This window comes from Ischnura elegans, chromosome 13, assembly GCF_921293095.1.
Source record: "Ischnura elegans chromosome 13, ioIscEleg1.1, whole genome shotgun sequence".
NCBI classification, from domain to species: domain Eukaryota; kingdom Metazoa; phylum Arthropoda; class Insecta; order Odonata; family Coenagrionidae; genus Ischnura; species Ischnura elegans.
This window is the reverse complement of record NC_060258.1, coordinates 4,370,462-4,436,862: the sequence shown is the minus strand read 5'-3', so window position 1 is coordinate 4,436,862 and position 66,401 is coordinate 4,370,462. Positions and strand designations below refer to the sequence as shown.

Sequence of the window (66,401 nt, the reverse complement as noted above, 5' to 3'; positions counted from 1 at the left end):
CCGCCGGCCAGAACCGGAGTCATCCGTGCGTTCGAAAAAACGATTTAAAATTCGGGGTTGCAAATTGGTGCAAGGTTTGACTTTAGATTCACAATGTAGAAGCTTCAAATAACGACATGATATAAGTTACTTAGTGTAAGCCGGTGACAATGTCTACTTTTTTTCTACGTTTATGTAAACAAATGGGTTGAAAACAGGCTCCGCCATTTTGTTATGTATCTATGGTTATTGATGAAACAAAATCTTTAAAAACCTTTCAAATGAAAGAATAATAAGTGTCAATTAAGATGGTGTAACATTTTTGTCGATAAAAGAATTTATAAAACCACTGCACGAGGATAAATTCGGCAATTTTCAGAAAAAATCGAGGGTTGTCGTTTTTCGCTAAATTTGCTCAACTTTGACCTCACATATATTGTTAAAGTGAAAACACAGGACCAAAATAATCAGGGTAGTTATGCACAATTTATTTGAGAATGTGTATGCGAAGTTTGAACTTCCTAGCTCAAAAAAATCAATTTTGAGGTTTTGGCCAGCTTTTTTCGATTCTAGCCCACTGTGCGACGCTTCAAACGAGAGTATTTAGAGATGTGAAAATTGTGATCCAAAGTAGCTTCACTGCAGACACGCTAAATAATAATCGGCATATAATTCTTCACTCGCAGCCATAAAGTGAAAAGAATAACATAAAAGCTATGAAACACCAGCGCCTTATCACATTGTCACGAATGAGAAATACCTTATTACCTTTATCGAAAGAAGCGTTCGTAAGGCTGCCTTCCCCGTGGAACTCCATTGCTACGGTATCCGCCTAGCGTGATCGTACGATCACGGGTAAAATTTCTTCTAAATATTATTATTATTTACAAACATTTTATAAAAATATTATTATGTAGAGTGCATTGAAGTATTCTAAACTCATGAACCAGAATTTATCAGAAATAAAAGAAAAATGTTCTTGTACTATGTAGTTAACTGAAGTCATGCATTCACGCGGAGCAGTGAAGGGTAGACCACCACTTTAAGAAAGCTGTGTATCAAAAACATTCAGTTGAAAGGACTTAATATTTCGTCATTTGGACAACAAATGTATCGAGATGTTGTAACCAAAAACCCACAACGAAATTTTGGGAAATGCGGAAGGGAGGGTTACGTGTAGTAAGTAATGTTTGCTGTGATCATATGAACACGCTAGGCGCTAAAGGGTTAATTCACGATTCCCAGGCCTCCTCCGGCAGTTACCCAATTGGAAAAAGAGCCGACTCGATCACATCTGCACCATACATTGTGACCTCTCGTCACGGGTGGAGGGGAAAGTGGGAATGATTGGGGGTGGACAAGGAAAGGGATTTTTCTTTTTTCGGGAGAGAGAGAGGATATGGGGTGCGCGAGAATGGGAAGGAACGTATGAGTGATCTCGTGGTTATAGGTGCGCTTGAAAGAACGAGAGCTTTCTATAAATCCTTCGTTTGACACAAATTTAATGAAAACAGCAGATAATCGTGAATACATAATCATGCATTAGATTGCCGCTTCCTTGCGGGCATATGCGAGAATCGACTGAATATAACATCATAAGACAACTGAGCAAACACAAGTGAAACAACTGATTCTCGCCCGATTGATTTCATCACTTTATCTTGCACCATCTGATCACAAATTTAAATGACAATATAATCAAAAGAAAAACATATCCTGTCCTTACAAACTAATACACTCATACACACTCGCACACCGGAGGGGATAGGGGGAATCGGACAACGAACAATAAAGATCGGAGGGGGGGTGGAAACGGCTCTTCTGCACTGAATGGGGGGGAACTATTTTGGGATACAGTTTAGGGTTCGTAGAGGACACTGGTCCGGAATCTTCTTAACTTGGGGAGGGGGTAAATGTCTTAGTTGTTGGTTTGGCGCAAGGGCAGTAGTACTTATCATATCCTGGTCGCGTCAACGCTGAGGGCTGAGTTTCTGCTTTTTACGGCTCCTGGTAAGGGCTTTTGCTTTCCGCCGTCTCCTTGATGGGGTAACGCGGGACGGCTTTCCTTTGGCGACGGAAAATTACAGGTCAGTCTCCTTTCTTCTATCACGCTTCAATTTCGCCTGTCCACCCACGCCACGTCCCGATAAACCTCCTCCGGCTACGTGTGTTGCCAGCAACACTTAAAAAAAACAGGCCGACTTCTTCCTTTACTTTGGCAACCTTACGCCCAGCGTGACCGCGTGACCGGACTCGTTCTCCTCCCGGCGGCCAAAATCGCAGGGTTTTTATCCCCAAAAGCCGGAGTGGCTTACCTGGGGTGGGGGCAGTGGGAGGGTCCGTTAATGGATGCTCTCTCGAGTCATATAACCATGGGGGAGATGGGGGGATGTCTTCGTTCACTTCACAACATGAAGACTCGGGAAAGCGGGAGTTGAAGGTGGGCGCGGGGGAGGGAAAAATGAATCACGCTCGCATCGTTCGCTCGCACTCAGAAACAATCCACACACACACATACAAAAAAATAAACCTGCGCTTGACCATGAGGTAATGCTCTCCCTCTCTCAAAGCGTCCATTCAACCCGTAATATCACCGGCCAAACGGCGACGGTTACGATACCTATACTATGAATTGTGGGAGTATTGGTAGCGTCTTTAACCAGATACGCTTCTGTGCCATGCCTTGCCTCTCTTAGCCTCATTTTTATGGCAAAAGGCAACTCTGCAGGGGAATGTCCTTTAAGGTAGTTTCTATCCCTTAGCAATTTAGATTTAGCGGGTAGTGTCATCGGTGAATTGTTTGCTTAGACTATCCTTAGTGTCATCGAAGTCGGCAGTTTAAAAAAGTTATCACAAACGCCCAGGGAACACTATATTACCGTCAGAGTACAAGGATAATACAAATCTGAGGTGTTTGGAAGGTAGCGAAAGACAACATCACGGATATCAATAATTTCATTCAACCAAGTTTCATTCTTCTCTAATAAAAGAGGTTTATCGCGAATAAGTTCGCCATCTTCTGTCATCGGAATAAAAAAATACATATTAACAAAGTAGCGAGTTTAATTTTTTCCTCCTCCTCTTCGATTAACTGAAACCAAATCTCTTGAAATTCGTTCGACTTAATTTTCCGTGGGTACATGTTTTTCCCTTTTACACATATATATGGGATCTACCCTTTTAAATATACACTGTCCCAAGGGTCTTGTGTCATTTTTCACTTGCAATTTTAGTAACTTTGCATTGAGCAATATTCATGAAAATTGCCACACTTAAGGGGTGAGGTCTTAATTTTTGTTGAATGCAAGCAAAATTTTACAATTTTGATCTTTTGACCTCACAATGTATAGGTCCCTTTTATATACAGGGTGTCCCATTTATCTTGACCACCCGAAATAACTTTTTGTTCAGTTGCATATTCAAAAATGTGTCACGCAAATGTTCATTACCCGTCAGGGGGACGTTAATCAGTATGATTGTCTTCCTTGTAGCTTTGTTATTTACAAGGATATGAACAGGAGGAATTATAGGAGAGGAAATGAATGGCCAAATAAAAAATATAGGATGCCATTTAAAAAGGCAAACCGCTCGGAAGAATCCCCTGAGGATTATCAGCAAGTCACGGATCGAAACGTCGGGAGACATGGACGAAATGAACCGGTGGAAAACCCGAGAAACTTTTCTGCGACTAATAAGCCGGGAAAACCTAAGATCATACATTTTAATTCTGCATTTCTGGTTTTTTCTCTGATGTTTTTAACCCAGAAAACTTCAGTAAATAACGTGTGAAATCTTACTTGAATTTAAAAACACAAGTCATAATTTTTTTAACTATGCCTGTCACGCACGTTTTTATGTTACAGAAATATTTTTTTGGTGTAATTGATGTTTTTTGGGCAGATAATTTTTTTGACACTAAATCTAACCGTGAAACTAATCAGAACATGAAAAGTAATCAGAACACTTCAATCTCCGTAGCGTAAAAATATGAAGGGAAAACGAATGGAAGAGCGCAAGAAAATAGGGAACGGTCAAATGACCGATGGCGATCTTCATAGGTATGCGGCTTGCCCCATACATTCTAGTGTCAACACGTGTGTTTTACTTGCAGTCAAACTGCCTTTAGTATAGCAATCAAGTCAATTTGGGTGGTTCACCATTGGGAAATAGCAGAATGTCCCGACTAAGGACCGCTTCCCAGATCCCTTGGGTGCAGCAAGTGTTCAAGTAACGAGTCTCCTGCCACTTCGGATCGGAAGAAACGAAAGTCAATGGTGGGTTTTCCCAATATTAGTGCAAGCAGCATGTCGTCCTTACATCAAAAGATTACCAAAACGCGATTAAAGTCGTGCATGCATGCGATAAAAGAAAATATTATCCTCCGCCTCTCCCTGCGTCAAAAATGCGCTTAACATCGAGCAACACAATTACTTAATCGTTACATTTAGTAGTTTAGGAAAGTGATAAAATAGAAAATAAACATAAAATGTTTAAGGCGAAAGGTGATTGCCCGGTAAACGCGTTTTCTAATTTAAGCGGTGATAATGAAAATATCGGAGTGAAATTTTCGCCATTGTATAAAAAGTTACTGTATTTGTTCTTCCTAGCTTACCCAAATTTACATAAAGTGGAAATTGCAATTTTAACACGTTGTAATTAAGTGAACGCATTGTTTTAAGCAAAAACTAATCACAACGGAAAATCCTCAGCTACGTTAATAGTAGATTTCGAGTTTTAAAACCAAGAAATACGCATGCATTTAGTCATAAATTACCTAATAATAATGACTAAAACAGGAGCCGTCGTAGGGCGTCGCCTGCGGCGAGGTGAGGGTACTAGATGAACTCGATCGCTCGGCAAGAGGAAGGGGAGGCAGCGAAAGCACGGCAGGGGGAGGGGTCGTGTAGGGGAAGGAGCGCTCTCCCTCTTTCTTTGAAGCTTGGAGGTTCTTGATGGACTTGAGGGGAGGTAACGAACGACTCAGGAGCGCACAGGATAAGCATTAACATCTTGCAGTCGTGTGATCTTGTCACTTCTAGACAACTCTGACAGAGTTATCGAGTTTCGATTCCTTAGCTGGGGATTCTGGTCTCACTTTCTTCGATCGTGCCCATGCGACGCTAATTTTTTTCATTGTTGAATTTTGGTTTTGCCTGAGTCAAACAAGAAAGCTTATCGATGGAAACTACTAATTCTAAGAGAGACTATCGACGCAGCCAAAAGGGAGTCTTACTCCTGTCGGCAAAGAGAAAGAAGAGATCAGCAGAAAGTATCAGGAAGTGGCGAATGAAGTGAGTATTCAGATATGGTAATACAATGAATATATTATTATCTATTTGTAGCCAATTTTTATATTTTTTAACGTTTATCCACCGACTTATCAGGAAATTAAGCACCACTGTAGATAATCCAGAATATTTAGACCCAACTCATCATTTGAATTCTGAAGGCTTAATGTAAGTATACAACTTATTTCATGTATTTTCTTTGAGTAATAGTTGAAATACGAATTTTTCTCTTATTTATAAAATCATGCTCCATTACAAAATCACTTACCCCAATCAAAGAAAATCGACTTTTTTACTGTAGAATGAGTACCATATCTAAGTTCCAGAGGATGTTCTGAGAATTATTCTTAGAATTCCACTTCTGTACGGTAAAAAAGCTTATATTCCGTAAAGTTCTTTAGAAATAATATCCGTAAAATGAATTTATGTCCTGAGTAATACTTAACTATCTATAACGCATGGTAATCGTATTCGACCTTCCTTTTGTGAAGCTTTGGAATAGACGGGATTTGGGAGGTGTAAGGGCGGACGAAAATAGATTGGTTGATGATAGTTGATGTTCTAGGCTTCCGATATTATTGAAGGAAAAACTTAATTTTTCGCGTACCAAGTTCAAAGAAGCCTCCACCGGGGTGTGATATTCTTCATTTAAAGTCTCATATTTAGTCTTGAGACAAATTTAACTGCACAGACGCCAATTTAGCAAAAATGTATGTTTTTCCGAGGGTTGGCCTGTCAAATAAGAAGATAAGAATAAAATTTCTTTCCACTCGAATGAAGTATCTTTTATTTTCATTTTAGTCCATCCCGATGTTTTATGCTTCAAATAATAGAGACAAAAACAAATCTTCCTAACACACACACACCGCACTTCGCACGAGCCTTGCGCGACCACACGGACCGCACATCCTCCCATTTAGCCGGCATGCGAGTCTCACTGCGCACGTGGGTTGGCAACGGCAGCGGCCGCTCGAACTGAGAGGGGAAATAGCGAAGGCAGGGGGACTGGCGTCAGGCAGTCGGCACACCTGATCCAACCTCCAGCTCATATTCTGGAGTGTGGGGTCATGTTACATGAATAGCTGAGAGCGTGTTGTCATGGGGATTCGTTTCACGTAATGGCAAGTCCAACTTGACAACACGATCGGAGCTAGGTTGAAATGCAAAGAGCGAAGAAATAATTTTCACAATACACTTTACACGGTAGATGAAATACATGAATACATTTTATTTGGGATGAATAAATTACATCGTATGCTTTTGCTAGCAAGTTTGATGCAAATGAAACGCAATGAAGAATCTTTATTTTCTGTGTGATAAAGATTTCGTTTCTAGCGGACACAATCATGCACAACGGACATTGCTAGAAAATAATGTTTTAGCCTGGTTAATTATGGCTAAAAATTTGGCGATTAAGTACAATTCACTTCTAATTCAATCCCATCCAAGACGCCTTTACGAAGTATTGTCTAGCGCCAGATTCAATGAAAGCTTTTCCCCAGAGATTATTTGAGACGAAAGTTCGTATAGGTTCGCTGGACGATGGACAGAATACTCTCGGGATATATCCCCTTGGCAAAAAGAATCCTTTTACTCCAGGTTCATAAATACCTTGAATCCGTTCACGTTCTCTGTAGCTTTGAGCATTTGGCGCGCTGAACTCAAATTTCATTAATTACGTAAATTCAACGATATAATTCCATCTCGGAATTGCAGCACACCCTTAGTTTATAATTTTCTAAGCTGCTTAATATGATATAGTTGCTGCATGTAGTACTATTGCTTTAATACATATGGATTTGTTTTATATTTCAGGGACTCATTGAACTTAAATACAGAAGAAGTGCATAATCCGGGTCTTGATTCAGCAATCAGCCTGATTAATGGGAGATTTATCGTTGACGGACAGCATTTCTTGAGAGAAATTCGATCTTTTGAATTCCATCGAACGACGCACAGTGGTCCCAAATCGAAAAAAGCTGGCCAAAATTAATTACGCCGTTGTTATTATGTATATACTTGACCTAAGGTCAATTCTTATTGTTTTTGACCCGCTTATTCTTAATTTATAACTATTTTTTATGTATTTGCAATGACTTTATTGTTATTTCACATTTTGTTTAAACAATTAATTTTTTAACATTGGAATTTGAGATTATACTGGTGATAGTAAATAAAAATTATACATATCATAAAACTGAATTAGTTATATTAAACATACATAAATGCATATAAAATTACTGCATTGTTTATTTTTGGACAAATTTTGAACATCTGAATTTGAATGAACCAAGACAAAATTTTCTACTTTCTCATATGTTTGATCGTATTTGAAACGAAAAATAAGTTAATGTTAATTGGAAATTTATATTATAAGTATATTATTAATATTACTGTACTGCATTAATTGTTTAAAAATTATAATATCTAATTCTAATTAAGTAGACATTTTTATAGTTCCTAACGTGTCTATGGATTTGGAAGCAATTTTAAACGGGCTTCCTTATTTCAAAAGTTTCAACGATGGCATTATTACAATCATTGAAATATTATAAGCAATATTTCATAACTCCTATAACTCAAGTTAAACGCCAAATTTATTGATACGCTTGCAATAAGCTCTTTACGCAGTGAGGCATCAATTTAACGAGCACATGATTTGGTACGAAAAATTAAATGAGATTTTCCATTAATTTGAGCTTTTTCAATTATCAAAAAAATAAGTTAACATTTCTCCTTATCTTTCTCAGTCATTGTTCCGAAAAAAATTTAAATACATTCATAATCACTATCCGACAAATCCTCATCACAGTCGTCATCCACCCAATTCTTCCAGGATTAATAAACTCTTTACCTCGACTGGTAATTGAAGTAATATCCTTCTTTGAGCCTTAGAAATACTTGATATCATTGCATCTGAAGTTAGGAGTAATCTTTTAAACAGGTCTTCATTCGTTGCTATCCAGGAAAATTTCCTTGCATGGTGCTCCCTGAATCTTCTTATGTCCTTATTCCTCGCCTCCATTGCCTCCCCGGACAGGTGGACAATAGGAAGGGCAGCTTCTTTAGATGTCCGTCGGAGGAGCAAGTACTGATGTTTCGTGAAATTATCAGAAACGATCATGGAAAGGGCTTCCTCGTGGGAGATTTAACTTTGCCTCACACCCTTGGCTCTCCATTTTGATAACACTCGCCGCGCTCTTGAGAGAGTGGTTTTTGTCACCTCATTTATTATTTTCACCACAAACTCCTTCTCTAGGCCCTTTCGGTGGACTTCTCAAATTGTTTTCTTTTGGTCGACCAATTTCAATAAACCTGATGAACCTTCAAAAGTAGCAATTTTGACTAACATATTGAATTAAGTAGAATGAATATCACTCTAAATTCATCACAAATTCCACATTAAATACTTACTGAATGTAATGGGCTGACGTTTAAACAAAGGTGGAGGAAATTTCAAATTCTCATTTAGGCAACCAGTGAACTTTTTTCTAAAAAACCTGTCATTTCTTTTGCTTTCCTTCCACCGGCGAAGATAATTTGAGAAAAAAACACTTCTCCGCAATTGTTTTAGGATAACTTTTGTATTAACGTCCTCATCTAACACTAACTTGTTGCTCCAGCAATCCAATAAGTATTGGTTTATAAACGATACGGACCCTTTTCCACTTTCAAGAAATTTTTCATGCATCTGAAGATGCGTGAAAATTTTTAGAGTTATCGAACTAAAACACTATGGGCACTCTTCTTCAACCCCACAAGTCTTCTTTAAAAAGTTCGAGGATACTCGACTTTTTCAAGACTCGATCTTCTCGCTTGAGGAAACTAACTTTCACGTCTTTCGTTTGGCAAAATCTGAGTAAAACTGAATTTTGGCGAGAAAATTTCGGGCAAGCGATATCTAGAAGTAATTTGGGGGTTCGCGATGATATAATCTTCATTTTCTAGGACATATCACATTTGAAGGGTGAAAAGGCTTACTCCGTTCATCCCCGGTGGCCAAAGTGCAATTCATAACAAGTGTACAGAGAGCGGTGGTTGTGTTTTTCCGATGGGCGCAATTAATAGCCTAGGCCTTTTCGGCAGTCGTTTGCCCTGCATGTGGTTGAGGAGGCCGCTAAGGAGGCGACAGAGGGACAAGGTGCCGCGTGAGGGCGAAAACTAATCCGTCTAACGGAAGGAAAGGGTGGAGTAGCATTTGAGGGATTCTTTTTTGTTTTGAATGCATTAAAGTTTTTGAGGATTACTATAAGCACAGCTGCGAACTTTCGTTCCATAAATAAATCCTTCCGCTCGAGTCCTTAAGCAATTTTATGAGAGCACGGGCATGCGTAAATAAAAGGTAAGGTCAAGTGGAAACTATTAATGATAAAATGTTCTACGTATGACAAGAGGTGTTTATTCATAGGGTAAATATTTTTTGAAGAAATAAAATATCCAACAATCTTGAATAACACCCATAAATACAGGATTTCCTCGTGCCCTACCACGCGCCAGCCAGGCCGCCGCCCGCGTCAGCGCATTGCATCATTATAGTTAAATCAATGCTGAGGTCGGAGTAGCAACTAGTAGCAAAACTTTTCTTCACTGCTGCGTTGCATATACTTTTCCCTTTGTATTGGTGCAAAAGACACCGTGATGGAACGTGCTTCTCTAAACGATATTGTACATTTTATTTGAAAATTCGGGTAAAAAACACTAACAGTTACAAAATATATATAAAATAGTAAACATAGTAAAATCCGAATAAAATTTATGTCAGCCTATGTAATAATGTTTATATTTGTAGTTAAAAATGTTTTTGGCAAATTTATCGCGTAAAGGTTGTCCTGCATGACGCTGAACTTCATCAAAATCGACCGATTTTACGCAACTGTGATTTTTACGGTGAATGCTCCATGTTTGACGGATCACCGCAGCCGCTCTGATGAACAAAAATACTAACTTAGTAGTGTACTTTGTAGACCATATCCTGTAGAATCCGAATATAAGGTCCAAAATTTCTTGAAAAAATTCGAAAAAACGACTTTTGGCCAGCTTTTTTCGATTTGGGACCACGGTGCGACGTGCCTACAGAGCAGTAATGGATATTTCAGGCTATTGTCCACATCCACAAAATCTCTGGTTTGGCGCTTGGATTTTCAGCATCACGAATGCGCTCAACATTGAAAAGTCAATTTTTTTTACTGCTCCATATGGTATTTTTGGGCAGTAATAAAATAGAAAATAATATATAAAATGAAAATTCTTTTTTTGTGATTCTCGACAATAAAATGAAGACACATTTTACCGTGAGCCTAGACTAAGCTGATGCTCGCGGGTTGACACTCATACGTGCGGCATATATGCACAAAATGGTTGTTATTCGAATACTTGCAAAACCTTGCAGCTGATTTTTTTTTACTATCATCTTAATAATACCTTACTCTCTTGTCACCGGTTTACATTTCCGCGTAAATTGACGCCAAATTGTTTATAACTCAACATTTTTGAGAATTTTTGCGAAAAAAAATAACGGCTATATTATTATTTTACTAAGTAAATTTTCCGGTTCAATGCGTGCGGACCGTGGGGTCGACTGCGGTTCTGGCTGGCGGCGGCGGAGAGTACGGCGACGGGGCAAGCGTGTGGATGCGATATGACCACATTCACTTTTATATCTGGATAATAGATATAATCGTGATAGAAAATGATCACCAAAAAGTAAAATTAATAAATATTGCTACGAATGATACTTATTATGCAATCGCTGGGCACTGAAAGAGGTACACTGAGAGATTTCTTTCTTTTGAGTGTATTTCATATACTACTACGGAGAATTGACTAACGTCGTGTGCTTAAAGTATGGTAACGGTTCTTTTACTAACAAACTCTCTATCTAGGCAAGAGCTGTCTGTGATCCATGGCCTCCACTTCCTAGCCTCCCATACCTATCTAAAGGTCTACCGACAATGTTCATGGGAGTAGTTTTTTGCTTAGATATTCGCAGGAATATTTTCTATTTCCTATGGAAATGCATTTTCACATTTGGTTGTTCTTATACTACGATGCCGAACGGTTCTATTTGTTGTGTTCCTGTTGCTTTTCTTGAAAACCGAATACTTCGATTTTTTTCTGTGTTGGTTAGATTCATACATCCAACTGTGAAAGGATCTATTTTAGTCGAAGTAACGTTGATATTCCATTTTGACTGCATTGCAAATAATGGTTTCTCATTTAATTTTTGCTAAAGGTCTTTTTGTTCTTTTGATTGAAAACTTTAATTCACTTTACGTAATTTCGAATTTTATTTGTAACTAAACTTTTTTTCTCATTTACATTTCCTACTTGGTACACCATCTTTTCCGTTTTCTTTTGTTTATATTTTCGAAATTTTTCTCTTTAATGCCATTTAATTTTAGGATCTGTTTTTAAGTTACGTAAAACTATAGGTATAAATATCTCCCAAAGAAATTTCACAGTTGCAGCTGCATGATATCCTATTGAAATGAAGGAAGCAAAAATCTAATGCAAAAGTATTTATGTGGCGAAATATATTGCTACAAAATTGCATTTTGCGCCTGATAAGGATAGCATTGTATCTTCATAGTGAATTCTTGAATGGATTTATTTTGAAATACGTGAGGAAGTGGAATGAACGTTCAAGAGTGAGGAATAGATTCCATAAAACGTGATGGCAAATGGCTCAAGACAGTAATTGATTTTCCGAAAAACTTTCTTGAATGCTTGCAGGGTACATCATCCTTATCCAGTAAGTTTATTAGGTTTATATTCTTGATTTTAAGTAATCTATAGCCATTCCTTATGCAGCATTATGTGCATGCTGCTCTAGTTTAGCCAGTGCATGTGCACGTCCAGTCGCATGTTTTCAGGGAGGAAAACGAAAGGCTTTATCCTCCCATTCCGCTGAAGTTCTTTCATTTTCAGCAGATATTAATGTAAGGGATGGGGGCTATGAGGCCACCTCCAAGCTAATAAATGAAGCTACAATGACCACACCACGGAGGCAAGAGGGACCCTTGCCAAGTGGAGAAAATGCAACCCCGAATCTTATATGATGTCAGATGAAGAGGCCCTCTCACTAAGTAATTGCGTCCATGCAGCTCTCAAAATTTCAGTACAAGGGTATTCGAAAATCTGTGAAATGCCATGGACATAATCTTTACCCCAGTTATGAGAGAGTGTGGTGAACATAGGATTCAATTTACCCGAGTGATATTATTGTAGGAAAGGGTATATATGAAGTTACCGAAAGTCGTCTGGAAATTGCATCTCGAATCATAACTTGCATTTATACAGACCCAATAAGTCCCTCGTTGCATATAAAGAGCATTTTAATTTGCAAATACGGCTTTGACAGCAGTTAGGACATGCACAATATAACCATATGTGGGAACGAGAGCTATATGTTTCATGAATTCTTGTTAGTAAGCTCCCCTATTCCTCTCCGTTGGGTGAAGGATAAAACAGGTACCTAAAATTCAAAAGTCATCACAATTATTCTAGATATCCTCTCAAGATAGCCATCTCTGGTCCTTAAAAAAACTATTACTGTACGCCACCGTCCGTACATAAAGTCTTCTTTAACGGATCTGATATTGCAAATGAGTCCATTTTACCCTTGGGACAACTGTCAGAGAAAGCAATGGAGGCGCGAAATGAGGACGTGGACTATTCATGAAACCATTGTACGAGGGTAAATTTGGCAATTTTCAGGAAAAATCAAGGGTGGTAGTTTCCCGCTAAATTTGTTCAACTTTGTATTTTCAGCGTTTTTCGCTTTTAGCCCACTCTGCGCCTCCACGATAGGAGCCCGAGGACGCGCACAAGGGGGGTAGCGACGGAATGGAAACATCCCACGCCGACATTTCGGTGACGTGTGCTACCACTAGCTAAACTGAATTCACAGTTCTCAAAGAAATGGCCGATCATCCAATGCACAGAATAATGTACAGATATGTCTCTAGAACGCCACCTTACGTATCTGAAACGACGAGAGAGTTTGAGGGAGAGAACCGAGAGAGAACCATCACGGCGGCTAAACGAGTCGGAAGTTCGGGTCTTTGAGAGGGGAGGGTCGTTGTGAGGGGAAGTTGTCCTGGGATGAGGGGAATAAACTTGGAGGGGGTGATCTATGATCGCACGAAGTTCCTCCAGTGGTCATAGTGGGGCGCTCATGCCATTCGACGGTAGCTCCATCTCTACCTCGAGAATCTCACCACGTGCCTGTCGTGTTTCGCCTTAACTTCTCTTTATAAGTGAATGAACGATCTACGGCTGTTGAACAGTTGAAAGAGAAGAAATTCCCCAAGGCCGCACTCTTTGGCGGGCAAAGTTGGGGGGGGGGAGTGAGTGTTTGTGAATGAGACCTTCGAGTTCAATGGTGTCAGGCTCAACTTTGTGGAAGTTGAAGTTCACAAATGAAAAAACGACTTCGTTTTCTTCCACTTATTTATTTTGACGGTACGACATGTTTGGACCTTGAGCGGTCATTTACGAGTACATGTTCATGTACGAGTACATAAATACACGAGTTCAGTACTCGTAAATGACCGCTCAAGGTCTAAACATGTCGTACCGTCAAAATAAAAAAGTGGAAGAAAACGAAGTCGTTTTATCATTTGTGAGACCTTCGCGGAAATTTGTTGCTTGGAGCAAATCTGCAAGGTGAGTGTTTGTGCTGCGCGATTGTTTGGTTTCATAGTGTTTTAGCTTGATTTACGTGTTTTAACCCCCTCTCAGCCTTTTAACTTACCACCCCCCACTTTGCCCACTAAAGAGTACGGCTTGTAATTTTTTCATTTTACTTCCTACTTTTTTAATCCTTTTTAATGAAATATAGGAAAACACATTTGACCACGTGCCAACATTGCGCCAATTCTCGTGTGTATAATCTCAAGCGTACGGCGGATACGCACGAATATCGCTGTTATTCGGTTACTTTCAAATACTTACAGCTGCTTTTTTAAAATTTATGTCTTTCTAATACTCTACCTTCTTGTCACCAACTTAGATTTCAGCGCAAATCCACGTCACTCTTTCGTAACTCAACATTAACGCTATTTTTTAAAAGACATTCCTCTTCACTCACTCCTGCAGCAATCATCAACATCCCTAAAACGTTGACATCTAGATTTTAAGTTAGTATAAACACTATTTTCATACAGTACGAAGTTTTTTTGTTCAAAATTACCGGCGCAGTGGAGTAAAAAACATTATCTAAAATACATCACTTTCGATATACAGAAAAAAGCACGTTTCCGCCACAGTAACTCTCAAACCTATTCATACTCACTCAGATTTTTTCCTTTTACAAGTTCATAAGGTTTTTTCCTTCCCTTTTTTAACCTGGCCCTCTTTTTATGAGCTCTCCGCCCTCCCCTATTCAGGAATATTAATATTTAGTCCAGATACCTGTACACTAGGGCGAATCGCAGAAATCAATTTTTTTCAAATCTATCAGGCCCTATGAAAAAAAGTTGTGGGACAGATAAATTATACGGCCTGAAAAATGTGAGACGTCTACGTGACCCTCGCTCAAATGCAATTTAGGGTGGATGGAAATTCGAAAAATATAATATTATGGTCATTCCCTATAGATTTTGCCGAGTTACTGCCCTTTTAGCCCTCGGCCTCCACCTGCTCAATACTTACGTGAACTCCACCTGGGGTCTTTTTTGACCCCAAGCCGTAAATTTATAAACAAACAGTTAATTTTCAGGAGATTTTGAATTATACCGTTGTAAATGATAATAAAGACATAAATAAGCAATTGTATGGTTTTATCAAGTAATATTAACATTTTGAAATACAATAACATTTATCCTATAAAACTCAACAAATTATTTTTCATCCAGAAAATTTCTCTTGTAATTTTTCCGTTTCAGTCCAAGACAAAAAAATAATTACTTTTATTAAATTAAGTATTGAAATTACAACTAATGTATCTTACAATCCTTCACATTTTCTGCAGAATATAATGATATTTCAATGATCATTACAAACAAAGACTCCACATTTTTCACACCTCCGATTCACTACCTACCGGATTCTCTCGGACAAAATGAACAGCACGTGCGTTTTTTTTTTCTACGTAGTGGCAAATTCCTTCTACACTGCAATGGATAAATGTTCAAATCCCGTAGAGTTAACTGCTTTCCTAATTACTTGTATTCGTTTCTGAGGATTTTTCGATTGCCTTCTTATCTTTGGTTCTACTAACTCCTTTGCCAATTCAATAAAAAAATTTCTCCTTGCTCCCTTTTCTGTTTCCCCGTTGAACCTCTTTGAATTTAAAACAAAAGCAATAAATGCTGCAATATCAATAATATAAAAATAGAACAAGAGGTCACTTCTTGTCCTACGCTTTACTGAGCAATGTCTTGCCATTAGATCTACAGCGTCGACGCCGGATTTTGTATGATAATAAAATAGAATTAGTTTTTTTTTCACCACGACTAACATCAAATGACCGGTGTTGAGTTGAAACTAGAATAACTGCCTTTCTTGGCTGTGGGACATATGAAACCATTAGCGTATTGTTTACATAAGAAAAAATACTTGAATGCTCCTCTCGTTGCTTGGCGGGTAACATCACCCTCGGAATTTCTACGTGATTTGAACTTAGTGGAGTGGTGGTGCAATGTCCCTTATCTTCACTGCCCTCAAACTTTCTGACGAATTTTCTTCTTCCACTATCACGCCTGTGACATCCTCTTCTATTTCAATTCGTTCCTCTTCATCACTGCTCAATTCACAACTGTCCATTTGTATGTCTTCGTCATTGTTCTCAAAAATTTCATTTAGTACCTGATCTACACTATATCCTCAGCTCAGCCGATGAAATTCCTTGTTTACTACTATGTTTTGAAGGTAGAATTTTTTACTCGTCCCACAAAATCGCTTTCGATGTGGACTATGCACCTGCAGAGCTAAAACGAAAATAAGGCCTGGCCTCCTTGACACGAGAGTTGCGCATAGACAGCGGTGGCTAGTTCGAAAATTAGGAGGAAGGGGAAATCTTGTGACAAAGTAAAGGTAATGAATCATAATCACAGTTGAAGCAAATTGTCCCCTAGAGTATTTTCTTTTCCTTCGCTCTATGCACCTGCTGATGACATAGGGCTACGATGGTCTAAGAGGCCAGATAGTGCCTTCGACATAGGCGTTCCATGCTGTTATTATTTCATGAGTGAAAATGCTAAGTGTTTGGCATGAAATAATATGAGGATAATACATCAACATGATACCCTCCGAGAGAACTCAGGCAGGTAGTGGCTATTTTCACTCAATCTTCACTGGGCCCACAATTACAATATCTGTGATACATTATATTCAAAATATAGCTCTAAACGGAGGAAAAGATATTGGATTCTACGAACATCTTCAGCAGAAAAGACGGGAACCAACACCCAACTTATGGAAAAGAGTGTACGTTGAGTAAAAATACTCACCCCCTGCCCAAAACCCTAACAAAATAAACAACAGTAGCGGCTAGGAGTTTATAATGTAGATTTAGATGTTGAACAAAGTGCTCCAACAGAATCCGGAAAAAGTTTTATAGGGAAAAAAAGGAAAACACGAGGAAGGATTGACTAATGAGATGAGCCCAGCCTTGCATGAATGATATAAAAGACGATCACTACCTCCACTCTGCACTCCAGTGGCCTAAAGATGCTAGCAGCAATGCCGGCGAAACTGTTGTATATGAAGTAAGACCCACGCGGTGTATAACCCGGAAACTTTGCATCTTGAATCTTCATCCCACCATGAAAACCTACATAAGGATTACCTACCTTTCAACACGTTTTATCAATTATGTTTCCACAGATAAACGTTTCAAAATTTAATACCTACACAGTCTCCACCTGGGGTCAAATTTGACCCCACTCAGGAAAAATAATCCCATCCGTGAATAACTCAAAATTTTAATTAAAATATGGCATGAATTTAAAGAAAAAACACGGGGGAAGGCATATCTGTAACATGGCAAGATAATCTGAATTGAGTAAAAAATTGCAGGCATTTTATCAACCTTGGGGTCAAAAAAGACCCCAGGTGGAGTCGGAGGGTTAGTGCAAAGTTTCGAGCATTTTGACGTATCTGCCATTATTTAGCCGAAAAATGCCTAATTTGAGTCCGCGCCCACGAAGAAAATATTCCAACGCCCACGCAGCGTCGCGGATACAAGATCAGCAAGCCGATCCCGTCCCCTCCCCGCTCGCTTGACCACCTCCCACGCCTCGAATGCAGCAAAGGTTATCCCGCGTGTGCTGCTAGTAGGGCTTTCATCTTTGATAATATGAATCAGAAGATGGTAGAAGGTAAAAATCGATGCGTAGTGAGACGACTTTTCCCTCATTTGGCGCCTCGTTGGCGTTAAAAAAATCTACGTCACCAACTTTGAGAGAAGTGATGAAATATTTTTAGATCCGAGAACGTAGGAAAGGAGCCTGCTGTCTATAAAGAGGCCTCTCGAGTGTCTATAAATGTGTGCGAGCTATGGTGACGCCCTTCTCTTCCATTATGAATGTGACTAAATGGATTTAGCGGTACCACAGGAAGTACTATAAGTTAGGGAAAATTAGAATAGGCCAAAAGTAGGGTTTTAACGAAGTATAAAACTCAAACAATTTTAAAGGAACATTTTAAATTATGCGATATTTTTGCGTGCAAGTGCAAGGAGGAGCGTAAGTTTCCCCGAATGAAGAAGTATTTTGAGAGACAAGCTGACGAAAAGAAAGATGATGATGGCTGATGGATTGAATCCCAAAGCAACTCGACAACTGAGGGAAAAAAGGGAATCATCGGAGAGCGATGAGTCAGTATCGTCAATTCTTGTACGGGAAAATAGTATCAAAAATTTTCTTCATCAATTCATCCGAAGACAATAAAACTGGCGAGAAATTAGCCGATTTGTATATCTACTTTCCTCATAAAATAAATAAGGACTATAAACTCATATTGGAACTTCTTCGCGGAAAATGCGTCTGACAACTGTGATAGAGGTATATGCAAGGACCAAGCAACAGCAATGATCGTTCCCGAAACTTAAGCTGACGCAAAAGTCATAACTTCGTAAGATATATCAAAGCTAGTGTTCCAGAATCACATACGTAGACAGAAAAAGATGCTAATTACTGTGAATAAGAAAAGAGAGGTGTCATCAAAGGGCTCCATTTTATTGGAATGTAAGACTATGCTTTTGTCTGATGAAAAAAGGCAAGAGGACTTATCAATACAAGTTTAGAGGGGAAAGTGTGGCGTTAGTTGAAGAAATAGGGTCCCACTTTTGAAGGTTTGCCTCCTCCGCCGGAGGATTAGCCAAAGTTATAAAAATCTGCTATTATCGATTCCTTTCCGAGTGAAAAGAAGATACCAAAAATTGAAAAGGTTTTGATTATGATGGTACCAAGTGCATATCGCCCAAAAAGAAGGCATCATCCCTCTGCTATAAGTATAATTCCAAAATCCCTTGCAGTGTTGGTAAACTCTTCTAGGGATTCCCACCGGGTTATTTTTTCCATAATGGCCAACGTTTCAAGCTCCGACTCGGGGCTCATCCTTAGGGATACATTTTGTTGAACCCCGAAAAGAGTTTACTCACATCAATGTTTTCTTCGTGGGCGCGGACTCATATTACGTATTTTGTGGCTAAAAGGTGGCAGATACGTCGAAATGCACGAAAGTTTTGCCCTAAGAGGGCAGTAACTCGACAAAATCTACAGGAAATGACCACTAAATATTATATTTTTCGAATTTCCATCCGCCCCTCTCAATTGCATTTGAGCGAGTGTCAGGGGTTCACGTAGAGGTCTCATTTTCGATCGGTCCCACATTTTTTTTCATTGGGCCAGATGGATTAGAAAAAAATCGATTTTTGCGATCCACCCTACTGTATATGGATAAAATTTCATTGCCTTATTTAATGGCGCTCATTAAGTTTTACGATGTAGCTCAGTATCAAGTCTTCTGGCAAAATACCATTAGCGATGTTAAATCTCAAATTAGCATATGTTCCAGTACCGCTCTGCGAAAGGCTGCAGTTCTTCGTCAAAGGAATCATTTTGTCTCGCATAGTATTACCATGATGAATATAAAAACCACTCCAACCTCCATTCGATATGCGAGCATATCTCCTATCACAATTTTGTCATAATCCGTAATGGTCGAGTAAATACTTTCGTGACGCTGTTACCTTGATAGCCTATTCGTTTCATTTATGAATATATATTTAGAGCGCCCAAGGCCCCCTGAAAATTCCCTACCTGGCTTTCAGACTTCGATCCTTGAAGTACATTAGACCGTCTCAATACTTGTTCACAGCTGCATGTTGTAAAACTGTTTAAGTGATAATGATGAAAGCCAAGCAGAAGAAAATATCGATGGATTCGTGGAGGACACAGCTCACCAAGCGTGAAAGAACCCCTGCTGCAACGTCCCGATTCCGCATGCTGATAGGAGAGAGACTATTAAACTATTCTCTCGGTCCGAGGCGAAGATCGTCTCCCCTCAGCCGGAGGCGATGAAGACGGATGGAGAGTTTGGAAGTGGGAAGGGAGTGAAGGAAGGGAAAGAAGAGAGGGAACTGGAACGACCTTGAACGATGGAACTCTCGCCTCTTGCTCGCAACTACGGGGCCATCTATCGGCTTCTTGAAAATTAAAACAGTCAATACGATTCCCTCCTATGCCGTAAGCCCTCTAGAATATACTTACTCTATAGTTTAGAACTCTCTTAATCAGTCGTACATTATCATCAACTTGATATTTTCATAAAAATTTCATAAAAGCACTACATGAACTAACATCGATCACACAAACTAACATTAATTAACCATACAATTAGAATTGATACCACATAGAATATTATTCTTGAGACTAAATGCCTTAAACTTTTATCAAAAGTGTTGAGATGCATGGATTCCATTTAAATACGAACACTTTCCTACCATTCACTCCATATACCATTAAAAATAGCAGTTAGATATAAAAGAATGATTTATTCGACCCTTGAAAATAAAGTACAGTAAAATTACTTGAACATTGAGAAATTAGGTCACAGACCAAAATGAATGTTATTGTAATATTTTAACATCATGAGGCAATTCTTTCATTTCAAACATGCAGTTATCGTAGTAATAAGAATTATTAACCTTTATAACTAATGAACACTAATTAATTAGAATACTAACACTGTGTTTTTAAATGACAGAAAACGTGAATCTATTGAGAGAAATTCTTTTCACAATCAATGCAAGGATAAGGCTTCTTTCCTATGTACACGCATGTGTAAGACAAGGTTTTGTTTGGTAGTACAACACTTTTCACATACATTGCATGAATATGATTTCTCCTCCATATGAGTCTGAAAGTGGCGGACAAGGCCGCTCCTAATAGAGAAAGACTTTTCACATTCACCGCAGAATTAAGGTTTCTCCTTTGTATGAATTCTCATGTGACAGACGAGGCTGCTCCTTGCAGAGAAAGACTTTTCACATTCGTTACATGAAAAAGGTTTCTCCTTCGTATGAGTCCGAATGTGATAGACAAGGCTACTCTTCTGAGAAAAAGACTTTTCACATTCACCGCAGGAATAAGGTTTCTCCTTTGTATGAATCCTCATGTGACGAACAAGGTTGCTCCTATCAGAGAAAGACTTATCACATTCGTTACATGAAAAAGGTTTCTCCTTCGTATGAGTCCGAATGTGATATACAAGGCTACACTTATGAGAGAAAGACTTTTCACATTCACCGCAGGAATAAGGTTTCTCCTTCGTATGAGTCCGAATGTGATATACAACGCTACTCTTATGAGAGAAAGACTTTTCACATTCACTGCAGGTATAAGGTTTCTCCTTTGTATGAATCCTCATGTGACAGAGAAGGTTGCTCCTATCAGAGAAAGACTTTTCACATTCATTGCATAAAAAAGGTTTCTCCTTCGTATGAGTCCGAATGTGAAGGACAAGGTGACTCTTTCGAGAGAAAGACTTTTCACATTCACCGCAGGAATAAGGTTTCTCCTTCGTATGAGTCCGAATGTGACGGATAAGGCTGCTCCTATTAGAGAAAGACTTTTCACATTCTTTGCAGAAATAAGTTTTCTCCTTCGTATGAGTCCTCATGTGACAGACAAGGTTGCTCCTTACAGAGAAAGACTCTTCACATTGATTGCATGAATAAGGCTTCTCCTGCGTATGAGTCCGATAGTGATCGTTAAGGTAGCTCTTTCGAGAGAAAGACTTTTCACATTCATTGCAGGAATAAGCTGTCTCCTTCGCATGATTCTGAATATGACGGACAAGGTAGCTCTTTTTAGGGAATGACCATTCACATTCACCGCAGGAAGGTTTCTTTGTTGTGCGTGGACTATCTGTGCACGATTTCCCATCTACAATGGAGCTCCTCCTCACTTTCCTCACAATTTTCTTCTCCGTTGTTCCTCCAAACTTTTCCTTAAAAAGCCCATTTCCTTTTTGTCTCCCCCCTTGCCTTTTACGTAGTAGCTTATTCAAACCGTTGGAGGAGGTGGGCTGATAAGAACTATCAGTTTCTACTCTGGAGACAAGGGTTTTGAGGGCCACATGTTTTCCGATTGACAAATTTGCATCTATATCCAAACTGCCAGAACCACAATGAATCTTGAGGTGCTCGATGAGATCATGTTTGGCATTGAATGCATCTCCACAGTTGAAGCATCGATAAGAATTGTCCTTTGATCTGGCACGCTTCCCAGGATTTTTGATCATGCTAGTACTTATCTCTTTGTTTTCTCGCACGACTGCCTTGGGGCCACTCTTTCCAATGTCACAGACCCTAGAAACCTTTGTGATGTCAGGGTTATCACAATCAATTATTTCCCCCGCAACAGTCGTTGTTCCCCTATCTCCTCTGGTTTTAGACACACGCCTAGATTTCGAATGAAACTGTCCATCATCAGGAATTGAGCACAAAGTTATTTTATCAGCAAGCAGGGAACCACATATTTCAATGTCTTTATTCATCACCTTCCATGCTTTCCTTGAATGTGACTCTCTAATTTTTGGTTCATAGAGAGCAAAAAAATCTGAGGCTCTTTCAGGAGCTGGGAGATCTAGAAAAGAATTCCACATTTAAAATAAGTAAAGTCAGACATGTAATCTGTGATTTGTTGGCCTAATTTGTAGAAGCCATTAGACAGATATCAAAGTAGCCACTTCAACCAATGTAACAGTTAGATGCTTGTCCCATAACAAAGGTGTGAGTTAATTTTCTATGGCGGTTTCCAAACGTTTTTACACAAATTGATTGGCGCTGCTGCTGAGAGAAATTGAGCAAGTTATTACATGCTAACCTCAAATATCTACTTCAGAAAACACCACAATGCAGCATATTATGCATAAAAGTAACCATTAAGTCAATTAACATATGGCATGGTATACACATAATGTTAATTTGAAACAATTACCATTATTATTAAACAAAAATATGTACTTCCTTGAAGTAAAAGACTTAAAATATACAGCATACAAACGGATAGGAACTGCAGGTGCCAGAAGGTAATTAAAGCCCACAAAAAAATGATTGCCAGCTTAATAAATCATTGAGGGGAAGATAAATGGGCAAAAAAACGGTATATTATAAGATTTTACCTTCAAGGATAACACAAATTTAAAAAAATACGAAATACTTGAGGTGCATAAACAAGAACAACAATGCCAACATATGAAGATCTAATTCTCCACACGGCAATCCCTTCAATTTCTAAAAACCTTAAGTAACCACTGCACCTTGCAATATTGATAAAATTCTTTCAAGAGTAAAGGCCTAGGGTATTATTGATCTCATACCTAGGTTAACATTATGGATAGTCAGATGGGATGCCTCATATCCAAATATCCATTGATATGGCCATTCATCAGATCCGAATTTGCAGATGGCATCGGATCTGGATTCAAAGTTTTAAATTATGGCTTCAATGAATGCACGTCCCATTAGAGTAGAGTGGAAAGAGTTCTGACTCTCTCTTTGAATGTGCCCTCACAGTGCCGCCCCTATCTCTTTCTGCAAGTCTTTGTTTGAAAGCATGAATGAGTCAGGATGGATTGGTTTCCGTCAGAACAGACCGGTTATGTATTATCTCAAATGACAAAAAGCTTGTCCTGTTTGAACAATGCTTCTACCATTTTGATAAAAGGCTTTGGATGCAAACAGGAATTTTATCAGCAAACTAAACAATTCGTAACGCATTCAAACCAATTACTTCCCAGCTCCATCCTAGGGCGACCTAAAACCGTTCATTTTCACTGGCAGGGTTGAATTCACCATAAATTAGGTACAGCCAGCAATCACCCTAAAGGCTGGATTCATGAGTTAGTCGGTAGGAATATCTTTTGTATTTCCTCGCTGTCGATTTATAGACTTAATTTGAAAAGAGAAAAATGGCAATGATTCCTGATTACCAGGTGGTCGACAAGTAGCCAATTTCTAAATCCCTAACTCTTCCCTTATAGTAAATTGATTAGCTGCAGAAAGGACCACAATTCAAGATATCATTTTCATTTTGAATATGACCTGAATCAATTTTCATTAAAGTCAAGGTATTTGAAATGTAGAGCAATGTACAAAATGGAAGTATAGAATCCCAATGAAAAAATATACCTAGCAGTTATAAGTTAAATTACATCCGAAATATTCAAACTTCTCATATCCACCGTTAATGAGGGTGATGCCTTGAAGTTCACTGTACCACATTAAAATTTTGATGAAACTATAGCCTTGAGATCTTAGCTACGAAGAATAAGTAAGCATGGGCTGGTTGCTCACGGTCATTGCTCTGCGGAACTATAACTTTGGCACACTAAGTATTGAAATTGAGTTTAGCTCATTTTTAGCCTAATCAGTTTTTTTCCATGTTCACTTCTTCCATGAATAGTTGTTTGGCCTAATAAAGAACAGTTGCCATGAGCACAAAAAAGTGAATTGGATGGGGTGTGTATCAAAGCCAAATTTTCCCATTATTTCATAACTGAAAAAAACCATTTGTGCTCATTTGAACAAGTTCCATGTCAAATTTGTCTATGGACGCCACAATTGACATGGGACCTGGAATCTCATTCTTAGTATTCTTCATAAGTGACTTTTAGTACTAATTTTCCATTGACCAATATTAAAGGTAAAATTTTTAAGTAAAGTACGGGGGAAATCCCATATGATTGCATATTACTGCAAATATTGCTTCTATCACTGACCCATGAAGAAAGTTCTAATAAACAATTGCGGATCTGATTAAATTTAGCCGCAGAACTATTAACATAAACTAAATAAAGTATAGAAGGATGACAAATTCAGATGCTACATCCTTCACAAGTGGAGTGTCTGAAAACCTAGTGTCGGAATTCAACCAAATTTTGTTGTTATAGTCCATTGCGAGTTGTCCTCAAATCAGTCCCCATGTGGGGTTACATGTGCAACCAATATTTCAAACTACAAATCCAGTTAAACATTTGAGGTCAAATGTATTCATGTATAAGAGCCACTCTGGAAAGGGTGAGAATTAGTCTAGTGCTTAAGCTGTTCAGTTGTCACCCAGAGGACCCGGTGTCAAGCCACACATAAAAATAAAATTTTCAGCAACCTTTATAGAAATATTGACGAATAACATGCTTCTGTGGAATAGAACGTAGAATGAGAGTACAAAAAATTTCATGCCAAGCTCGCAAAATTTGATTGAATTCTGAAATCCAGTTTTGGGGCATTTGACTCATCAGAATTAGTTACAAGTCTTTTCTGTGAAGTCATTTTCAAGCACTTAAGAGCACTTACCCAATGCCTCCGTCATAGACTCCATGGTCATTGTCTGTTTCTGAATCAGCTCTCCATTCTCCTTAGAAGTAGGCTGAAAGTAAGCATCAAAATATGAATGGACAGGGAATTGGACTATCTTTGCAGGTGATTATAAACAACTAATTTTTAAACCATATAAACACACATATTAGCTTATATTTTCCATTTGACCAAGAAATAACTCAAAAATATTCATTATAAAATATGAATTCTCTATGGAAGATAGTAAATGTTAATAAATCTGATTTTCCATCCTTTCAAAACGATAAAATAATCATTAACAGCAGTGGATATGTAATCCAATTGACTCTGTGGTCTACACCCATTACATTCTATTGTATGCCTTCTGTCTCGACTTCCATACTAAAAATTTTATTTATTCATTTATACATGTATTTATCCTTTGAATTGAGAACTCTCAGAAATCGCATTAGCTGTAATGACATACCTTGTGACTCTCAAAACACATTTCTTGCATATCGATATCATTTTATGCTTTTTATAGGAGGACATATAATAGGGAAATGAAGTTTTTCAAAATTATCCATACAAATTTCAGGTATGACAGGGGACGAAGGTGACCCCATAGCTACACTATCTTATTATTTGTAATGCCTGCCAATGAAGAAAAAACTGTCTTGATTTTTGCACAACTTCAGGAGTTCACTTGTCACTGGATATGGTGTGTCTGACTTGATGAGGGTGATTTCCACTAAATGAACTACTTCCTTTCTTGGGATATTCGGCAACAGATTCACTATGTCAAATGAAACTAATACGCAACTATGTTGTAACAGTTATTGTGAGAGCAGGCTTGCAAGTTCATGGTCACAATAAATCACTATAGAGAAATAGCCAAGTTTTTACTTCTTCAACTCCCACAATAAAGGCTTTCCACCAAGTTACAGCGCTATTATTAATTATGTTAATATTACACTTGATTTAATTCAATACTATTACAGATGTCATTTATAGGTCTCACTATTTCACCTAGTAAAACATAAGTCAATTATAATGCATGCATGCAACAATAAAAAGAAACGATCAACTTGTCTTGTGAAGTGAATGGACTTCCAACAACGCATTTAGGCTGAAGTAACTTAAACCACACAAAGAAGTTTCATTTTATACTTGAACTAATGTCTCAGAGAAGTGTAAATTATTCTCTGAGGCGAAAGATTCTTTACTTTGGTGGCCACATGAAAGTGTCTCTTGCTGTGCACTGCTGTGAAATTGCAGACCATGAATACATCCTCACCATGTTGAGTCAGTTTCCCATGCACTTGGGCAAGCTGTAGATGAGCTATTACAAGAAGTATTCTTTGAGTAAAAGCTGAAGAAGATGTATGAAAATAGATACAAAGCATAAGAAGTTTAATAGTATGCATAGGACAATGTTGGCAAGTTTGAATCGATTAAGCTTCTTAAAAACCTGTGCTGGAAGTGTATGAATCTAGTTCAATGATTAACAATACTTGAAATTCAGCATGTCTTCAGCATTCCGCACGGGTATTACAGTTTGGGGTCGAGTAATCCAATATTAAGGTTAACTCAATCCCAAATGAAATAAAACATTCAAGTATTTACTTTGTAAAAAATTTATATGTTTAAGCTTAATTTAAATGTATAAAATGAGTATTTCAAAGACAGCAATGCCACAACAGCACGAATCACATGAGGACGTGACGTGGGGGAAGAAAGGGGAGTGGGAGGATTCGTTTGGAGGGATGTGGTCCTGTACCATGGGTTGGGGAAGAGGGGAAGGGGAAGAAAGGGGGGTAAGGGGAGGGTAGGGCTCTTAGCTGATGGCTTGCAGGGGTGCACAAAAGAACGAGTGCTTACTACATACATGGACTATAAATTCAACAAAAAATTTAATGCGATAAAGAAATCAACAAGGAAAAATACACAAAAAACATGAAATTAATGCCGAATTATCTTGTCTTAAAGCACACTACTGGCGAGGGGGAAAAAAACCAAAACAAATCAAATTTACCAAAAACAAATGACATCTAAAATAATTAAAAAAATGAAACAAGAATCTTCACTTCTAATGAATCTCTGGTGTGAATACAAGTACAAATGAAGTGCTCTAAACCAACATCAACCCAAAAACTATCCAATAATAAATTCTATCCAAAATACTAAAATATACTCAGTCACGGGGAAAACAGGAGGGTCAAAAGAATAAAAAAGTACAGAGGAAAATTTATGTAGGGCAACGGGAACCCTTCACTGTTAGTTCTTCTATTCTTGATTGGGGAATATAGGGGAATTCTTTGTGAATCTTTTTACCTTTATTATTAATAGTAATGCGGAAAACAGTTTTACTTATTGACTCTCGGTCATGGATGGGTATGACATCCATGGCTGCTTCCTGTCAGGGTTGCTGCATCTTCATTCACCATGGGATGAGAGAAATGTAATTATGGGCATTATGGGTTGACTTCATTCCTCTTGGTGCAGGAAATCTACCCTTGTATTCTCCTGTATCCTCTTCTTCACCCCACTTCTTCATCTATCTTCCAACATTCTCTTCTCTCTCTACTTCACCTCCACGTGACAAGCAAGACGCCTTCAAAATGCGATGGTGGTTGGCGTAACATGGTGAAACTCCTTCATGATGCACAAAGGTTAAGTGTTTTCTTAACCTTTGTGCATCAAGACGCCTTCAGCTCTCCAGCATAACTTTCGGCTGCATTATGAAGCCGAGGTCAATGTGTCTTCTTGAGATTCACATCCTGGACATGGTTATTATTCTGGGGTTGGAGCAAGTGGGGGAATACGGGTAGGAGTGTGTTTTCTTAGAATCCTCAACACGGGGGTTGGCAAAGCATGATCTCATTTTGTAGAGGGAAGGGGTGCAGATTCCGTCATTCTCCATGCGCATCTCACAGGTGTTGTTTGGAGGGAGGGGATGGGGGAAAATGTGGACCTTTCAGTGGTCACGCACAAAACACCAAAGTCGGGAAGGCGCAGACTTGTGGGGGGAAGGGGGAAACACTTTACAGTCCATTCGGGCTCCATTACACACACACACTCACATTATATTGTATCGGCTCCCCTTCCCTTGTGCACACCAATTTTAAATTACCCATGAAAAGTGCCAAGTGGCATTGGTTAAAATGTAGTTGGCCATTTTTGATAATAATAATAATAATAAATGCTTCAATATCTGGACTCAAGAAGCCCATGTTTCCAGTACTAAAAATGGAGGATTTCTCCCAAACATTACTTTCTTCCAATATTTTAATAGAATTTGAATTTCACACATACCTCAGTGGCACCAGTCTCCTTGGGAGATTCTTTCTCAGCCAAAACCGGCATGGAGTCCTGGACTATCACAATGGCTCCTGTGCCCTCAGCATCCACATCTTCACCTTGGGAAGATGTTGAGGCCTGTGCCTGCATATGATCATAATCAGCATCCTTAAACACAGAGATACAGATATATAGAAATAGCTTTGTGGGTTCACCAAAAAAATAACGATTCCTATTTATAGCACGGATATATATCAACACATCACCCTAAAAATTCACTTCTGTAATATTCACATCTCCCATTTATACACACTGAATTGTAAAAAAATCTATCATAGTGCTAGAATAAAAAAAAACACTCATCTTATCAAGAAAATGTTGGATTAGTATCAAGTAACATATCAATACTAATGTGTGAATGAATATTTGTCTAATGCTTGAATGTGTGACTGAGACTTCGGTGTTATTTAAATTGCTTCAAGATATTGTTGCCATTAACTTTGTCTTATCCTCTACGCATACAAAATTTTTTTGTATTCCATAGATTATATCCACTAGATGTTTTATTTATCAAAATTCTTATTAGTCTTTGAAGATATCGATAAAAAGATTCAATTTTGGGAAAATCACTCACAAGAGTACATATAGAAAAATGATAAAACATGCTTTGCTGAGAGATGGATTAGATGTGATTACTCACTTCGCATGAGTACATCATACCATTAGCTCACCCTACTGTAATGCCTGGACATTTTACCATCTTTGACATCCCATGGTAGCCTTTTCAAAACCTCCTGGGTCATTCCATGTCAGTTCATCCAGGCATGACACCCACTGACTCTGATTTTGATGAAACTTGGCAATTTTCATCATTCCGTGTAGGAATAAAACAGAGTTAAATATTTCTTGGCTATCTCTTTTAGTTTTTTTCACAACCATTTGAAGTTTGGGTGAAACTGCAGTTTTTCAATGAATGCAGTATCCAGAGGCATTGTACCTCCAGAGGGAAATAATTTGACTCAGCCAAAGTTTTTATCTGATTCTTATGAAAATTAGCAGGTTTACTAAAGAAGTTGGGAGGATTCCAAAAAGTTATTGAAAATTATACTATGGGGAATTGGATATTCTCTAAACTCAGGCACCACACCATGTAGTCGCCTATTGCACTAGTTTCCCTGTTTGCAATTGCTGCGGGACTTGAATCCATGATCACGGAGCACAGTCGCGTGCTGCGAGGCTTGGGAAACATGAACATGGTACTCCTGTGAATGCAGCTAGCTAGCTATTGATAGAATTTCTACGGGGATTCTAATACAAATAATAAGATTGGTGTATCCTAGCATTAATGAAGTTGTTCCGATGAGTTTGCATCCAATTTTTTTTAAAGGTCGTGGAAACTACTGAGCAAGAGTGAAAATCGTGCACGGATAATCCACAACATGGAATAACCGCAGCCGGATAATCGAGAGTCTGCTGTATTTACAACCTACTTGTACGCATTCCTTTTAATGTCACTTGGCATTTCCATCGCTGTAATCATCTACGGCACCGTCTTCTGCCAAGCAAAAAGCATGGACACTAATAGAAATTGTAATGCCATGACTTTATTTAGCAGGGTTCCCACTCTAACTAAATAATAAAATTATGTCGTTGAATGTCGTCAAATTCACGGCCTGTTCATATGCCATTTTGGGTGAAAATATTGCTAATGTAACAATCACCGGCCACACATTGACTACAAATTTAATAAATGCAATAGATGCTGAGAGTGCAAATGCAGCAATGAACGTGCTGTCTCTCCTGACATCACCTATCATTAAGAAAATGCAAGGCCTGGTTGTGAGCGGAAAAATTGAAGTAGTAGTGTGGCAGGGAAGTGAAGAAGTGTCTGATATTTTTACCAGGGTTAATGATGACTTTACCGGTTACCAGTTCTTCCAATCACAGGTTAATGTGTAGTCATGGCACACTGACCAATAACTGCCCTGCGAATACACCTGTGTAGATAAATGCATGGACACTGTCTGCACATGACTCGGCCTTGAAACCTGATCGAAATATCGATTTTTCTGATCATCAGTCAGTCATAGTTCTGCAACAAATTTGGAGAGATTTTTAAAGCTTTATGATAATATTAAAGGCTATTTCCACGATTTTTCTTTTTTGTTTGGTAGACTAAATTCACAGCTTACTCACGTTTTAAGGTTTTCACGGTTGAGTGGGAACCCTGATTAAGGATGCTTTTAATTAGGGATGGACGGATCCAGGATTTTTTTCTGACCCAGATTCTGATGGGATCCTTGATTTTCCGAGCCAGATCTTCCGTATCAGATACTTTTGGATCAAAATGCATTTTATTTTATTAAGTATTGAGCAAGAGTGAAAATCATGCACGGATAATCCGCAGCCGGATAATCGTGAGTCTGATGTACTAAAGTCTACTACAAAAACTGTGTCGATCATCAGCGAGTATCCCAAACTCACCACCTTGGTTCCGGCATCACTATTTCTGCAATCATCCCCTTCATCCGAATCGCTCTCCAGCATTAGACAAAAGCTCTCCTCCTCATCATATTCTTCAGACTGCTGATCCTCGGGGAGATCGCCTTCGGATACCTCCGTATCCGCACCACCTTTGAGGGCCTGTCAATGCACAAGGTATTCAGTATTTATTTAAGTTCAACGAGTTCAAAAACCACACCAAAGGTTTTTGGGATCGCCTCACAGGTGAACCAGAGTTGGAACCCCTTATTGGCCCATTGGTGGATTAGCATTTAAAGAAGAATCAAACAAAAAAATAAGATGGGCGTTGCAGCATTTTATGAATTTTTGACTTATTGCGGTCTCCCAGACTGTACGTCACTGGTAGTGTAACAAGAATTGCACGTCACGGCTTAAGGGTTAAAAAAAAATGTCCTTCCTTTACCATGGGAGCATTTTTTGATAATTGTTATGCCTTCCATGTAATATTATCTTGATTTATTAAGTATGCATTTGATGTCATTTTATTCAAGCGATACCATAAACAAATTAAGGTTTCTTTGGCGAGGAAAAAAAACAATGTAATTGAAACTAGGCATCCATGTGAAAAAACGGGTTAAAATCTGATGCTACTGCATTACAGAAAAATATTTCCACACATGAAACTAATTTTTTCAGTGAAAATAATGGAAACAAAGATGAACAGCAGGCAGGCAGAACCACAATAAATCAAAAATTCATAAAATGTTGCAACACCATTTTTATTGTTGTGTTTGATTGTACTTTAAATGCTTTACTATTTTAAAACTTGCATTAAAATTTTTACATTCCCAATACAAACCAATTTGTAAGTAAAATTTTGCACAATGATAAGCAGAAAAAAATTATGAAAAAAGAGCACTACATGCGAATGTCAAACCTAGGACCTCCAGGTAGTAGCCAAACACCATTAACACTGGGCTACCGCTCCTACCTCTATAGGAATAAAATAGACCTGTGAATGTTTAACTGCATTTCTTTTTAAAACCATTGGCTATGTAATTCCGTATGGGGGTGATTTGTGGACAGCTCCAGATGGACTACAACACTTAAAGGTTTGATTGAAGTCTGAGATGTGGTTTTCTTAATGAGCTATCATTTATCAGTTCTAGGATGTCATATTGTAAAATATACATCTTCATAAGATATGATACAAGGATTTAATATACTAACATATGAGGCAGGTAAACTACAACACTTACGTACAACATAAAAATGATTAAACAGCTGCTTTTAAGATAAGAATACTTGTTTCAGTTCCTTGTAACTTTCAATAGAATAGGTTACACTGCCTGTTAATACTCATGCATCAGAGTAGCAAAGAGAACAGGAATACTGAAGAAGGGCTGGTGTACTTTCAATAAACAGCACCACTAGGAATCCAATATTCCTACATTGCAGGAATACAGCTCTTTCTAATTCACCGGAGGAAAAAAAAGTTAAGCTTGTTAACTTGTAAAGCTAGAGCTTTAACGCTAAGCGTGTACCGGTTGCTAGCAAGCAACTATGTGATACTTCTGACACCTAAATCATGGGTAGCTTCGGAAAATCACAGGTATAATGTGCCATCACATGAATAACAGCACAGGCATGAAATACTTTGGACCACCAAGGTGCACCACTTCCCCACTGGAGTGCCAATAAGGTCAAGTTAATCAGTCCCAGGATTTTATATAGTAATGCATGAGGCAAGAAAACTACTACCAAATGAACAACACAAGAAGGAAAAAAACTGCTTACATTAAGATAAGATAACTTGTTTGAAATATTAATTACTTTGAATCAAATGGGTTTCCTTGAATCTATGTAAAAAGCAGATTTTCCTATGATTTACAATGACAAACTTTTAGATTTTTACCTCCTTCAACAAATAATTACATTCCATTACAAGGATTCTGTACATACCTGGGCATTCTCCTCCGGAGATAGTTCCTTCTTTGCCCCAATCAGCGTCAAGTCCAGGTCTGCCACAATTATTCCCCTACTCTGAGCTTCCACCTTTTCACCTTGGGAAGCAGTTAAGGTATTGGGCTGCAACATAATCCCCAATCATCATCATTAGCGAATGAGGTAAAGAAACATAGATGTGCTTTTCAGAATTATTCACACGAATAAAATAAAAGTTAGTTTCAAATGGATATATTCTTCATACTATCCGGCAAGGTTTTAATATCAGGAATTGATTATGTTTACACTTGTTATTAAATTAACCACTTATGTATACTCCTAATGCTTCTTATTTTCATTGCAAAATCCCTGAAAAATCCACGTCATTATTCTCTGGGCAACAGTTCCTGGAGGTGTAATTCTCCAGATATCATCTTATATTATAACAGAAACTTATATTATGGGAACACTTTGTATGAGAATACAGAGCCCATAGGTAATAGCATTCATTCATGGAAAATAAAAAGGGGCAACAACAGAAAATAATTTCAGTTTATTTTGGTTAATAATTTGGTTTAGAGACGTCAAGGATTTTGACAAAAAAACTTACTCAGACGAGATACAACTGAAGGCCATTTTGAGTTAACGAAAAAGAGAAATCTTTAGATTAATTTCTAAAAGGTTAGAAGTTGCATAATTTCAATGGGTAAATATGTAGATTTGTTTTCTCTACATGTAAAATTGATAATTGGTATTTTCTTGAGGTATTTTTACATCCAGTGACTTAATTAAGTTTTTATGATGTATATTTCCACACAACAACATTAGTTTGCCCGAAAAAACTGAATCCTTCACCACTTATTTGCACAAAAGATTTAGACTGCGCTTTCAAGCATATCAAATTGTTTCAGGAGTAAATGCGATTAATAAATGAATAATTATATACTACAAATGATAATTTCTACAATTTAACATAAAACTCCACCACTGATGAAGGTTACAATACCCAGTGGGGAAAGTTTGTGCAGAATTAAGTTTGAATTACTTCAAAGTACGTGCAGAGTTGAATTAATTCAGAATGAATGTGCATAGAACGTGCTTAGAACATGCAAAGATTGTTTCCCGCTGCACTAACTTTGAACATGTGCAAGGTGAACGTTCTCAGCACATTCTTTGAACTAAATTACGGAACTAATTCCAAGATTGTTCATTTTGTACATTATTTCACTGATGTCCGCGGGTTGCACGATCTCAGATGCCAACGGATTCTACAGAACACCTCCCAATTCACATGGGGCTCGAAGATTATTTCATATTTTCCCCCCAAATGTCTACACAAGGTGCAAGCGATGGTCACTTGCTTACTCAAGTCTTTATATAATTTAAAATTCACAGAAATTCTGAATTTTAAAAATTTGGCACGCAAAGCAATAAGCTAGGTTTTATAATAGGGAAAAAAACTTTCTTCTTATTATAAGAGCCAAAATGTATATGTTGCGATTTAACGGCTCTGCAGACCTTACGGGTGAAAGAAACAAGAGCGCGGGGAAGGGGAAGAAGAATGAAGACGGGAGAATCTCAAGTTTGTAAAGAAATAATAACGTTCGCGGAAGCATTCCCCAGGAGTTGTTTTAGTGGCTTCAACTGACACCACCCACTCTGAATTGCAACTCCGTCACTCTTTCGTGAACTCGTGGTGAATGCAGTTGTGAGATGAGAAGGGACCCCAGGAACTGGAGTGGAAGAGGCAGCTATCAGTTGCGACCACTAACGCCGATTTATTCTAGGTGAGTACGTAGTATTTACCATATTACTAAATTTGTGTCATTAGTTTATATTATTATTATTACAAATTTTGGTTCTCAGATTAGATGTATGAATTTTGCGAGACTCCACACATAAGCTCACTTGTTGCATATTCGGTTTGTGGTGATAGGAGGATACTATGAGTGGCGGGAAAGGAGGCGTGACGCTACTTTTCCTGCCCTAGGGGGCGTGGGTCTAAGGGGCATTTCCGAGAATTTGGACCATGCACTGGGGTACACTACCCTTTTCCACTGCGACCCCTTCCCCCTCACACGCACCCCCGGGAAGTGGACTTATAGGGCAGAAATTCTGTCCCGCGTGGACAGTTTTTCTTGGCGGTACAGTGAGTACATTTGCTGGTGCCTGGGTTGGACGAGTTCGTCGTTCGAGGACTTCTGCGAATCTCCATCCGGGGACTCTTCGAGACCTTGACGCGGGAGCTGCGGTAGTTCTCGAACGACAACTCGTGTGGGAATCGAACCGGGCACAACCAGGTCCACGACCATCAGCACCGCCTCTCCCTACTCGCCGCCACGTAAGTTCTATACCCAAGCATTCCACCTCCGTGCGCGCCAGCCTCAAATCCCCCCGTGAAAGTGTATGAACGGAATAGCAGCGAACAATAAAAGCTGAGTTAGTTACTCCCAATGAGCATTTGATTCGCTCTCCCTTCGGGACCTTATCCAGGCAGAAGACCTACTAGTAGGTAGCAGTGTCGTCCCGTCGCGACATTTTGGTGTCAGGTGAAAAATTAATTCATCCAAAATTCATTTTACTTTTCGGGGGCTTACTTTGCAGTGAATAATCTAAAGGATATTTACTCCGATTTTTTTGTTATTTCCGTTATTTTATTTTATTTTTGTGTGTTTTAATTTTGATATTACTTCAGTATGGCCTGGCCATAGGACAATTTTCCTTTCGAACGAAACTCGAATCCATTATTTCGGCAGGAGCATAGCTCGGATTTAATTGATTTTTGTCCATCCGTTAATACCATAACCCCAAATGATTCAGAGAATTTACCTCATCCGCCATTCCCTACACCTAACTCCGCAATCCCTCACACTCTTGGGGGACAAGTATATTTTATTCCGTTATTCAGTGGGGATGATGACGTATCGATAGAAACCTTTTTCGAAAAATTAAATTTAATTCGTAATTTAAATGCTTGGACCGAACATCAAACGCTATGTGTCGCGCGCTTACGCTTGGCAGGTTCCGCTGCTGAATATGTGTTGGCTAATCCACCCATAGTCAAAAACTTCAGAGATTTTCTTAGATACTTAAAACAGATTTTCTGCCCGCATTTCACCTCTGTCACTCCAGTGCTTATTTTCCAGCTGCACTCAGCAGCCTCTGGAAACAGAAGCAAACTACGCAACACGGCTTCGGAAAACTGCAAGGCAATTGCTTAAAACACTCGCGGATCCGTCCTCGGAAGTAGCCACGGCGATGCTAGAAAACAGGCTTCTTTTGCAATTTTTGTCGGGATTACGAGAGGAAATAGGGCGCTTCGTACAAGTCAGACAGCCAAAGAGTATGTTAGAGGCCGAAGAGTATGCTCTGCAAGAGGAAGCAAATGTGAAGAGTTACGCCACCAAAAAAATAGACGCTGAGTATGTGCACATGTTGGATAGCTCTCCCTATGACCCTGCCTTCCACATCCCTCCACCCCAAGCTGGGAGAATCACGAGAATACCCTCACTTTCCCTTTCCTCCTCTAGCTTTCCTCAAGTGAAACACATCCCTGAAAGACAAGGTCTTCGCTCACACCCTACTCCTATACCCTCTCCTGTTCATAAACCTGTCGTTCAAGATCGCCCACCAAATGCCAACCGAAGCTGCTATTCTTGCGGAAAGACAGGTCATATTTCTAAATTCTGTCGCTCGTAACCTCAACGCTGTTACAATTGCGGGGGAAAAATCTCACTTCTCCAAGGAATGTTCACTTCAGTGTTGTGGAATTTGTAAAGAAATCGGCCATCGCCCGCTCGATTGCCCCATCAAAAAGACCTCCGAGAAACCGGGAAATGGGATAACCCCGACCGCGAGGTCGAGGGCGAAGTAATTTTAGCCATCTCACCAGTATCGGGTATGGCAGTAAGAGTTGAAATATTGGGAAAGCCTGACCGTTTTTTAGTGGACAACATGCAATAAATACTCTACGAATTATGCCTGTAATTTATAATATAAAAGTCATTTATATGTATACATTAGAAGTTCTATATTATTTTGAGTCAATGCATTTTATACTGGGAATTACTCATTAACGTATTACTTTCTTTCATCTTATTTGAAACTCAAGGATTTTTTAATGTTTTCTTGTTACAGAAATTGAGTTACCAGCTTCCAAGTAGGCTTACAGTACTCCAGTCATCATTCCATGGACGTACAGACAGGGAGAGCCAATGTGGGAAGAGGTCAATGAAGAAACCCTTCAACATATGCACGCTTTGCCTATTGCCGTGGAATAATTTTTATATGGAAACAATTAGTATATATGTATGTGTATTCTTTTCATGCTATGTGTCATCATCATCAATCATTCCTCAATTACTTATATTCGCTTGCTTTCACATTGTTTCTATAATATTTGCCATTTAATATGAATGTCATTTTTTATGAACATAAATTTTTACATTATATACCTCTATTATATTATTATTTTATACCCTCCTTCCCTTCTTCTTGGATTTATTTCCAAAATGAATGTACATAAGATTCCTCCTTCGCCTGTCCCTATTCTGTATAGCACTCAACTTGAAGCAGCTTTGATCATTCTTGCGGATTCACATAGCCAGAGGCAGTGCGTCATGCATCCTATCCTATGGATCCTATAATATCCTATTCCATGGATCACCTTTGTTCCTGCTCGCTGTAGGATTTCGCCGGGTGTAGTTCACGACGCGTATCCTAAGAAGCAACTATGAACCTTCACAATGTAGGATCTGCAAAGATGTGGTGCTCGAAACATATCCTATAAAGCAACTTTGAACCTTCTCAATGTAGGATCTGGTAAGGGGTAGTGTAAGGTGAATATCCTATGAAGCAACTTTGAACCTTCTCAATGTAGGATCTGGTAAGGGGTAGGGCACGGTGAATATCCTATGGAGCAACTTTGAACCTTCTCAATGTAGTTTCTAGCCAGGGGTAGTGCACGATGCATATCCTATGAAGCAATTTTGAGACCTCCTCAATGTAGCATCTAGCCAGGGGTAGTGCAAAATGCATGTCATATGAAGCAACTTTGAACCTTCTCAATGTAACATCAAGCTAGGGGTAGTACACGATGCATATCCTATGAAGCAACTTTGAACCTTCTCGATGTAGCATCAAGCTAGGGGTAGTACACAATGCATATCCTATGAAGCAACTTTGAACCTTCTCAATGTAGCATCTAGCTAGGGGTAGTGCACAATGCATGTTCTATGAAGCAACATTGAACCTTCTTATCGCACGATCTAGCCATAGATAGTGCAAGATGAATAACCAAAGAACATCCTTTGCACTACTGCAGGAGAATGTTCTTTGAACTCGGATAGTGCGCCATTTGTTGATTCTTTGGACGTTCAAGAAGAACATTCTTTGCACTAAAGTTGCTTCGCTGGAGAATATTCTTTGCATATCTTTTGAACTAACTTTTCCCCACTGGGTACCCTTTGTCATTTTTAAGGACATCTGTATATTTACAAACAGACTGATATATTATGCTTTAGGAAGCTTAGTTACCAGTGATGATGAAGCAAGAAATAAATAGTCAGTATAGTAGCACAGGCACAGAGAACACTAGAAAAAAGAAGACTCCTACAATTGAGAGTATTAACACCAAAATAAGGACACAGTATATCAGTTACTACATTTCGAGCATAGTAAAAAATGGGAGCCAGGTTTCAAAATGGAAAGCTGCAGAAAAGTCAAGATTGGAAGCTTTCAAAATGTGTCGCTCCAGAAGATTACCAAAGATAAAAAAATGAAAACAAAAGAAGGAAGTAAAAAGAAGAGTGGGAGGAAAGGGAAGTCTTCTAAAAACCTTATCTTAATTGGCCACCTCATTAGATGTGATGGCCTTGTAAATACAATAGTCGGACAAAAAGGAGAGGTGGACAGGAAGAAGGGAAAATAATAGTTCTGTATGTTTCTCATTGGGCAGGTTATTAAGGATATAAAAAAGGCCATATACATGAAAAGATAAGCAGACATTAGATATTAATTGGGGGTTGCATGAAACCAATTTTAGTTCTGTTAAATTATGATGGTGATACAGTACAAAATAAAGTTCATTAATAGTATTACCTGATCAGAAGAGTCTTGATCCATCAGTTTATTTGAGACACCATCAGAGCAATCATTGAGTACATAAAGTCCTTCTTCATCATCGCTAATCTGATCTTCTTTAACAGAAGAGCACTTGTACGTTACCCGATCACTCTATTGGAAAGAGGGACAACGATGGATACCCATTTTAATCAATTGGTACAAGAAGAAATAGTTTTCATGAACAAAGCTTGAAATGCAAAGTGTACGTAGAAAATAAATTATTCCTGATGAACGATTCTGGTTTCTTTGTAGAAAACAGATTAACTTGATTAACCAAAATGATTCAGTCAGTAAAATTCTTATTCATTCTCAAATAATCTAATAATAGCCGTAGTATGAGAAGAAACAACTTTATTAGGAAAATCTTGGGAATAAATAGCTTTTTAAGTAGTGAACTTCCCCGATCATTAAAATTAATTTCCAAAGGGACCATGAGCACTGACTTCTAAAAAATAGAAAAAAATTTAAGAATAAGCAAAATCTTAATATTTCATTAAAAGTGGAAGGGTTTCAAGACTAGAGCAACAGTAGCAGAAAATTCAGTCAGAGTAAAGAAAAATCAGTTCTAGTCACTAAAAATAGATATCTTTCGGCAATCCACTAGCATTGAAAACGTCAAATGCCCCATTCAAAAATGGCACAGACGGTTGAATCCCTAGCCAACACTGTAAATTCCTGTTGGATTTCATCACAAAATCCAAACCTGCAACAATCTGATTCCTATGAACATCAATCTCTCATAAGGAATGAGATTTATGTAGTTGAATTTGGCTAGCAGCTGCATCATGATGTCATGGTCATTCTGTCAGAGTACCAAATTCAACAGAACTCAGAAATGCTCTCAATTCTGTATCCCCCCCTTCTGTTTTGTGGCGAATGGAAGTGAAAACTGTGTTTGTGTGATCACAAAAATATAACTGCCGAGTACTCTGATGACGGCAAGCTCAATTGCCCAGTGAGTGAAGTTCAACTGTCAGTTTAGCAAAAGTACACCAAATGTGTCCATAGCAATTAATCATTCATATTAAACAATTCATGCGCGAAGGCTCTTCTGTAGATCTAAATGACTGATCAGGTGAGGGAAAATGCTGTAGGTTTCTGCTGAGAGGTGTTGCCAATATTCCACGACGGAAAGACATTGTGCCCTAGAAAAAAGGAACAATAGAAGGTGAGAGTTAACTCACCAATTCATCAGTCATCAATGTGTCTGAGTAATAATTTGAAATTCCAGCTGAATCTGTGTAGAGCACAGGATAATTCTCCTCACTGAGGTGATCTTGGTTCTCCTCTTTCACATGACACTAGAAGAGAACAATGGGTGTCACTCAAAGGCAAAACAATAAAAACCTCATTTCAGCACAAAAAAAGCTAAACATAATAAGATCATTTGATAATAAAATCTTCTCTTTCACTTGTACACTTGCAGCCACCCAATCTGGCCAAAATCAGTATAATTATTTTCAAAATGATTTGACATTTAACTCTATAAGAGCACTGATTAAAAAAACACTTGAAATCTTCTAGAAAAAAATTTCTTATAAATCTAACAATAATAATATTAACTTAAAATAAAAAATTGTGGAATATGTTTCAAAACTTTGAGTACCTGACAGCGGCAGAAAATTGAGTAAAAGTTAATCCGGAACAATTCACATCAACAACAATTGATATGTTTTGGCAGTGCAAAATACTCATAAATTCTTGCAACTCACATATCAAACTCCAGCATATAAATGCTCAACTAGGGAGGGTGAGAGCTAGGCCACCAACATCACATTGTTATAATGAGAGTATTGGCCACTTACAGTAAGGGCACAACAGTGGGAACGATACGTCGAGGTTCCACCGTACATTGAATTGCCTTCATCCTTTCTTCACCTAGGCTTATAAAAAGGATTCACAATAGTTAATGCTGGTTCCTCAGTTGAAATAATGGAGGATGATGGCTTGAACAAATAGAGGGCAATCATGAGACACAGCCTTGTTATAGCCACCACTAATGGCTTGAACAGAGATTCGACAAGTGTCTCCAAAATTATACTCCACGGGATAAGAGATATTTCTGTCAACAGATTATCAATGCCGTACAACTGCTATTGACTGGCATGAAAATATTTGTGTGGTTCGACTTCCTGCCTCATGTGTCACTACTATAAAGAACAGCATCTGAAGGTTGCATTATGCCAGTGACTTCCCACAAAAACACTTAAATTTATAACAGACACACCCCCATTCCTCATACAACCAAGAAATTTGTAAAAATGAAGGTGATTAGACTCAGTTATCACAGTGAATGAGATTATAATTTACCAAATTATCGTCCCTGGGCAATAGGCAGTCTGGCACAGGAATGTATACTTCAGTCATTTTGTCTGAGCATGCGAACTCTGAAGTGTTTTCAATGACATCTTGAATGCAGTCCTTAGTCTCCACACAAGGCTCCAACTCCTCATCATCTGCCCCTCCTCCTTCAAAACTCTGCAGAAAAAGTAACAGGGATAAACCTTTATCTCTTTAAAAACACATATATGGGATACTCAAAGCATTAGGGAGAAAAATGTTACACATACTGCCTCTGTTATCACTTAAAAATGGCATGGTCTCTGCATGCCTGTTAATCAAATACTGAAAAGCTACAGCGCAAACTGAAAAAAAATAGCAGGAAGATTTCTGATATTCCAAGTAAACACAGGGTTTTTTCTAATTATCTTAGGGGCCATGGAAGCTGCCCCTTCACAGCATAATACACGAGAGAGAATGGAGATTATTCAGATGCAACATTTTACAGTTTTTTTTCAAATCATGAGAAATCAAATGAGAGACTGAAGATTCAATTTTTTGCAGTTAAGAAAATGAATTAATCAAGTTTCTTATTCTTGCACTCAATTTGCTTCTGCAATTATCATTTTTGTTGTAGTAGCTGTTAAAAGGCCAAAATCACTATTTATCCTTTTATCAACAGTAGAATCATTGAAAAAATAAGTGGAGTATGTTTTCAATGAATTTTTTAGGATCTCTTTCCTCTTGTTAATACTCAAATATAAACTCTGGAAGAGAATACAGGGTATAATATTTATGCAGAAAGAAAACAGGCCTTGAAATCATCTTCTCTTCCAGAACTATTTCATGAAATATTTTTTAAAATTACCTTGTCACTATTATCCTTAAAACATTTAAAACCAATTACACGGCAATTATGTATTATGCTCGAAACAAAGTTCCAACTGCCTGTCAATAGATGGCTATAGCACTGATTGCAGGTCAATTTTGAACTACCAGAATAATCATGACTCAAGCTTAGACATTAGGTAAACAAACTGTGCAACAACCATGATGAATACGTCATGGCATTAGATACTTTGTTGGTGTTGAGATAAGAGCACCATAAAGTTAACCAAGATATGCTATAAGAGAAACAATGTTACACGATTGGTATCATAGCTTCAAAGACAATTATTTCAATGATGACAACTGTCCAGGTGTAGAAAGGCCAAAAACCTCCAGAGAAAATCAATTAGGGCATTGCTCAATGAAGATCAATGCCATACTCAAGAAGAGCCTGCTCTGTATTTGTAGTTGCCCACCAAGCCATTTTCAAGGGATTGCATGCATTGTGAATTTAGTATCAAGCAAGGAAGTTGTGTTCCCAATGATTCAACAGTAATTCCACAGCATGAAATGCTCAACCTCACATTACAAAGCCTAGAACTTTAAACATTAAAACCTAGCTGCAAACACTCAAATGCAAATGCCAAATGCACCCACCAAATTCCCCAGACATTGAATCATCTGATTATTATTTGTTGCATTCAATATTACATGGTCTGACAGATCAGCAGTTGCACTCAAATGAATACCGTGAAAAATGGTTTCATTCATGCCTAACCTCAAAAGATGAACATTTAAACTATTCCAGTATTCAAGCTCTGCCACAATGATGAGAAAAAATTGCAGCTAGCAATGGACAACATCTGCCTTTCACGTCTCACCCATATAAGATATTCTAATAGCTACATTTCTATATTAGGGTGGTCAGAGCCTAATTAATCAACCACAATTATAAATTATTAATCAAATCAACCATTAAAATACAAAATAAATACACATCACTAACTAAATCTTTCACTCTACAGATTGGTGAAAAAGTTTACCACCACAGTTGGCTGCATAATCTCAAAGGTATGCTAAAAAAATCAGCAAAAAACACTAATTATTCCTTATGCACTAACAAGGAGACGTCGCCAAAGTGATGTTCAGGATATGGATACGGATGTTATTTTCTGAAACTATACGGGTAAGGTAGAAAAAGTGTCACTGCTTTCTTCCACAAAGGCCCTGGTTCGAGAGATATTCGCTTGTAAAGACTTCGCACAACATGACAACCCAAGAGTAATCGGTGTGGTAAGAGACAAGATGGACTTTCGTTTAAAATCCATAAATTGATATTAAATTTAAAAAATCGCGAAGTAACTAAATTAAACGAATGGGGATAAAATGTAACAGTGATTTCAAAAATAAGAAGAGAGAAAAACACGGCCGTAGTTAAAGAGGTAGCCATTACTCAAGGGATGTCATCCTGCCCAAAATCTTTACAAGGGAATATTCCTCAAATCCGGGCCTGTGTGGAAGAGAGCCGTGGCACTTTTTCTACCTTACCTATAAAGTTTCAATCAATAACATCCGCATGCAGATCCCGAACATCACTTTGGCGATGTCTCCTTATAACATAATATTTCTGTCAACACACTCCAAACTCATTGTGCAAAATTGATCCACAAATTAAAACAGCATCACATTCCAAATATCACGCAATTAGTACGCAAAACATTATCAAAATAAATAAAAAAGGTTTCAAGAGAATAGACCTCAAAATAGATTGTAAGAATTAAGCTACTCTGAGTATGAATTTATAACCCTTATTTACGTCGATAGCCCCAAAAAATTAAGAATGGAATAACCTTGCCAGGAATACATATCATAAAAAGAATTATCACAGGTTTTCCCTGCATATAGAATCGTTAAAGGTTACATGGGAATTCCACTGGGTCAGATTCTCCAACTCTATCTTACAATCAGCCGAAGTTTTGATGTACGAGCTGTCCATCGTCATGAGTGCACCAGGACAACTCGTCGAAATAGAAACGTCAGCCATGATGGAGTAGGAGAATCTGGCCTGGCGTAACTCCTGACTAAGCTTCTGCATGCCATATCCTTTGCAAAGATTTTGAAGACTGTTATGAAGGACCTAAAAAATATATTTCCTAACACAGGTAACCTTTGAGCTTATTTATGCTAATGTCATATTTAAACTTGCTAACCACAAAATTTATAGAAAACTTTCAAATATTATAATGTACTTTTAGAAACAAAATAGAGTCTATCTAAAAGATTGTGTAAAAAATGTTGTCCATGATGGAGTAAGAGAATCTGAGAATTCATGAGTAAGCTTCTGCATTCCATATTATTTGCAAAGATTTTGAAGACGGTTATGAAGAATAAACATCTCAGTACCTAAAAAAATGCGTTTCTAACACAGGTAACCTTTGAACTTTTTTTTGTAACACTTTGCCAATCTTACCTTCCTTGTAACCACCATATATTAATACAAGATTATTTGAAAATAAACAATCAACTTCCGAAACTTCGCAAAGATAATTGTAGTTTTACATAACCATAGCCTCATGAGATCATAATTCAAGGTAAGGAAGAGGCTCCGAGCCCAAGAAAGATAATACGTTCGCGTGCACATGTGACTTTATTTGACAACGCATTGACAAACCAATTTCTGGGTCTCTGACACTTCAATCTTTACCAGCAAATCGTCAGGGATTTTTTTGTTCACTTTAACATGCTCCGATTACCTAATCAAATACTTAAAAAGGTAGCGTGGTAGGGCACAGTGGGTAGATTGTCTTTTTGAGTTGATAAATATTGAATTTGAATGCTATGATTTCCTAGTAGTTTAGCACACACTTAATTTTACCAGAAGACAAAATGTCTTCAATCGTCGCCCCTGTAACACCAACAGCAACATTGATAGGACCTTGCCAAGGATTGACGGATAGGGAAAAACCATTTACGGGAAATTGGACTTGTTACACTTTTCCGTAAAACGTTTCGCAAAATATATCATTCTTGATTCCTGCTTTTGTCTACATAAACCAAAGAGTTTCACCTCTGCAATACTTATACTACACCAGTCTTCAAATAAGAAATTACCAAAAGTACTCACCCTGAAGCAACTTCTCGGTAAACTTTTACTCAGAATGGCGTTTGATTCTAAACAAATCTTTTTGAAAACACTGAATTCCGTAAGTTTCTTCAAACACGGTGGACACATGGTAGTGGGCAGGCTATCTCCCACAGAAACCTGAGACGTTAATAAACAAGTTACACATAAATAGAGTTTGGAATTAAAACATAAAATGAAGTAAGCACCATTGTAAAGAAAATCGATAATCATTTTATGTGCCACTTACTTGTAAACCAACTAAATCATGTAGGGCATCCTTAACAGATATTTTGCATGATACATTCGAAGTGAATATGCAGTAATAACAATCATGCTTCTCCCTACAAAGTCTGCAAATGTCTATTTCTGGATTCCTATCCGAAGATTCCGTGAAAATCCCGCTGGTACGACTCATGTTTTCGATTCAAAATCTCATTCACTCCAACAAATCATCCACGTATCACTCCGTGATTTCCAAATTCCTAATACATTAAAATCATTTCCATGACGTACATCAATGCAAAAACATTAGACTTATCAAGGAAAAGGGCGTAATGAGCTCAAATTTAAGTCGGATCTCACAAAGAAATCACGTAGCAGCAGAGTAAACAGCAAACGTTGCACAAGTATTTCAAGCTGATTGACACCGTACTTATTAACTGACCAGGCTAGCGAGATTTGGTTCAGATACCGGACTTTAGTTGCAAATAACCCCGCTAGAGGAAAACAAATGCAACAGGCCTACAATCGAAACATGAGGTATTTTCAACGATTTGTGGTTTAATATTGGGATTTATTGAGAAATATCATTCATAGATATTTTTAAACGATTAATACTACATCATAAAAAGTGTATAGTCATTTTCCGATTTAAAGAGTGCAAATGGGATATGACCATGTGCAAGCCGAGGTTGGGCTTACATTCAGTTTCTGGACAAATTAATGAATTAATATTAACAAAAAACAGTTGTTCTACAACAAATTGAAAACAAATGATTAATATCAACGTATTGTCTATTTATTTTATCAAATGGAAGGAAATGTGTCTTCAAACACGGATGCATGGGCTGTTCTGTATGTCTGCTGTTGGCGGATAAAATGTCAACTAGAAAACATCGTCTCTATAGGTTTGATTGTATTGTCTTATATTAACAAGTAATGTTGTGGATAAATCTTATTGCATATTGTGTGTCCACGGAATTTGTAATCGTGTCCAAAATTGTTGAAAATATTCTCGGTCCATGCTATTTCGTCCTGGTATATCTTTCAGGCGATTCATTTATTTTTGGCTTTTACGTTCCTTTCGTTGAGCATTCTAAAGTATTTCATTTTCGCACATACTTGTAGTGAATGCAGTTTCCTTGGGGTACATTATCTTGACCCATGGAAGGTCATCCCACGCTCCAAGAAATAACGCCAATGTATTAGCTAAGAATAAATGCTTTATATCAACGTTATCAGTGCGATTTTTGTAATGAAACAAGGTAAAATGCCAGAATAACGTTTATTTTTTTCATATAACCACATAAAATTATTCTTTTTTATTAATAATACGCGAAAATAAGACTTTATCATATAAGTGTAGTCAAAGTTTCAGTGGGTCATTCATAAATACATTAAAGCCAGAATGCAAATGAAACGAGCTTAAAGGTAGAGAAAAATGATCAATATTTATGAAACGTACCATTACAACCACCATGCAGCAGAAATAAAATAACAATAAGACATTTAATACAAGGGCGCTATCCTAAAAGTAGTGCCATTGGGAAACGAAACTGAAGTTCCTTAGGACATTGGATTTTACAAAACAAAAACGCAAAGCACCAATGAAATTTTTCCTTAAAATAATACTCAATGTCATAATGTGTATAAAGAATCATTAAAAACATCGTAGTATAAACGCTAATCAAAAAGAAGCAATTATAAATACTTAAGCGCTATCACAAAGTCACCATGTAGAAAAAAAGTGATTGCAGACCATATGTCAGTAGGTCATTCACTGTCAAACTAATGCCAATAATTAAAAACAACGCACCTAATAAGACAAAAAAAGAATCAAAATTAATGAAACAGATATTCTTCAATGCTATAGAGTAAAAAAAGAAAAACAATAATTATTTAAAACATGGGGCGCTATCTCATATCGGAACCGAAATAATAACATGTAGGGGAGGGTGGGGCACAGTGAAACATGGGGCAGGGTGAAACAATTCAAATTTCCCTCCTCCTGACAATTCTATGAATTAGTGCTCTCTGTGTTATATTAAGGAACTAACACCACAACAGCTGCTGCAGTCTCATGGCTTGTGCTCTTCTAGTCTCCTGTTGATGGATCAAAACCTATTTTAAGGTGAGAAAAGTAAATAATTCCAAAGAATTATTTCACACTGACAAACTTTTCCTTTTCATGGGAAATCTTAACTTATCATTGTATTTACTGTTACCATTTCTTAAGTTTTGGAGACCACCAAACATATTTCTATATCTTCATTTGTTTTCATGCAGTAAGTTTATTTATTCAAGATGGCCTGGTGGGGCACACTGAAACAAGATAAATGGGGCACAGTGAAACATGTTTCACTGTGCCCCATGTCTCATTTAGGAAGAACTATTTGACTTGAAATATGCAGTGTGGATTACTATAGTAATTATTATTGTTATTCTGATGGAATTTCATTATTTTCAGAATAAAGATTCCAAAAATGAGGAATAGAATAAGAAAGAGCCATATTGGATCCTTCACAGATGGTGAAATGCGCGCTGCAGTTCATCTTGTTCTGCATGAAAACTATTCAATCAGGAAAGCAGCCAAAGAATGTAATGTCAATTATGTAACACTCAGTCGGTATGTTTATTTGTTTTTTGCATGTGAACATCTTGTAACATTGAAAGTTTTCTGAAAATTTTTTTAAATTTCAAATAAACAGTAAACGTAAACTGACATTCAAATTTTCCAAATAATAATTTTGAAAAGATTCTTTTCAGGTATGTGAGTAAGCAAAAAAAGGCTAGTGATGAAGGGACTGGTGAACATGTTCGCATGACACCAAAATATCAATCCAGATTGATTTTTACAGCTGAACAAGAAAAGTGCTTGGCTGACTATTTGATAACATGCTCAAAACTCTGTTATGGTCAGTCGACTCGTAACACTCGAGAGCTAGCTTATGAAATGGCAGTGGTGAACTCTATACAAGTGCCAAAAAACTGGCATGATGACTCTGCTGCAGGTTTAGACTGGCTACGATTGTTCTTGAAGCGAAATCCAAATTTAAGCATTCGGCAGCCTGAAAACTGTTCTCTTTCTCGTTGCACATCATTTAATGCACACACAGTGAAAACATTTTTTGACAATCTTGGTGCAGCCTTAAGACGTTCAGAATGTTTTGGTGATGGTTCCAGAATATGGAATCTAGATGAAACTGGTACCTCAACAGTCGTAAATAAGTCTGCCAAGGTGATTGCAGAAAAGGGATCCAAAGGGGTAAATAATGTAACAGCAGGTGAAAGGGGAACTCTAGTTACTACATGCTGTTTTGTGAGTGCATCCGGAAACACCATACCCCCTGCATTTGTTTTCCCAAGGGTCAAGTTCAGTGATCATATGTTGATCAATGCCCCTCCTGGCTCTCTTTGACTGACATCGAAAAGTGGTTGGATGACAGCAGAAATATTTCCTGAAGTTATTAAGCACTTCATCAAACATACAAAAACAAGTAAAGAAGACCCTACACTGCTAATAATGGATAATCACCAAAGCCATATTAGTATACAAGTAATAGATTTGGCAAAAGAGTATGGCATAATGATTGTGACTCTTCCACCTCATTGCAGTGCCAAATTACAGCCCTTGGATGTTTCCTGTTATGCTCCATTTAAGACCTATTATGCCGCAGCAGTTGATTCCTGGAACAAAAGCAATCCAGGTAAAGCTCTTTCCATCTACCATATTGCAGGATGCGTCAATTTTGCCCATCAAAAGGCTATGACTCCAGCTACTATTATTAATGGATTCAAAAAAACTGGAATATATCCATATAATAGGCACATTTTCACCGAGGCAGATTTCTTGAGTAGTTCTGTAACAGACCAGCCTTCTCCTGAAACTGAAGAGTGTGACTTATTGAGCCAAGAATTAAGAGCAACTGCAAGTACTTCCAGTTTAAACAATGGTCAAGGTGAAGATAAAAGAACTTTTCAAAGTCCTGCTCAGTTCAAGGGCTATCCTAAAGCCGCTCCAAGGAAAAATTCAACCAGGAAAAGAGAACCAGGCAAAAGTATGATCATAACAGACACACCAGAAAAAATCCGTATGATGGAAAAGAAAAATACAGCTATAGGAAAAAAAACTTCTGAGGCAACTAAATCATGCAGAAGTTTATTTAATGCCAATGTTGCCATTGATAACTGTGAGGGGCCCCATCAAAATTCAGACACCACGTCAGAGGGAGGACTTTCAAACCCCTTGGAAGGTAATGAGGATATTTTAGAAGGTTTTGGAAATAAAGTAGGTACAGTAAAAGTTGGTGATTATGTTTTGATTGAGTTTTCATCGAAGAAAAAATTCTACTATGTAGGTAGAATAATTAAAGAAGCAAGAAAACACAATGGCGCTGAAGTTACATATTTACGAAAAAGTTCCAAAGTGCCAAATTCATTTTTTTTCCCACATATTGAAGATATAGCATCTGTCAGCATGAAAGACATTAAATTAGTTTTACCACCTCCTTCTTATCGCAAAGGAACTGCAAGAATGAAAAGGTTTATTTCATTTAAAATTTCATTTGCCAATTTAGATGTTCGTTAAGCTTCTAATTATCACTGACTAAGGTGCAGTTTGTTTCATGTTTTTTAATCCATTACTGTATTCATGCATTGTGAGTTTCATTCTAGTGAAAATATTGCCAAAGGTAAAAATAAATGGTATTATAAAATCTGAAAAAATGTGTTTCACTGTGCCCCATAAGTAAAAAAGGCCCTGTTTCACTGTGCCCCACACATGGGGCACAGTGAAACAATTGACATATCACTACAAAAATTGATGTAAATCCATTGCTTTTTTAAATAATTCCATTTTTTAAAGTAGGAATAGTGAAGAAAATGACAAGCACCATTTATATATTTTCATTGTTATTTTATTTTCAAAAGCAATGTTTTTATAGGCAAAATAATAATTTTTGTTTCACTGTGCCCCACCCTCCCCTAGGGCTTAACATATGCACTGAAACATTCATAAAAATAAAAGCGATTTTTAATTCATTACTCATTCAATTTTCCACATACAAGGTGAAAACAAACTACAAACCGGAGCATTTAATATAATTGGATCTAACCCAAGAGGACAATAGATATTAAAAAAATTGACCTCCCAACAAGTCGAAATAAAAATCTCAATGGGTCATTAAATAAAAAGTTAAAGCAAATTCGCCGTTGATGTACCTCTATATTACGAGATAAAACATCAGATATTATGAAACGTCCATAGCCCACAAGGTTTGGCAATATATAGAGTAACCTGGTGCCATCAAACACTACGCTGCACACCCGAAATCACCCGCACGATGGTGGAATGACATGACTTGGAATTCATTTCTTTCTCACCACTGCGATGAGCCCACACTTGAAATAACGCTTAGATCATTGAAAAAACATATTATACCACACGCTGGAAATTAAAAAAACTCAAATAATTCATTTCCCTCTTTGAAAATTAGGCATGGGCTGGCCCCACCCACACCCTACGCAACCAACTCGCGTCCAGGAATAGAAAAACTTTATAACTTCGTTGTTTACCAAAGAAATTCAACGATTTTTTCTGCACACGTAGCTGAAATAAAACTACAATGATAACAGGTTTTACAATTGGATTTCATCCATGTCCGACAACGTAGAAAAATAACTAATCAACAGAATAATCGAGGTAAAGTTATCAATGGGTCATTTAAAAATTACTGAAAGCGATTGTCGCATTCAAAGTCCTATAGATCACGAGATGAAACATTAAATAATGCAAAACGTCCATAGCCCCCAAGGTTTGGCAATATATAGAGTAACCTGGTGCCATCAAACACTACGCTGCACACCCGAAATCACCCGCACGATGGTGGAATGACATGACTTGGAATTCATTTCTTTCTCACCACTGCGATGAGCCCACACTTGAAATAACGCTTAGATCATTGAAAAAACATATTATACCACACGCTGGAAATTAAAAAAACTCAAATAATTCATTTCCCTCTTTGAAAATTAGGCATGGGCTGGCCCCACCCACACCCTACGCAACCAACTCAAATGCAGGGAAAGTAAACATTTTTTAATTTCCTCAGTTGCCGAAGAATCGCAAGTCTTTCAGCAAAATCAGTACTAAGTTGAAATGCAAGTATTCAACAAATTTTCTTTTGACCCATAAAAATGCTATATTAGTATAAAATATGTTACTAAATAAAAACTATTTTTCCAAGGAAATAATCTCACAAATCCCATGGCTTTCCCCCCTAGCTATGATCCTGGGTGCACTCTTGATCTGGTCGTCATCCCCCATATCTTACCGTTGCAAGACAACAGTCAGGCACTCAAATTTATCATTAGGAGTAATGTCATGTCCCAAGAGCTGTGATAATACATAGATCAACGAAAAAAGGTATAACCACATGTAAATGTGAGAACACCCGCAAGTGTAGTTTTCCGCTATTAAAACTAGACTTCGCCTTGCCCAAGCTTTTGTTCAGCTATTGCTTGACGCTCGGGACTGGATTTTTCTATGAGACTTTTGACGGCGCTTCTTGAGCAATATATTTCTAACCACAATTTCAAAATCGTCATCGAAAATTAAACTTTAGCTAATGAGCATAATGACGCGGCAATGATTCAGTAATCTGAACAAGAACATTTAAATGCCTTATAATTTTTGGGGTTTTTATGTAATTTTTACGTAATTGACAACAACACAAATGGAAAAACTATCCGTTATCTATTTAGTAATAACGAATAGGGAGGAAGAAATTAAATTAGACCACTTTATTTTCTTTGGTATATCTTGATATGTTAAACCTTAACCAGTGATGTGCAATTCTTGTTACACTACCAGTGACGTGCGGTCTGGGAGACCGCAATAATTCAAAAATTCATAAAATATTGCTACGCCATTTTCATTGTTTTGTTTAATTTTTCTTTGAATGCTTGTGCTTCGATTAACGTCATTTCGTTTATCGTCACATTTTTCAGGAACGGTAAGTGACGTTAAACGAGGACTCACTGTATATAAAGATGGTCTAACAAAAATTTTCAATAAAGGTTTAAGTTTGTATATTGCACAGCATTTCTGATGAACTTGATAAATGTAACCATTTACACATCTCATTTATATGATTTGATTTTCTTGTTCAAAATAATTAATGGCAAAATTGCCTGTCCAGAACATATAAGTGTAATAAAATTCAGAGTACCAATATACTCCTTCGAGAAACCAGCATGACCTTTTTGTAAATGTTAAACCAATCATTCTTATCATTCAAACATAGCTACCATGAAAATATTAGGGAACATGGGTACATGGGTTTGGATAATATTGATAATTTTAATGCAAAGAAGTGCAGAAATAAAAAAAATTAACTGTGAAGATTGTAATTCAAAAAAACCTGTTTTGTCAGCCTCTTTGGTTTAAGGCTCCGTCTCCTCTCCGATAAAATTGCCCTTGCCTTAGAAAATACCCTATTACATGGCACCGATGAGCCAACAACACACAATCTTTTCATCATGACTGAAAAGAGTCGAGGATAAATGTCTCGATTCCGCCACCACCACTTGAGAGGATCTCCATGCCTCTCCAGGTGTGGTTCTGCTATAAGAACTTGTCCATCTCAATAATGGCTGCAGCTGTTGGAGAAGGGACACATATTCTGGTTTTGACCATTGAATCAAAATGTTTCCAAACGCTGCCAGATGAAGGTGACTCAGTGGAATCTTCCTCTTGATGAATAGTCCCTTGATGTTGAGTGTCTTTGTGGTCTTGCATGTTGTGAGCTTCTGCCTTTGCAATCCAATTTTTCTTCGTTTTTTTCTGCAGCAACAACATCTTCAAATCCGACTTTCTTAAATCGTGGCTCCAGCAAATTTGCTTCAGCAGTAATTGGATTTTTCTCAATTTTGTAAAATCTTTTTTCAATTTCGCTTTGAATTTTTCCTAATATCTGCTGAGCCTCATCATTGAGACTCTCTTTCTCAGTTAACGTACTTCCAATATATTTCCTGATCCCTAGACTAAAAGGTCTAATTTTTGAAGCTATTACTTGCTTCTCTGAGCATATTTCCTTAGTTACCTCATATAATGGCAGAAGTAATTTGCATATTTATTTATAATCAATTCCCCCGTAAACAGCACATAACGTGCTTTTACAACGAGGGTTTCCAATATTAACAAAGTACTACACAAACATCCATGTCCTGTATAGGAATCACCTACCCAGGCGGGATTCGAACCCACGACCTACGGTTTGGCAGGCGAGGACTTTACCCCACCGCCACCGACCGATTCCCTCCCGAATTCTTCCGACTGTGGTCCCTGGTACGGCAAGAACACGCATCCCGGAAAAAGTCAGTGTACGACGTGTATTGCCTAAAAACATTTGGCGAACGAAATAAAGAAGAGCGAGAAAGAATGTCTACCGTAAACATTTACGTTACGCTTTATTTTCACTGAAAGTATCCTCAACAGTTGCGTTTCCATTGAATGGCAGGAAGGATTAATAAAAAAGAAAATAACGTCAATAATTGTTGGTGCATAAATCCAGCAAGCATTTACAATTGTTGGCAGCATCGCCGCGCTCCGTTTCCCGTTGCTACGTACAGTAATAATAGTCATAGGTTAGTGATACAGAAAGGAAGTATTTGCAATTTTTCTATGACCAGAAAATACATGATTTTCTGTAGCATAAATTATAAATGGACATTAAGAAAACACGCCGGAGTGAACAAATGCTGCGGAACCACGTTCCCGGGAAGTGGAAGCGGCCCGCTGCGGCCACATTTGGCAACATGGCATCAATAGAATTGATGAATATTCACAAATATCAGTATTTTTATAGATTACGGATCATAGAAAAATTACAAATAAAGAAAAAGTGCTTTTATTAGCTATATTTGTTATTTCGAGGAAAACTGGAGGACTACGTAATGTTTATGGGTTTTTACAGTCAGAAGAATTCGGGAGGGAAGGGAGGGGAGCTTACGCAGAGAGAACATGGGAATCTGTGTGACGCGCGGTTCCCACGCTTGGAACAGGTGGTGGTGGGGGAAGAGTCCCCCCCAACCACCCAGCGATAAAGAGAACGGCAGCCAGTGACGCAGGGGACGCTGGGAACAATGTTCCAACGGACGAATTTTTGAAAAGTCTTAATGATTTCCTTCGTTTGTTTCTCAACCACGTTAAGGGGGCGCCCTAGTGTTTGAATTTCCCAATTAAATGGCTCACGAAGGCCTCTAGCTGCAGCGCCGGGATATGGAGACGGAAGCCGAAGAGCCTCGAGGGAGAGAAAGGGGGGGAAAGGCAACTCCCCTCCCAACTTCACCCGCGACGACTCCGAGGAGAAATTTGATGCTAAGGATAAACTTGATACGGGTCGTTGGAACAAGGTTAGCAGTCGGAGTTGATATGTGACACCTAAGTGGGGGCGAGCCAATTAAAAATATTAGACGCCAACTTCTGGTTCCTCTCTCACGCGCTGAAAAAATAGGCCTGTGAATGCAAAGGTCCTTTTGAGTTAACACCTTTTCCGAAATTGTTGGCGATGATATCTTCATTACGTAAACAAGCATGTCGTCAACATAACACCGCCGACCTCGGTGTCGGCTGAGTAATGTCCTCGCCTGCCAAACAAGAACTCGTGGGTTCGAGTCCCGGCTGGGTAGGTTTCCCCTATCCAGGGCTTGGTTGTTCGTGTAAATAATTTCTAAACTTTTTGAATAATCTATATAAAATGGCCCAATTTGAGCTGTATTAGGTGGTTTTGGTATAAAACAAAATAAAAAATAAAATTTCAGCAATTTTAACCAGTAACTGGTTGGATATTCTTTACGTGATTTTGCGCCGTGGTATTAGTCATTGCAAAAAAAAACGAAATTCGTGAAATTAAGCGTCAAGTATCTCCTGTAGGAAACCTGGTAAAAGACTCGTCTTTGTATCAAGGCACAGATTTAAGCTTCATAAATATTCTGAGTCAAGAAACCGCTATGTACCTATAATTAGCGAAGCACAAACTGGTTAATAGAAAGGGTCTGCATCGTCTTCCGCGACCGTGCTAGGGCGCCCCCTTAAATAAATAAATGCTTAAATTATTTAAATTCGCAGCATCACGCAACACGTGAAATCTTGAAATAGAGACTAGTACGAGAGCTACATTTTTTCGTAATAACTGCATATAGTTACACATTATCTCAAAGGTGTATTTAAAATATCTAGTATGCATGAAAGCTGAATAAATAAAAAATAATAAAAAAATTATAAATCTTGCATATGACAGCAAATCTGAATACAAACTATATTGTAATGAACAAAGAATTTCTTCTCTAATGTAATTGGCGTTATTAATATAAAAAAGTAAAATGAAGAAAAACTCATGGTCTTCAACCAATAGAACATTGAATATTTATTCGTTTATTTTAACTTTTACCCCGAGAAAGATAGGCTAAATGTTAAATTTCTTCGACGGCCGACAGAGGGCTTCGGTAATATTTTTACAACATCTTCCCAAAGTATTTCGCTGGAATCCTCATTCCGTGGACAGGTGAAACTTATTTCAGTTCCAAAAAATGTCCTCAAAAAGCAAACCACGGCATCACCTTATTCATTAATCTCCAGAATTTTCCCTACATAGTGAGCAACTGACTTTTTGCTGCTGAATCTAGCCAGAATCCAATCTCAGCTTTGAATGTTAGTCACCGAATTTGTTAAGATTTTTCCACTCCTGCTATCTTGTTTCAGGCATTAATGCCATGTCGTCTACATCCTCCTCGTCGAAGACATGATATCCAATGCCCTATCATAATCAATCAACAAACTGAAGTAAGCTATCTTTATCAGATAAACCTTCAAAATAAAAGTTGATGAGAGGACTCTAACTAAAAGACCTAGTTTTATAAACTTCGGTGTTTTGCAACATTTAAGAAAGTTTAACGCAAGAATTGCCAGGCAGAAAGGAAAAGTTTTCCGCAAGAACTGTTAGACAGAAACTAAAAATTCAATCCATACTTCAACCTCGAAGCCTGGGGTAAGTGCGACCCCCTGTCAGGCAGGGCCTGTTGCCTGGGGTAAGTGCGACAGGGGGTCGCACTTAAACTTAAAGTAAAGCAAGGAAAACCAATCCATGAAGAAGAGAAAACAAAATATAGTTCTTACCTAACACCTCCGATGCGTTGATTCAGAGGGAACTGCGGTATAGCCTCTCCTCACAACCAACTAAGACTACGAGATGAACGACGGGTATATTTCCTAAGCATGTGTAACGAGAAATTGAGTGATAAGTATTACAAAATCGTTGGCTCTGGTTTCACTACTATGTGTAGAATATGTTGCGCGACCGCCACCTGCTTCGAGAACGGAAATACGATTTTCCTGAAGGGGGGTCGATCTTACCCCGCAGTCGCACTTGCCCCACCTCACCTTACTTTTATTTACAAGTGCGAAAAACAAATGTCGAAATAAATAAATTAATTGCCTGCGATGGAACTTAAATGTGCGAAGGATGAGATTACATTTCCACTGCTTCAATGACATCACTTGAAAGCTTTCCTTTTTCCGTCGACATAACACATTTCATTTTCGCATTTAAATCATTTTCTCCTTTTCCAATTTTGGAGAAACTTATCAGTGTTTTTAATTTTCAGCGTGTGGCATAATATGTCTTTTCGATGATCTATGCGGTATATCAAGTGTGGGCACAGCACAGTGGTAAGAAAAAAATGAATTCCAAGTCCATGTCATTCCACCTTCGCGAGGGTGATTTCTGGTGTGCGGAGTAGTATTTGTGGGCACCAGGTTACTCTAAATATAGCCAAACCTTGTGAGCTAAGAACGTTTCATAATATTTGATGTTTTATCTCGTAATCTATAGGAGGTTGAATGTGAAATTCGCTTTCAATAACTTTTAAATAACCCATTAATAACTTTACCTCGATTTTTCTGTTGATTAGTTATTTTTCTACGCTGTCGGACATGGATGAAATCCAATTGTAAAACCTGTTATCATTGTAGTTCAATTCCACCTACGTGTGCAGAAAAAATCGTTGAATTTCTTTGGTAAAAAACGAAGTTATAAAGTTTTTCTATTCCTGGACGCGAGTTGGATCCGTAGGGTGTAGGTTGGGCCAGCCCATGCCTAATTTTCAAAGAGGAAAATGTATTATTTGAGTTTTTTTAATTTCCAGCGTGTGGTATAATATGTTTTTTCAATGATCTAAGCGTTATTTCAAGTGTGGGCTCATCGCAGTGGTGAGAAAGAAATGAATTCCAAGTCATGTCATTCCACCTTCGTGCGGGTGATTTCGGGTGTGCAGCGTAGTGTTTGATGGCACCAGTTTACTCTATATATTGCAAAACCTTGTAGGCTATGGACGTTTCACATTATTTGATGTTTCATCTCGTAATCTATAAGACTTTGAATGCGACAATCGCTTTCAGTAATTTTTAAATGACCCATTGATAACTTTACCTCGATTTTTCTGTTGATTAGTTATTTTTCTACGCTGTCGGAAATGGATGAAATCCAATAGTAAAACCTGTTATCATTGTAGTTCAATTCCACCTACGTGTGCAGAAAAAATTGTTGAATTTCTTTGGTAAAAAACGAAGTTATAAAGTTTTTCTATTCCTGGACGCGAGTTGGTTCCGTAGGGTGTAGGTTGGGCCAGCCCATGCCTAATTTTCAAAGAGGAAAATGTATTATTTGAGTTTTTTTAATTTTAAGCGTGTGGTATAATATGTTTTTTCAATGATCTAAGCGTTATTTCAAGTGTGGGCTCATCGCAGTGGTGAGAAAGAAATGAATTCCAAGTCATGTCATTCCACCATCGTGCGGGTGATTTCAGGTGTGCAGCGTAGTGTTTGATGGCACCAGGTTACTCTATATATTGCCAAACCTTGGCGGCTATGGACGTTTCACATTATTTAATGTTTCATCTCGTGATCTATAGGACTTTGAATGCGACAATTGCTTTCAGTAATTTTTAAATGACCCATTGATAACTTTACCTCGATTTTTCTGTTGATTAGTTATTTTTCTACGCTGTCGGACATGGATGAAATCCAATTGTAAAATCTGTTATCATTGTAGTTCAATTCCACCTACGTGTGCAGAAAAAATCGTGGTATTTCTTTGGTAAAAAACGAAGTTATAAAGTTTTTCTATTCCTGGACGCGAGTTGGTTGCGTAGGGTGTAGGTTGGGCCAACCCATGCCTAATTTTCAAAGAGGAAAATGTATTATTTGAGTTTTTTTAATTTCCAGCGTGTGGTATAATATGTTTTTTCAATGATCTAAGCGTTATTTAAAGTGTGGGCTCATCGCAGTGGTGAGAAAGAAATGAATTCCAAGTCATGTCATTCCACCTTCGTGCGGGTGATTTCGGGTGTGCAGCGTAGTGTTTGATGGCACCAGTTTACTCTATATATTGCCAAACCTTGTGGGCTATAGACGTTTCACATTAATAATGTTTCATCTCGTGATCTATAGGACTTTGAATGCGACAATTGCTTTCAGTAATTTTTAAATGACCCATTGATAACTTTACCTCGATTTTTCTGTTGATTAGTTATTTTTCTACGCTGTCGGACATGGATGAAATCCAATTGTAAAACCTGTTATCATTGTAGTTTAATTCCACCTACGTGTGCAGAAAAAATCGTGGAATTTCTTTGGTAAACAATGAAGTTATAAAGTTTTTCTATTCCTGGACGCGAGTTGGTTGCGTAGGGTGTGGGTAGGGCCAGCCCATGCCGAATTTTCAAAGAGGGAAATGAATTATTTGAGTTTTTTTAATTTCCAGCGTGTGGTATAATGTGTTTTTTCAATGATCTAAGCGTTATTTCAAGTGTGGGCTCATCACAGTGGTAAGAAAAAAATTAATTCCAAGTTATGTCATTCCACCATCGTACGGGTGATTTCGGGTGTGCGGCCATGAATTTGATGGCACCATGTTACTGTATACATTAATGAACGGTTTGGGCTATGGACGTTTCATAATTTTTGATGTTTCATCTCGTGATGTAGAGGTTTGTGAATGAGAAATTCGCTGTCACTTATTTTTAAATAACCTATTGATAACTTTACTCCGACTTGTTGTTACGTCAATTGTTATTATTTATATTGTCCTATTAGGTTAAATCCAATTTTATTAAATGCTCCGGTTTCAGTTTATTTCCTTAAAGTATGTCGAAATTTGAATGTGTTTTGAAGAAAAATTCGTTCTTATATTTATGAATAGTTCAGTGCAATTCCCTTGCCTTGCATGTGATTAATTCGCTTTCGAAATGAGATAGCGCCGTATTTTTTAAATAATTAAGGTTTTTCTATTCGTAGTCTATGTGTATGGGGATCCTCTGTTTCATTAATTTTCATTCTTTTCTTTCATATAAAGTGCGTTTTTTTAGATTTTTTATACTGGTTTGACAGTGAATGACCCAGTGAAATATGGTCTGCAATGGGCTTTTTCCCCGTCGCGAGATTCCGAAAGCGTCCATGTTTTTATAATGGCCTCTGTACATTTAAATTTAATATTGCAATGTTTTTAATGATTCATTTTATTGATTAATTTATTGTAAATTATATTAATAAGAAATTTCATTGGTGCTTGGCGTTTATGTTTTGTAAAATCCAGTGTCATAAGTTGCATCAGTTATTCGTTTCCCAACGGCACTGCTTTTAGGATAGCGTCCTAGTAATAAATAATTTATTGTTAATTTATTTATGCTGTAAGTTGGTTGTAATGGGACGTTTCATAAATATTGATCATTTTTCTCTACCTTTGTGCTCGTTTCATTTGCATTCTGGCTTTAATGTATTTATGAATGACCCACTGAAACTTTGACTACACTTATATGATAAAGTCTTATTTTCGCGTATTATAAATAAAAAAGAATAATTTTATGTGGTTATATGGAAAAAATAAACGTTATTCTGGCATTTTACTTTGTTTCATTACAAAAATCGCACTGATAACGTTGATATAAAGCATTTATTCTTAGCTAATACATTGGCGTTATTTCTTGGAGCGTGGGATGACCTTCCATGGGTTAAAATAATGTACGTGTTTCCTTGTGGGATTTTGTGATACATGTCAATGCTGAGTGGATGATTTCTGTGACGATAGGCCTGAATTAAATTGTGAATGATATTTTGAAGTGAAAACATGAGTCGCACCAGCGGGATATTCACGGAATCTTCAGTAAGGAATTCAGAAATTGACCTTTGCAGGCTTTGTATGAAGAATCATGATTATTATTACAACATATACTCTTCGAGTGTAGCATGCAAAATAACGGTGAAGGATGCCCTGTATGATTTAGTCGGCTTACATGTAAGTTACACATTGCATGTTATTGATTTTATTTAAAATGCTGCTTACTTCATTTTGTTTTCCAAGATATTTCCGAATTCTGTTGACGTTTAACTTCTTCTTTATTATCATCTCAGATTGATGTGGGAGATGGCCTTCCCGCTACCATGTGTCCACTGTGTTTGAAGAAACTGACGGAATTAAGTGCTTTCAAAAAGATTTGTTTAGAGTCAAACGCAGATCTGTGAAAAAGTTTGATGAGAGAATGCTTCAGGGTGAGTACTTTTCGTTTTTTCTTGTTTGAAGACTGGTGTAGTATAAATGTTGCACAGTTAAAAGTGACTCTCTTTGGCTTTTGTCTACAATAGTAGGAATCAAGGGAGAAAATATTTGTGGACTGAAATAGTTACAGAATAAATTCACAAGGATTAACTCAATATGACAATATAGATTAGTCGCTTGGTGATACAATTGGAGAAATATATAATGTTTTATTACTGCCGGTGACCATTAAATCGAATAGTAACTAAAAAGGCACTTCGGTTAAGGATCAAAAGATAATTTAGCGTACCTTTTGTGAATCTACAGTTGTAGGGATATGTAAGGCCCTCAAACACGGTTTACGGAAAAGTGATACTAGTCCTATTTCCCATAAACGGTTTTTCCGCACCTGTGAATCTTTGGCAGGGTCATATTAATGTTGAAGTTGGTTTTTCAGTGGCAACTAATGAATACATTTTGTCATCTGGAAAAACTAAGTGTGTGCCTAACAATGAATGATATCCGGGAAAGTATGGCATTCAAATTCAATACTTATCAACTCAAAAAGGCAATCTACCCACTAGGCTGTACCACCCTACCTTTTTAAGTATTTGATTAGGTAATCGGAGAATGCTAAAGTGAACAAAGAAATCCCTGACGATTTGCTGCTAAGGAATGAAGTGTCAGAGACCCGAAAATTCTTTATGCGTTGTCAAATAAAGTCTCATATGCATGTAAACCTATTTTCTTTCTTTTGTTCGGGGCCCCTCCCTCACCTTTAACTATGATCTCATGAGGCTAAGGTTATGTATAATTAAGCATCTTTGCGACGTTTCGGAAATTCATTGTTTATATTCAAGGCGTTTCGTTGTGGGTACAATAAAGGCATGATGGGCAAAGTATTGGAAATTAATATAAGTGCGCAAAAATTATCCTAGAAAACATAATCATCCATAGGTGTAAAATTAAAGCAATTAGGATTTTTGATGTGATACATCTTATTTGTAATTTCTAACTCTATTTTACATAAAATCTTCCTATATTTGAATATTATTTTTATATTTGCATTTCTATTAGTGCCTTCATTCAAATTATTTGTATATGTGGTTATAAAAACACTTTTTTTAAATAGTCTCTCAGATAAACTGTATTCTGATTTAAAAAATGCATTATAAAATTTGAAAGTTTCCTTTAAATTTTGTGGTTAGCAATTTTAAATATGACCTTAGTATAAATAACTTTAAAGGTTAACTGTATGATGTGCAGAAGGTTGCCCCATAATTACACCTGGTCAGATTCTCCAACCACATCTCGGCTGACATTTCTTTGTTCGAGTTTTCCAGGAGCTGTATTATGTATCTCCAAACCGATCAGTGTGGCACCGATCGTTGGGTGGGACTTCACACTGACTCCCGGTAAGCAGTCGTGTGATTCTGTATGCACCCAAGCAGTACAGCATGAACAAGTTAAAGAGAGATCATCGATTGCAGTACGGACACCAAAAATGTATCGGTATGGCCACCGAGTAGTGGGTTTCATGAATTTCCTGGTTGCGCATTGTTCATTTTATTTTGTTTTTCCCTCAAACAATCAAATCAAAAAATAAATATGAATGAGGTTTCCGCAATGTTAAATCTTTCTCGACCTTTGAATAGGCCACTATATTGAACTCTGTCATCAACTATTCATTACCTTGACATATATATTAGATATTGGTTAGTGAAAATGAGGCCTGCCACCATTTTTTGACTTCCTCTCATTAATGATATCACTTTCACTCACTTGGAATATGCTTTATTTCACTCTATCATAATTTATTTACTCCCTTCACATAATAAAAGAAAAAGATTATTAGAAATAGAATGGAGAAAGAGATAAATTGTGACAAACCTCTTTAATGAGTTGGTAATGAGGGGAAAACGAAATAAATCCCAGGATTTGCATGGGGTATTCATGAAACCGATTAGTCGGCGGCCGTATAGACACCTTCTTTTGTGTTGGTATGGCTAGCGATGATCTTCTGTTTTCACGTCGATGCTGCACCCATCAGCTTCATAAAGAATCGAAGGACTGCTTACCACGATTCTCTATGATGTCCCATCTGGCGAATCGGTGCCGCACAGATCAGTTAGGAGATACAGAATACGGCCCCTGACCCGGTGGAATTCCTGAGTAACCTTCCACAAATCTCAACGCTTGGAAAACCTGTGATAGCCCTTTATATTATATGCATGCCTGGCAAGGTTATTGCATTCTTAATTTTTTGGGGCTATCGACTTTATTAAGGTGCAATAATGTATGATCAAAGTATTTACATTTCTATAATCTATTTTGAGGTCAATTTCTTGAAACCTTTTTTTTATCTGTTTTGATGACATTTTTGTAGTGATTGTGTGATAACTTGAATGGGATACTGTTTTAATTTGTGGATGAATTTTATTCTTTGAGTTTGAAGTGTGGTGACAGAAATATTTTCTTAGTACTTATTGGAATGGTTAATGTTTTTTGCTCATATTTTTCTAGAGTGTCTTTGAGTTTATGCAGATAAATGTGTTGAGAAACTTTTTCATGTAACTGTAGAGTTAAAGATTTTGTTTGCTAGGTGTATGTATTTATTTTGTATTTTAATCGTTCATTTGATTAATAATTAAAAAATCTGGGTGATTTATAAGGTTCTGTCCACCCTATGATAAAAACGGAGCTATGTATCCTAATTTCTAATGGGTTACATGTAAAAGGAAGGAAGTTGTCCATCATCAGATGCAATTTTTCTGCATCATTGTGGCAGAGCTTGAATACCATAACGGTTAAAGTGTCCATATTTTGATGTTATGCATATATGAAGCCATTTTTCAATGTATTCATATGTGTGCAACTGCGAATCTGTCAGACCATCTACCATCAAATGGAACAAGTAATAATCAGACAGTGCAATGCCTGGAGAATTTGTGGGGATCTTTTGGCCTTTGCATTTGAGCATTTCCAGCTAGGTTTTAATGGATTTTTTAATGTGAGGTGGAGCATTTATATGCTTTAGAATTACTGTTGAATGATTGGGAACTCAAGTTCCTTGCTTACTTCTAAATTACCGACGCATGCAATGGCTTGGTGGGTAACTCCAAATACAAAGCATACTCTTCTTGAGTTTCCCATTTGTCTTCTTCAAGCAATGCCTCCAATTAAGTTTCTTTGAAGGTTTTTGGTCTTCCTTCAAATAGAAAGCTGTCATCATTAGAGTTGTGGTGTTTGAAGCAATGACATCAATCATTTAACGTTGCTTCTCTTAGAGCAGCACCTTGGTTAACTTAATGGGACTCTTGATGCGCTTTATCCCGTTTTCTTTGAATGCAAGAAGGAAATCAACTCCTCCCCCAAATAATGGTTAATTGGCTCAAACTTCGAAATTTTCTCACAACACTTAGTACCTATTACCGAGATAAATTCACTATGGTCGTCAAAATGTTTGTCTACCATATGTCTAAGCTTGAGTCATGATGTTTCTGGTATTTAAAAAACGACCAGCAATCAGTGCTAAAGCCATCTATTGACAGACAGCAGGAACTTTGCATATCGCATAATACATAATTGTTGTATGATTGGTTTAGCTTGTTTTAAGGCTAATAGTATCAGTGTTACTTAAAAAACAGTTTCATAAAAAATATATGGAAAACAAGATGGTTTTGAGGTTTCTTTTCTTTCTGCATAAATATTACACCCAGTATTCTCCTCCAGAGTTTATATATTTAAATATTAGCAGGAAGTCTAGGACATAATGAATGCATTGAAAACATATTCCACTTGTTTTTCCTCAACTGTAATGTTGAGAAAAGGTGAAATAGTGATTTTGGCCTAACAAAAGCCACTACTCCAAAAATTTTAATTGCGGAAGCAAATGGTGTGTTACAGGAAGAAACTCGATTATTTAGTTTATTACGGCAAAAATTTGAATCATTTATCTTTAGCTTGATTTCTCGTAATTTGAAAAATGATATATCTGAGTGATCTACATTGTGTATTGTACAGTTTGCATTGAAGAGCCGGCTATCATGGCACAAATAAATTTAAAAAAGACGCTGAATGAACTCGGAATATCAGGGATCTTCCGGCTAAATTTTATTTCAGTCGGCACTGTAGCTTTTCAGTGATTGACTAATAGGTGTGCAGACAACTCTCCTTTTTTACATGAAGCCAGATACATTATGTTCAGCATTCTTTTTTGCAATGCTCTAGTGCATCCCATGTATGTGTTTTTGAGGAGATAAGTGTTTTGTCACTGTTACTTTGTCTGCAGAGTTTTGAAAGAGAAGGGGCAGTTGATGACAATTTGGGGCCTTCTGTGGAGACTACGGACTGCATTCAAGACGTGATTGAAAACAATACACAGCTCACTTGCTCAGCCCAAGCCACTGAAATATACATTCCTGTGCCAGACTGCCTACTTCCCAGGGATGACAAGTTGGTAAGTTTTATTCATATACACAATAAAACCTATATTGATGCACCGTCAGTTGTGCAAATTTCTCAGTCGTATGAAGAAAGATAGTATGTCCGTCATAATAGTAAGTATTTCAACTGGAAGTCACTAACATATATGCAACCGTTAGTGGTTGTACTTTTCTAGTAGTAACACATAAGGTAGAAATTCGAACCATACAAATCTTTTTTCATACAAGTCAGAAACAGTTGTACAACACTGCTAATCTGTTGACAGAAATGTTTCTTATCCTGTGGAGTAGACTTTTGGATACCCTTGTCAAATATCTGTTTAAGCCATAGGTGGTGGCTATTACCAGGTTGTGTCTCATGATTGCCCTCTTATTTGTTCAAGCCATCTTCCTCCTTTAATTCTACTAAGGAATTAGCATAAATTGTTGTGGCACCTCTTTATAAGCCTAGGTAAAGAAATGATAAAGACAATTCAATGTCCACTGGAACCTTGATCTATCATTCCCGCTGTTGTGCCCCTACTGTAAGTGACCAAAACTCTCATTCAAACCTACAAAACTATCATTGAACGTGATCTTGGTGAAGCAGCTCCCCGTCCTTGTTTGTAAATTAATATTCTAGAGTTTGATCTGTGAGTTGCAAGAATCTCACGATTATTTTGACCAGCTGGAGTGGTCTCACTCAAAAGAGGAGTTTTCATTATCGAATGAGGGAATTATTGTTTTGCCTTTTTATGTTGAAATGAGATTATTGTTTTGCTTTCATTGAGTGACGCCCATTTTTCTCATATAGTTTCTAGTAGTGAAAGAGGAGAACGAAGGTCACCTCAGTGAGGAGAATAATCCCATGCTGTACACGTCAGATCCAGCTGGAATTTCCAGTGATGTGTCAGACCCATTGACGACTGATGACCTGGTGAGTGTAGTTTTGCCAAGTGTAATCCAATTTTCCTATGGCACATTGTCATTCGTTTATGCATTATTTATTTATACCTCTCAGCAGAAACGTACAGCATTTTGCCTTGCCCT

The 66,401-nt window shown here is 37.7% G+C and overlaps 2 protein-coding genes across 5 annotated transcripts; one reads left to right on the top strand and one right to left on the bottom strand.

Annotated features, from left to right (window-relative positions):
• Positions 1-6,278: 6,278 nt before the first annotated feature.
• LOC124170393 (zinc finger protein 37-like) lies at positions 6,279-35,821 on the bottom strand. The gene is made up of 7 exons (XM_046549113.1): positions 35,776-35,821; positions 32,782-32,882; positions 30,841-30,999; positions 28,372-28,524; positions 25,075-25,147; positions 21,317-22,363; positions 6,279-6,319 (listed from the first exon to the last, which is right to left on the bottom strand). Exons 1-7 carry the CDS (start codon positions 35,819-35,821, stop codon positions 6,279-6,281), a joined length of 1,620 nt encoding a protein of 539 aa, XP_046405069.1.
• Positions 35,822-47,286: 11,465 nt separating this feature from the next.
• Positions 47,287-50,044, top strand: LOC124170242. Of its 4 annotated transcripts, none has more exons than XM_046548964.1 (3): positions 47,287-47,468; positions 47,805-47,963; positions 48,104-50,044. In XM_046548964.1, exon 3 carries the CDS (start codon positions 48,777-48,779, stop codon positions 49,923-49,925), a length of 1,149 nt encoding a protein of 382 aa, XP_046404920.1. In that variant the 5' UTR covers positions 47,287-47,468; positions 47,805-47,963; positions 48,104-48,776; the 3' UTR covers positions 49,926-50,044. The 4 variants fall into 4 exon arrangements, with proteins under 4 accessions (XP_046404920.1, XP_046404922.1, XP_046404919.1 ...); XM_046548966.1 differs by having other exon boundaries at positions 48,104-49,858; XM_046548963.1 differs by having other exon boundaries at positions 47,287-47,963; positions 48,093-50,044.
• Positions 50,045-66,401: the final 16,357 nt, after the last annotated feature.

Bases quoted from the DNA above. Each gene is read 5' to 3' on its own strand.
- LOC124170393 (XM_046549113.1), bottom strand. From the start codon at position 35,821: ATGGGTGGATTAGCCAACACATATTCAGCAGCGGAACCTGCCAAGC. The intron at 32,883-35,775 runs GTAAGCGCGCGA...CTGCTTCCCAAG, and splicing joins AGCAGCGGAACCTGCCAAGC to GTGAAAAGGTGGAAGCTCAG. The intron at 6,320-21,316 runs GTCACATTCGGA...CCCACACTCCAG, and splicing joins TAATAGGAGCAGCCTTATCC to AATATGAGCTGGAGGTTGGA.
- LOC124170242 (XM_046548964.1), top strand. From the start codon at position 48,777: ATGACAGCAGAAATATTTCCTGAAGTTATTAAGCACTTCATCAAACAT.